This window comes from Osmerus mordax, chromosome 13, assembly GCF_038355195.1.
Source record: "Osmerus mordax isolate fOsmMor3 chromosome 13, fOsmMor3.pri, whole genome shotgun sequence".
Taxonomy (NCBI): Eukaryota; Metazoa; Chordata; class Actinopteri; order Osmeriformes; family Osmeridae; genus Osmerus; species Osmerus mordax.
Window position 1 is genome coordinate 7,058,468 of NC_090062.1, and position 53,129 is coordinate 7,111,596.

Genomic DNA, 53,129 nt, shown 5'->3' on the forward strand with positions numbered 1-53,129 from the left:
AGGGGGATGTGCGGAGCAGGGAGGAGAGGAAGGCTTGGGTGTTGCTGGTGTCTCGACACCAGAATGCTTTCACCCCCTCCGCTGTGGGGTTAGAAGGACGGAGGGGGGAGGAGAGAAGGAGGGAGGAGAGGAGGAGAGAGGTGAGCAGAGGTGAGGGAGGAAGACGGAAGCAAAGCAGCGTGTCCCCCTCCACACCTCACCATGTGACAGAGAGGAGGGGGGAGGAAGGGGAGGGGGGACAGGGAGGAGGGCTGGAAGGAAGATCACTGGCCCACGTGGGATCCTTCTTCCCTCTGTTGGAAGCAAAGGAGAAAGAGAGGGAAAGAAAAGGGAAGAGAGTTAGTGTTGATAAGGAAAGCAAGAAACGGATAGAATTGCAAAACGAGAAAAAGGTATAGATGGAAGGCGTGTGGAAAGATGGTGGGAGGAGGAGGGACAGATTCCACCTCCAGAGGGTGGTATGGAGGAGGTGTTGATGAAGTCAGGGCCTCCCAGCTGAGAGGAAGAGATCACACTCTGCCCTGTGTCTGCTCTCTCTGACTCTAAACACACAACACATACTGAGGCCAAGCACAGGAGAGAGGGGTCACCCTCTATTGGCCTTCTCTCTCTTTATCTGTCTTCCTCTGTCCCTCTCTCTGTCTCTGTGTCTCTCTCCCTGCGTCTCCATCTCTCTCAGTCTCTCTCTCAACTGTCTGACCTGGCTTTCATCCCACTATTGGGAGTCAGGACACGTTCTGTCTCAGACAGAGGGAGGGTTTGTGTGTGTGTGTGAGAGAGAAAGAGAGAGAGAGTAAGAGAGAGAGAGAGTGTGTTCAGGCTGACTAGCTTTAACAGCCCAGATTTTGCTAGATAAGTCATCACTCCACCCACCCACATGGCGTGACGGAATGGCACAGAGTACTGTCTGCCTGGCACACACACATACATTACAATACAAAACTCTCAAGAGTAGATTGAAATTCACAGTGTCCCTAAACAGAAACTAGCCCCACAGACCAGCACACTAATAACACACACACCTACACAAACTACAGTCACAATGGGGGGTTTGGAGCACGGGGGAGTTTCAGTGGCAGCTGAAAGTGATAAATAAAGCCAACCTGGCAACCCAAGTCAAATAGCCAACTTCTGTGATGTGAGCCGACCCTTCCTTTGTTGAAGCCTCATGTATTGAAATCCATAATTGGACTGGCTGCTGAACTGAGAGCTACAGTTCATACTTCCAGTGTTTTCTGTCTGTGCTCTGCAGGGCAGCTGTGGTGACTCGGAGAGAGCGTCTGTCTCCTCAACAGATCGTCTGAGCGGCCAGGCTGACAGGAAAGGACACGGTCACATTTCACCTCTTTACTGCCTCCCCCAGTTCAATAACTATAATTGTGTCCATGTAATTACTTTCTAAATTGTCGAGGGATGCCATTTCATCCAAACGTTCTCCGCTTAGAAAAAGAACGACCCATATTTGTGACACTGGCAAGACTTTCATTCACACAAACCTGGAGATGACTCATACAGTGGACGTGGTGATATCTGTCTTACACCCCGACAGTAAAACCTGTCTCTCTGTCCTGTCTCTCTGTCTCCAAGTCCACAGGGTTGTGCAATTGCCCCGAGGCTGGCGATATACCACACTCACTCTGGGGTTCCTGAGCTGTTTGGAAGGCTAAAAACATGATGCTAAATCAACAGCTACTGGACTAAAAGTCCTTGGGAACATCCCCTCCCTTCCAGCCTTTTGCTATCTCACTGCAAGCAGGAGACTGTAGACCCAGATTGGCCTGTTGTCGACTCAGACGTGGATGTCATTTCAGATATGTATCATAAATATTCATTTCATAAAGTTAGATAAATTCATGTACAATATATTCATTAGTGTTGATACAGGCCTGACAGGTTGACTAAATGTAGGAGATTTATCAGAGAGCTCAATACACGACTGTAATCACACTGATTGAATAATTAAACATGAAATAATGCACTTGTCATATGACAAATGAAATACCGTGTGTGTGTTTCTCTCTGTCTCCCAACTGCAGTGGTCATGGATCAGACTAATGACTTCTCTGGCGATTGAGTGAATTTACTTCTTTTCCTAGAGACGCTAGTCTGTCCATGAGCCCCCAGAACAAATATGCCTGTCTGTGAAACGCCTCCAAAGGCACGCTTCCATACGTGTGAAGCGTGTAACATAAGCCACTTGTCATCACTCAGCTTTAAAAGGGATGTGTGTGTGTTGGTGTATGCGCAAGTGTATGCCTGTGTGTGAGGTTGTGGTTGTGTATGTGTGAGTGTGTGTGTGTGTGTGTGTGTGTGTGTGTGTGTGTGTGTGTGTGTGTGTGTGTGCCTATGTGTATCTGCAACATCAGCCTCCTGCTATCAGTCAGCTTTATAGATTTACAGCCATGCTAGTGTGAACTCTTGCAACTACCCCATCAGTCATGCCTGCTAGTGGAGTCTGGGTACTGATTCACCATCTGTGGTGTGGTGATGTCCTGAACAGGGAGAGGGGCTTGGACCCCAGTCCTGTTCCCTTGTAGGTGATCAACAGGGAGGGGGCTGGACCCCAGATCTGTGCTGACCTGTACTGGAGGCTTTGCTTGTCTGATCTGCAGTCACAGACCCCGTCTCCCCCCCCCCCCACACACACACACACACACGCACACACACATACACACACCCCTGGCTCCATACCAGGATCCAATAAATGTGAATAAAAATAATTACTAGGCCAGACTCTGTCAACAGAGAATCTGGTTCATGCTTGAAAAAGATCCCTTTCTTTATGAAACCAAATTTTTATCACTTCCAGTACTGTTGTAAACACATGAAATACAATTATACAAGAGGAAAACAATACTAGTTTATCTAGTAATCTAAGTGAATACAGGACCAGTGTGTTGGTGTCCACACATACTGTGCAAGCCTGCCTGTAGTGGGAATCTGTACACAAGGCTCATTTTCAGTGAAGTCCCTCGAGGTGAAACACACCCCTCCCTGATCATGAAATATTGAAGAGCCCTTCACTGTTGTGGTTCATTGGGGACACACACACCACACACACATATATATTGCTAAGAGGACACACACAGACATGCGCACAAACACATCTCACACACCATGCACCAACATCACACTGACACACACACAGGCATGCGCACACTCCACATGCCATATGCACACACACACACTTCTCTGGGGAGAGATCAACAGGTTGAACACAAGGAGTCTGCCAAGCGACTGAGGAGGAGAGAGCAGAGAGCAATCTCATATACAGTTTAGAGGGGGCTAGGGACTCTGCCTTAATGGGCCATGCTGATCAAAAGCTGAAGGAACACACTATGAGCACTAGGAAATACAGAACAGGTTCAAATGACATCATGGACAGAACAACATACTGACAAAAACTGAAACAGCTCCCTACGAAATGGTTTTCCTTTGTGCCGTTCTTCCTGGTCCACTGGTGTGGACCTTGGAGCAGTGATAACCCTGGTCTCGGGCCATGCTCTTCTGGCTCCGGAGCCAACCAGGAGAGGGTGGCAGCAGAGCGCCTGTCTGCATCAGACTGCCTGGGCCTGTCACCTGGCAGCCCATGGAACGCTGGATTAGATGTGTGTAATGAGCACCCGTGCTGGGGCTTGGCACTGCTGCCATCCCAACAGATTTCATTTCTTTAATTAATCATCTCCTGGCTCCCTACGTCTCTGATTAGGCAGCCAGCCTCAGCCCTGAAGGAGAGATCAAGCAGACTAAGAATGAAGTGAGAGGAGCCGTGGAGGAGACAGCACACAGCCTGCTGCTGCAGGAGCAGCGCTTTACTCCTCAGGACTATAGACTCCAACACATGACTGTGGTCTTTGGGTTAACCTGTCGTTTGGTGTGTAAATGTGTATGAATGAGAGAAGATGAGAAATAGATAAACAGGCAGGCAGGCAGGCAGGCAGGCAGGCAGGCAGGCAGGCAGGCAGGCAGGCAGGCAGGCAGGCAGGCAGGCAAGCAGGCAGGCAGGCAGGCAGGCAGGCAGGCATATAATCAATCACGAGGGAGAGCCAGAGTACGACTCTTTGAACCAACCAAGACCCAAGTCTGGATCCTGCTGTTGAAGCAAAAGCACATCACCTGTTCCAGCAGTCTGTCTGCCCAAACCTGCGGAGCAAGTCGGCTCTGAGATTCTTCCATGTCAGACCCCGCCGCTGTTGTCTCCACTGTCCAGTGGATCAACTGTTGACCAAGGACATCAACATGACAGGACTCCTCCTGTCATTGACATTTGGCATTGCAATATTTTTAAGTACCTATCTCCAGTCATCTCTCTGATGATTTGTCAATTTATATTTTATTTAGACCTTTCTTTCTTATTCTGCTCTGTATTGTATGTTTATTCCTGGTTGTCTTTCTATCAGTTCAGTTAATAAACCTGCATAAAATCAATTTGTATGGCTCCTCTATTGATTACAACAATTTTCTACCTTTCAGTCAGTGTAATCTATATTGTTGATGTTATACCATAATTCACCTTAGTAATTATGTAACAATAGTAAAACGGTGAAATGCTTAGTAACGTTAATGATTACACATTCTTCACCGCAGTATATTAGTGTTCCGGATCCATAAATCTGGCTGATAGTAAGAGGCAATCTGTGTGTGTGTGTATGTGCATGTGTGTGTGAACACAACTCAGTTCTGCTGGTGATAGATTGTCCACCTCCCCTTTTCCAGTTCTAAACCCAGTGCTGAGCAGAAACATATGAGCTCATAGAAATACTGCCCAGTGCCAGTGAAAGCAATTCAAGGGCTTTGAGACTCTAATCAATGGAAATCACATCCAGTGAAAATGTGTGTAACGCTAGTAGGTGTGTAGTCTAAGTTCAACTGCCTTTGTGTGTTCAATGATTCCTGCTGATGAGTAATCCATGGGGATAATAAGACCTGGGGAGGTCGTTGCTGATCTTTATCCACCCTTGATAAACCTAAACAAGATCATCTTAAAATCCTCCATGCTCTTTTAAAAACATAATCAACTCCTAGAATACAGCCTCTGCTGTCCTCTTTTTCCATCCCAGCTGATTCTAATGACAGATACACATATCTAATCTTCAGTGAAAACAGTCGTGTGATCTGCTTAAAGCTGAGCTGGAGTCAAATCCTGCTCATTGTTCTACATCAGAACCAGGAGCTAATTCACATTTATTTTTAAGTCATCAATGGTTGGGTGGGGTCTATTGTCGACGCATGCATTAGAGCTGTCTGGTTGGTCGTGTGTTCAGGAATCCTCCTCATCTCAGCACCCAGAGAATCAGGATGGCAGGGTGTCACATGACTGTCCTCTGAGACCAGAGAGAATGATTTCACTATCGCACCGTTACCAGCGTTGGAGTGAGTGTAGTGGGGCTCGCACAAGGGACCTCTATCACACACCAAACTGTAGGAACACCAAGGTGAGGAGAAAGATGACTTATGTATTGTTCAGCACGTATGAAGGGGACATTAATTCGCCGGAGGACTACATTTCTTGGTTGCAACCACTAAAATGTCCACAGGAAAGTACCTTATTCAAAAGACAGTGCAGAAAACTATTTTATACTGTATTTGATCATTTTAATGATGATATCAATAATGTAATTACATTGTAATTGAACTGAAATCGAGGTTAAAACATTTTAACAATTCAGGCTTAATCTAAGCCACTGAAAGGCACAAGGAGAAAAGTGGTTCAGAATGCCGTCCAACGCCCTCAGGTCCACTTCTAGCTTCCGTCCACAGGGCCTGGTCCACAGGTGCACTACTCCAGGTCCTCGTACAGGACCTCGTCTATGAGGACGTCATTGTGATCCACAGGGATCTCCTGGCACAGCTGTTGTCTGAAGGCCAGAGCGATGGTATAGGGCTTTCCCTTGGGGTGTTTCATGCAGCGATCCAGGTACGTGTCGTAGAAACCCTTCCCTCGGCCCAGCCGGTTCCCACTCCTGTCAAAGCCCAGCCCTGGCATCAGGACGAGGTCCAGACCTCCTGAACAGGACGACAAGAGATGGACATGGCTCCATGACATGCTTCAGACGACAGAGAGAGAGAGGTACAACAGCAGCCATTGTACTGCCTCAATGATCTTTGGAGTAGTTCATGTTTAACAACTAGAACCACAGACAATGGAAAACATTCAGTGTGATGTTCAAGTGCAGTGCTTTGCAGAACTGAATACAGTTAAAGTACCCTCTGGTTGTATGTAATGACAAGGATGACATTGACAGACAATGGTTATTTTTTAGAGGCCTTGATGAATAAGAGGAGTTGTACTGGTCTGCCTTTCTTGCATAAATCGGTTTGGTGTAAAAAAATTATATATATATATATATATATATATATATATATATATATATATATATATATATATATATATATATATATATATATATATAGATTAAATGTCTTCTTAATGTGAACAGTTAAAATTCCATTATGTCGTTCCTCAAGATTTTGGTAAAAAGAAAAAACACCTTTTTCCAATTTCAAGAAGCCTAAACAGAGCATGATGAATTCTTAATACTCAATCGAACCAACCAAGCGCTGGTTACAGAAGGGCCTTGTTCTCAGACAGCCTTCAGCTCTCTGTAATCAGCGTTTACTGAGGAAGTGGTGACAGCTAGCACTACACATGAGAGTGACGGCCAACCCCAACCAAAACCAAAAATTTCCTACATGTGTGTATATCCACACCAGGGAGGAAGCCAACTTGTCATTATTTACATGCCAATCACAGGGCCGTCAGAACAAACAGGTCCATTCCTAATCTAGAAGCAGCCTGACGTGTGACAGCCGGGCTCTGAGACCAGGCCCCCTCCCACCCTCCACCTGTAGCCCTTCATACATTCACGTGTCCGCCATTCATGAATAAAAGAAGTGGATTAAAGGGACATTATGAATCAATTCTTCAAAAACAACAGCAGGGTTAGGGGATGCCATCATGCAGTCTGGTGATCATACTAACTCATGCATTATGGATGCACTTAAAGAGGCATCTCGCTTTTTGCCTCTTGTTAAACAGGTAAGGGACACACTTCTTGCTTTGTGGACCTTCATCAGAACCTGGATCTGACGTCTGCTCACCCAGAGCGACCCAGTCCTGCTCTGGTACTGGCATCTTCACACTGAGGTCATGTCAGCCATGTTTGAAGGACATCCCTTTCTTTCAAGCCCTTCTCCCTCTCTCCCTCGCTGTCTCCCTCTTTCTCTCTGTTCTCCAGCACCACACAGGAGTATCAGAGAAACAGGAAAAAGCTTTGATCTGGTTTAGATGCACAGCAGGGGGTCAATCCTGGCAGTGTATTAGTACTTTCCCCCTCAAAAAACATACTTTCTGAGGATTGGTTCCATTATTTTTCACTTTCAAAGAGAGCATCCAATTGCAACTGTATCATTGGACAAACTAGCCAGTCAGGCTAGGCACTGCTATTTTCAGGCAGTATATCAATCTGGTGCTGGTATTTAATTTCCTATCTACCTAATAAAACAGTGTCTGGTTAAAAATAGAAAAAAGGTTGACATTCTAAAGCAGGCTCATGCAGGAGATTAAAACGTTAATACGCCACTGCCATATTGATCTTTATCAAACTAAACTTGGCCAATGTGATTAAAATGTGTCTTATGTAACAGGACTGATTCACCACTGATATGTGCCTGTTTTCATATAGCTGTGAGAAAAGCAACCCTGTCTAGTACACTATATCTTTCGTAGCTTGGTTGATGTTAGTAGCACAATACCACCATCTACTGGTAAATATGTACAAAGATCATTTTTGGCAAGATTTGGAATGGGGTTTTGTGGTCTATCCCAGTGTTCTAATGCTTTGCTTGATATCACAAACAATTAAAGTGATTTGTAATGTTTTTCAAAGATGCCTATATTGTATAACCTACTGGCTTAGAAAGAAAATTATGAATGAAAGAGTATGTAAGTGTGGGAGAAAGAGAGAGAAAGAGAGAGAATTCCTGACTATTCATGCATGGGACTGACCCGTGGCCAGGGCCTCCTCCCTGGTGTGGTCTTCGTCAGCAGGCTGCCTGATGTTCCAGGAGGTCAGAGGCAGAGTCTGCAGCTCCTCGAGGCTGCTCAGACGCACCATGTCCATGTGGTTACTCTCTGTGCTGCGGTACTTGGGGATGAAGCAGGTTTTACCTTGCTCAAACATATCCTTGATGATGATCTCCGTACTGACCTCGTCGGCCATGCTGAGGAACACTGCCATGCGCTCACAGCTTGCATACTTGGGATGTTTAAAAAGCTGAATATAACAGGGAATACAATTAATGTAGATGGACCTCAGGCCTCAGAGCGGAAGGATTTACGCAGAGAACATGTTCGGTGGTCCACCACTTGAGGGCAGCGTACTTAAGTAAACCCAAGCATTAGACTCATGCAAGACATCTGACTTTTTTTCTGAATTAGTGTTATATTCGCATTTGCATTCAAACTAATTTGAATAAACGTGATAGAAACGCACAAGCCATAGCCTACTACCAGTTATTCCTTGCCACTACACCGTCCTGACGTTTACGCAACTACAGTTGCTGACGTCGCTCACAACAAGACTGTACTCAGATGCCAAAACGTGTAGACACATTAAACAATTATAAATCCGCTACGCACCTTTTGAGAGATTATTTTAGACTGGCGCAGTTTCTCATGATCGTCCAGGGATGCTACGCGTCTCTTTATTTCTTTTCTCATGGCTTGCTTAGCAGCACGTAAAGCCGCCATACTCGCCATCTGCAAAAGGCCCAGCAGTGAGTTTGAATTTATCGCCCCCTCGTGTCTACCACGAGCATTTAGGGTCAACATTTAGTTCCAGAGAAAGCAGTTTGTGTCCACTGACCACACGAAAAACAAGATATAAAAAAACAGTCAGAATTCGGTCACATTTTTACTCAAGACATTTACAACACACATTGCACAAATTAGACATAAAACTTGACATGAAACTCCATACACCATGACAGCAATACATGTTTTTTTAACAAGCATGAGTCAATTATGTATTCAATCTTAAATATATATGTACACATCCTTGCTGTATACTTATTACATTTTTCTATAAGCACATACAATATTTTCTTCCCATTCAAAGACATAATCATCTGACGTCAAATAGTTTACTCATTTACAAAGGAAAGTACAGTCAACACGCATTGAAGCTTCAAAGAACAAATACCAGGAGTGGGTGTTAATATGATTCAGTTGCTCCTACTTTTTGTGTTTTTACGCTTTTGAAGAAAAAGTTAACAGGGGATTTATATCTGTGGTCCAACTTTCCATTGAGGTAAGCTGCACAGACCACACTCTGATCAAGAGCCTTCTTGACTTTCAGAACAGATCATGACCATACCATTGAATGCATTAACAAAAAAAACACACAAAACATCCTTCTTTTGATTTTCACCTTTGACTATAAAGACATACCAATACTAAACAATGGAATGTTTTCATGTGTACAGAGACTATATGTTTCAGGCCTCGTCATCTGCATCCTGGGTTGAGGATGTATTGTAAAAGGTGATCCATGTGCCCTTGTGGTGCAGTCGGACACGACCTCTATGGACTAAACAGTGCTGCCTAATGAATTTAGGGGAGTGTTGTTTTGACAAGCCTTCAAGCAGCAGCCCAGTCACTTTCACATGTGGCTGCTAGGTTTGGCAGCCAGGCTCCAACTACCACAGGCAGAACCCTGCTACTGGTTTTGGTCATGTGAGAGGAGAAAGCAGCACACAAACGTATTAGAATCTGGTCTATAACTACCATTTTTGTTCTACACGGACAGTCAATCACACTAAACAGGAGGGTACACATACACCCCCTCAGAGGTCATTTGTCCAGAACTGTTAGATATTTTTCCAAAATCGGGTGCAGTTTACGTTACAAATTCACATCTGAGTGAGGAATGGGTGGTAATTAGAGCCAATTCACTAAAAGACCAAACAGCAATTTGTTAGAGCCCATTAATCATCCTGTATGCATCAGTAAACACATAAATGAACACTGTTCTTTACATATAAATTGCAGATGGGCCATCCCTTTTTCCTTCTCTCCCAATGTTCTTGATTTAGACCAAGAAGCGATTTCTTTTTCCGAGTCAAGATGTAGTAGGCGGTATTACAGCTTTGATGTAAATAAAGAATGAAAGAAAAATGTGAGAGATCAGGCAGTGGAGATGGACAGTAATCGTGTGTGTGTGTGTGTGTGTGTGTGTGTGTGTGTGTGTGTGTGTGTGTGTGTGTGTGTGTGTGTGTGTGTGAGAATGAGAGAGAGAGAGACAATGGGAGGGGGTGTCAAGGAGGAAGGTTAGAATATGGGGATGTAGTTGTCGATCTTGGCGCGGTGCCTCTGGGCAATGCACTCAGCAATCCACACGATGTTCCTGCACTCCTGTTCCTTCAGCTTGACATATGCATAGAACACGCTGAAGTGGAACTGGTTGAGGAACGCCAGCTTGTTCAGCTTCACCTGAGGAGAACGTCACATCATCAGCAGGTTAACATGAAGAGCAGACAATATCTCGGACAAGGAAAAGCAGGATTCTACCACCAGATGAGCCAGCAGCTAGGAGACAGGCACTGACTATACTGCCTACAGAGAAAAAGGCCCATCCATCAAAAATATATTTAATACCATACAGGAGAAAATAAGCATATTGGCTTTATTAGGTTCTTTCTGTGTATGGTCACTGTGTGTGTGTGTGTTCTAGGTCAGGTTAATTTTCCATTTGTAACAAGTACATTGGAAGTCTTGGTACAGCTCCTCTCAACAGTTTCCTTGCAGTGTAACATAGGACTCACATGGTTTAAAATCTTAATGGGTGTGTGTGTGTCAGACAGTTTGTGATAATATGTCTGTACTGGGAGTGAGGGAGAAAGTGGCGTCACACGTCTTACCTCGTGCTCAAAGAACCTGTCCTCCAGTGTTTTGTCCCCAGGGTTGCTGCCAGCACCTTCAAACAGCAGTTTGTATTCCTGAGCATTGCAGGGAAAGGGAGGAAAGGAAGGATAAACCTCTACTTGTTAGAGGGGAGGCACTTGGAACCACATGCTTCCAAAACTGTAAGAAGACATGTTAAGACCCATTGTTTGTGGAGTGGAGGGAAAATGTATGATCTATCATTCAAAATTACGTTTTGGGAGGCAGACATTCTTGTTCAAGCCTAACTGTAAAGAGGCCTGGTATCAGTGTAGCTGATGTGAACTAAAAAAACTCTTCCGTCATTTTTCCTGACATCTGATGTCTACTCACAGGGTAGAAGTCGGCCACGGCCTTGACTTGCTCATAGTCGTCTGCACGGGCTAGCTGGGCTAGACCCTCAGGGTACAGCTTGCCACAGTGGGGGAACAGCTTGGCCCGGTCCTCCTTGGACAGCTCGGTCCCAAACGAGTTGATGGTGATGATGAAGGCTCTCCTGTCTGCCTCAAACTGGGTACCAAAGAAAAGGTAGAGGTTAAATAGCTATCTATTGGCCTATTTGTATATGGAGTTTATTTGTGTTGACACAAAAGGTAATCAAATAGAAGATAGGTGCACATATTCATAAGTGGATACAATGAATGGGGTCCACTATGTTTGGAAATACTTCATGAGACTAGGGAGATGAAGTTATTTATGAAACACACTGACCTCCAGGATGGGACACATGGTATCTGCTGTGGTTCCTCCCAGGTTGGAGCAGAACTTGTAGAAAGCCTCCAAATAGGCCTGAAGAAGAACAGGTAGGACTGATTCACATAAAGTCACACTGGTTTCAAACGCAGTCACAGACCATAGGTTAGACTACCCATGTGTAAATTATTCTTCTCACCTTGTACAGAGTGTTACGGATGATCTCAATGTTCATTTCATCCAAATCCTGCTCAGATATGCAATCTTGGAAGAATGCGGCTAAATAATAATAAATAAAATACAATTAATTAAAAGACGCTAAGGATTTTGCTGAAATTGCCATTAAACACATCCAATGCACTGGCGCCCCCTTATGCACACGACAGGAAACGAGACACAAGACAACCTCTTTTCAGGAAGCGACACCAGATAAATACAGGAAGCCACTACGTATATCCACAATACATCTCTCTGATGAATAAGAAGTGGTAAATCAACAATGATTATGCTCTGAACTGGCACACAAGTCCTCGCCCGCCCTTACCAAGGGGAGTGTCCACCAGGATGGCATTGTAGAGCTCAGCTGGGGTCTGAGCGATGTTGACAGCCTCCATCTGCTCAAAGCTGCCCAGGGGGTGGCACTTAGGCACCAGCTCAGAGATGGCACGCTGGTGCAGAGTGCCTGTGATCAACAGGATGACGTTGTCGATCATGTAGCTGTAACTGTGGCGAAAGAGTAAAATAAGTGAGTAAAGCTCAGTACAAGTGGACTTAGTAACAATCTGAAGGACCAATGTCTTTGAAATTGAAGCTTGGATTTCTTTCTGTCCTTAAAAGGCAATAAAAGCTTCAGGCAGAATCAGAATTCGGTTTATTCTCCATGTAGGTTTACACAAACACGGAATTTACTGTGGCAGGAAGGTGCGAACAATAAACATATAAGGATCTTAAATTAAGTCAAAAAGTACAATAGCCTAACTAATTCTAGGCTAAATATCCTACAGTTATTCCTACTGTAAAATGAGTACCACTGTGAACTCTGAGTTGCACCCACTGCACAACACATAGTGAGACAACAACAGTATGGGACCAGATCCTGTTGTATCTGTGGCATTATTTATTGGGGAACTTACGTGATGAAGTCCATGAAGCTGGCTAGTGGCTCATAGGACTGGTTCCTCATGTGCCGAAACTCAACCACCATTTTCTCTTTGAGCTTGTCATCAATGACAGAGACGGTGAGAGGAGAAGCCTCGTTGGCCAAAAAGCTCCCATAGTCGGTGCTCTGCAAGTGGAGCTTCAGGTCTGTAAAGACAGGGAAAGGGTCCAACGCTTGGTTTAGTAAATGCTTTTAACAATGTTTTATTATTTTTTAAAGTTGCCTTCTGTTTAGCACAGATGACAACATGACAGCTACACTACTGCGTGTCATTGGGCAATACTATTCGTTTCCTCTTAAAATCCCCATGTTTATCAATGTAGTCATGGGGTCAGGAATGACAGCCCTGTCTAGTGGCTGCTTGTTGAACTGTACGGCTTGCAGTCAAACGGCATTTTTCAGGTGTAAAAACGTAGGTTCCATTTATGAAACAATGTGCCATTAAACCAAACTAAATGAGTTGATTTTGAGAATGAAATTAGTCGCTTCTAAAAACAGGCCAAGCTTGCTCGCTTAATTACTTAGCTAAGCGAGTAATTTGCTAGTTAGCAACGCTAGGCTAGCGTAGAGTGTTTATGGGAGGCATATCCAGGTAGTTTAATACATTTTGCTGGCACACAAACATCTAGGATTAACTACCAAAAATATTTTTAGGCAACAATGACAAATGTCTGAAACGTTGACATCTACCTCGACGCAAATCTAATTTACAGGCAGCTAATAGTAGTACGAAGCTAGCTTTGCTACACTTGAAGGGTTCCTTGCTAGCACTGACTCACCTTCGAGTGTCTCACACTGGACAAGATTCAAATAGTCCGTCTGGGATAGAATTCCAGCCTTGAAGCCCCTTACCAATCCCTCTAAATACCCGTTGTCAACATTGAAATACAGCTCCGAGAAAGGCATGTCGACGGCTTAGAATACGAGTATTTTTTTTACTAGAAAATACAGTGCTACCGTAGCTAGCTAGCTAGCTAGTTAAAAAGCTGCAGCACCAAGCAAGTAGATACCCGGCTGTGACAGGCACGTGATTTGCTGGGTATAACCATGTGACTCATCATCTGATAAGTATGACGTTACTGTAAAACTAGATACGATTTGTATTTCTTTACGACTTATTGAATTGGGATAACGTGAGCACAAGCAACACATCTGATTCAACATGCATTCACCTTAAATATGCATTCAGTAAAGCAATGTAGCCTAAGATATTCTAGCAAAACAAAAACCAGGCTACATCCTAGACTGGTCTTCATTGCACAATAATATTGAGAGAAAACGCACACAGCCTTCCATCACCAGGCCTACCAATAACTATTAGTGGCATTAGCCTTTAAGTGACCAGATAGAGGAACTTTGAACATAGGCTATAAGCATCAAAATCAGTGTTTTGGGTTCGTTGGATGACATTTCCTGTGACACGTGTCCCAATAATGGTAAAATTGAGAAATTACAATGAACCTGGGCCAGGTTTTATTCATCTAACATATGCATTTGAGTTGATAAAGGCCTACATGTTGTACTGCTAAATTGTTGATGAATTATATAATGAATGTATCACAGCTAAAATAACAACTTACATTATGTGCACACATAAAAAATGGATTTGATTTGTGCTGAGTGCACTATTTTGAGTTTCATTACAGGACTATGTGACTATGATTTGGATTCTGGGTATTTCACTAAGAGGTTAAGTGGCATATATGGTGGATGAACTAGCTCCTATCTGAAGATGTTCCAGTTCCAACACTAAGTGGGTGCCTTCTAATGGAAGAACCAGAATGACGCAGTTTCTTTTCCTGTGAACCATAACATTCTGATCAATATGTCAACATGTCCACAAAGAAAACAATTAGGTGAGCCAAAGACACACAGAGGAACCTAATATATGTTTTGTCCCTGTTATCATGCACGTGAGGTATTTCTGTTTTTTTAAGCAGCACAATATATCAACACCAGAGACCCAGTCTATAAATATTATTGACATTAGAGAACATTATTGTGGTAAAAACACATTTTCATGTCTTTGTAATTCACAAACTTTGATTCCAACACACCTTTTGATGAACTACTTGATTCATTACTGATGATTCATACTTGCACTTACCAATTTTCTGTGCATGCCACAAGTCAAGTTGTACATATTCTTGAGGTCAAACCACAGGACAGTGTACTAATGGTGATCATTGTTATTATTAACATCACTCGCATTTTTTTAAGTTGACTTCTGTGTGTTCGTATTATGGGCCCTAAGGCTCTTGAGGTTGAAAAAGAGGCTTCATAATGACCACTCCCCTTCCACCACCATTACATTAGATCAAGGATGGCTCTTTATAAAGAAACCCTCAGAGTTCTAAATGGAGAAGAGGAATTCATTGGACTACAGGTTAGTGGAATTACTTGACACTTCTCTTTCTGTCTCTCTCTGACTCTCTCTCTCTCTCTTTGCGTTGTTCTTCTTTCATCTTTTTTTCGGTCTCTTTCTCTGTGTGTCTGTCCTAGCCAGTTGGCCATCTTTGTTATTTTGTTCTGGACATGGGACTCTGAGGTCCAGTCAATTTAAACAACTGCATGATGAGACTGTGACTAAATATTACAGTGTGCATTCCATTAAACCCATCCTTTCTTTCCTCATAGAGAAATAAACTTTGGATTGTTGCATTCGGTCAGCATGCTCAACTCAATGATACTCTTCTGGTGGACGCTCAATCTCATCCACATGGCATCTGGGCTGGTCCATGGAAACATGCGTTTGGATGACACTCATCCCAGCCTGAGAAGGAGCGAGGACTCTTTCCTCCCAGATATAGGTTAGTGGTGTCAGACTTTAACCGAAAATACATTCATTTAACCAGGGCACAGTTACAAATAGCATTATGAAATGATCAATGCATACAAATACTGTACTTTCATGTGAGAAACACTAAAATGCCTTAGAATCCGACTGTACCGCCCACTGATTCCTATCAGTTTCTTAGATTTGTATTTATTTTATGGGGAAATAAAAAGGTAGGAATTTAACTGAAAACTTTGTTTCCATAGGGAAAAGCTCCGTATCCAGTGTGGATCCAGTGCATTTCAGAACTGAATTTGAGGAGGAGCAGATGATGGTGGACACAGGATCTTATGATGAGGTTTGTGTGTGTGCATAATGTGTATGAGTAACGTAATGATGTAGTGACCATATATATTTAGATGGACAATAAGTGGGTTAAGCAACTTAACGGCATTTGACAAAGGATGAGATGACAAGCCCACAATACTTGTTTCACTTATTTATTTATTTTGGATTCATATTTTTTCTGTATATAATTATTATAATTTTTATTTTGATATAGTGTTGTGATAGTCTGTAAATTAAAACGGTGCCTTCAAGAATCAGCGTGATAGGTTACATAAATACGTGTTAGAATATAGACCATAAAATAGTGTGCCACCAAGCTACTATGATACAAAGGGTATTTTTTCAACTGCACGTCACAAATGCTTAATGTGATTTCATAAAAATGATAATAATAGCAGAGCATCTGGTAGACAGAACAAAAATTATTATAAATGATGAGAACAATACATTATTTTTATAATGTGACTGAATCCTCGGAACTAAGTCTAATATGTTGTATGTATGTATTTGTTTTGTCTGTTTTCTGTATGTGTGTATGTATACATGGGTGCATGTATGTGTTTGCATGTTTGTGTGTCTATGCACGTGTGTGTGTGTATTGTGTCACCAGGATGTTGCTGAGGCAGTGCAGCTCCAGAGCAGAGCTATGCGTTCACCTCGACGTTGTATCCCCCACTTTCAGTTCTGCCAGCAGGGCCACCACCTGCCTTGCTGTGAACCATGTGACACCTGTCACTGCCGCTTCTACGGAGCCTATTGCTCCTGTCGCCGGGTTGGACAGGACTGTACCCATGGACGCACTTAGTACAATCCACTGCCCCCTCCACCCCATCTTTGTCCCATTGCCAACCAAGTCTGACTATACTGAACATAGTGTTATAGGTATATTTATTCCTATGAGACCAAAAAGATATGCAGACTCAATGGGTGAGTCTATTCTTTATTCCTCTGTGTGATTTCATTTTTTATGTATTCTAACATATGTATAATCCTTTTGGTTTGAATTTACAATGCAATGAAACAGAAAATGTTACTCATGATCAAGAGGCTAATGTCTATGTTTATTCATCTGATGGAGAATTTAAGTCATGATTAAAAGGAAAGATTTGGACAAAAGTTGTTGTTTTTTTTGTAGTGTTTTTGTGCAATTTGCCTTAATAGCTTTATTGTTATTTTATTCAAATAGAACATTGTAATTTTATCATACTCTCATAAATATATTTTTTTGTAATTGCAAACCAAGTTGTCTTTAAACTGACATTTTAAATGATGATGTAGTATGCATTAATACTGTTCATTTATTGATAGTTACATATACTCTGTATTGAGGTCTAAAACTTATGTCTGCCTTCCATGCTTTGCTGTTCAACAACAAGTAAATAATTTTATAGTCTTAAACAATCTTAGATAAACAAAGATGTTTATTGATGACCAAAGTGAAACTTTTAGTAGTGATCACAACTTTAGTTGGCAGCGATGATCTGGTCGGCCCAGGCACGGAGCTCAGTGACGCGGGCGTACACTCCGGGCATGGAGGGGGTGCAGGTGCCACTGCCCCAGGACACGATACCAACCAGAGTCCAGGCACCAGCCTTCTCACAGACCAGGGGGCCACCAGAGTCACCCTGAAATACACAAAATACACTTTGAGTTCAGTCTGCATCCAATAATACAAGCACAGGACTTCAGGGATATATTTAAAACATGTTCAAAGTAATGTGACATCATCTCTTGGTAGAATCCTTCGGGGACAGAGTTTGAAAGAGTCTCACCATGCAGGAGGAGGCACCAGAGGCACCAGCGCAGATCATGAGGTTGGTGATCTTGCTGCCCCAGAAACGCTGGCACTCCGTGTTGGTCAGCAGAGGGAGAGCAGCCTGTTGCAGCAGGGCGGGGGTGTCAGGGGCTGGAGGGAGGGAAATCATATTTTAATGTGCAAAATACATTCATGAAGTCAACAAATGCATTTGTAAGAAACAAATTATTTGAATGCAGAATATGTTATATTCAGATTACAGAAAGGCACAGAAAGCATTCATGTAAAAGTGACTCAATGGAATAACCCATTAATAAAGGATAATACATTTACAAAAAAGTAAACAAAAAAACAGAAAATCCATCTTATGGTTATCCATTGATGGTTGATGTTTCACAGTTTTATATGGCCTAAAACATAAATACAGTATACCTGGTGCAGTCATGAGCTTGATATAAAGATTATACGTTACCATTGTGGCGGGTCAGACCCCAGCCGGAGGTCACACACTTCATGCCACCAGGGAAGTTGTCACCGGTCTCAGCAACACACACAGGGGACACACGGAGACCCATCTGAGCGGGGCTGGCCAGCTTGATCAGGGTGATGTCGTTGTTGATGGTGAAGCCATTGTATTTGGGGTGCTTGAAGACCTGTGGGTCAAATCATATTGCCCCAATCAGCATCCCAGTCCACAGTACCAACCAGCTAGAAATGACTTCATTCTACTAAGTATCTACTAAGTAAGGGAGTCAGGTGGCTGAGTGGTTAGGGAATCGGGCTAGTAATCTAAAGGTTGCCAGCTCGATTCCCGGCCGTGCAAAATGACGTTGTGTCCTTGGGCAAGGCACTTCACCCTACTTGCCTCGGGGGAATGTACTTACTGTAAGTCTCTCTGGATAAGAGCGTCTGCTAAATTACTAAATGTAAATGTAAGTATTGTGCAGCTTGCTTGTTGTTTTTTTACCTTGCCGATCCTCATGGTCTGAATGTCCTCAGCGTTGGAAGAGCGGTCATGCTCTCCCAGGATGACACGGTGAGAAGTCCTGAAACAGACCTTTCTAGTCAGTACACAGCTGTATCCGGAGGAACCCTAATTATCTGTGTCACCATGGAGACCATAACAGGTTATACAGTACTCACTTCACACCACAATGGGCAGCAGTGATGACCCAGTTCTCATTGATCAGGGAGCCACCGCAGAAGTGGAAGCCAGTGTAGTCCTGCAATAAAATACATAATAAAAAAATGGTTCCATTTCAAACATCTAGTTCAAACATCTAGTTCCAGACACATTATGATAGTCTGTAAGAATAATTAGTCTGTAAGAATAATTACTTGAATATCATTAATTGTATTTTATTCACAATAATTGAACATTTCAAAGGACTGCTGATTGATCAAAACTTTCCGCATTACCTGCAGGGACACCTGCCAGGGCCAGGAGTGGGGCACGGCCTCCTCACCGTTGACGATGCGGGCGTAGCCGGTGATGACAGGCTGGACGGCAGGTGAGCCACAGCCTAATGATAGAACCACATGGTCATGTTATCACATTTAACTACAGTATAACTCCTGAGTGTGCAACATTGTTGTCTTGATTTGTCTAGCCAAAGATGATAGGCTGGACGGCAGGAGTACCACAGCCTACAAACACAAAGGCTTTCAATTGACCTTCAACAAGTTACTTCTGACATTATATCTACCATATATTTGCACTGGTAGAAACTACAAAGCCTAAAATGCCTTGAGCATTCAACTCCTATGCCGTAAGTCAGTTTAAGGTGTGTAAGAGCATTACAAGCAGTACCACTCAGTGACAAAACCAGAGAAAGTCTGAAAGTTCTTATACCGTAGACTGCACCAACAAAGGCAAGGCAGGAAAGGATCAGGAGACAGGCCATGTTTGAAGCTTGGTGGGATTTGTCTTTTCTGAGGGTCTTTTATACCTGAGGGCCAGACGTATCTTATCTGTTGACTTGTGGGATACGGTACACCTTGCAATGGAAAGATTACATCATCCTTTCCATAGAAATAGACCATGGCCTTAGCAGTCACCATGCTTTCTGATATTTACCATTGAGGAGTAAGTGAAATTCATTTTTTCAATTGTTCCCTAGTGTACAGGCGTAACTTGTCTTGCTTAATTAAATGTAACTTTAAAATGTGCTTGCTCAGGGCAGAGTGTGTGAGTAATCTGTCAGGATCAGCAACAGTAGCAAAATACACTCAACTGGGCTGGTTTCCAACTTGAGAGATAAACAGTCTAGATTTTTTCCATCCTTGAAGTTTCCTTAAATTATGATTCTTGGAATGAGATTCAATTCAATGACTGTGGTAAAGCTTCAGTAGAAGATTTTCTTTTAAACATGTTCATCCAAACTGTTTAAAAGTGTTAATATGTTAACTGAGGCTTGTACATGTTGTATTGATAAGACAAGTACACAACACAAGGTCACTACTGTAGTACACACCTGACCCATTCCCAGGACATTGACTTGTCCTGAGTAATATGCAATGCTACCCATACTGTATTGTACAAGCAAAATCCTCATTATGAAAAAAGCATGTAGTGGATGTGGTGGGAGCACCATATCCACTACATATTCTTTCTTTAGTGCACTAAATCTTCAATTAATAGATTAATGTGTTTCTTTAAGCATTTGATTTTGGAACTAGCCTATTCATTCTCCCAACAATGGACAATTTGTGCTATTTCATTCCTTTGCAAAAAGTGCAAAGAGGGGTGAGACCTTAAAATGTTCCTTATCCTCCTTTTTTTTGTCAAGTTTTTGGTTAGTCATGACTCAGATAAAATTTTGTTTACATTTGCACATTTCAACGTCTCACACAATATTTTATACAAGACATCTTAATATTCTAATGTTATTTTAGGAACATTTCAGTCACGAAAATCCCTTGGTTAAAAAGGCAAATAATAATACTGACTAGACACTTGTTTTATTCAGGATGAAATAAAACTGAAAACAATTCTGACAACCTTAGTTGGTAGCAATGATCTGGTCAGCCTAGACACGAAGCTCAGTGCGTACACTCCCGGCATGGAGTGGAGCACGGCCTCCTCACCGTTGACGATGCGGGCGTAGCCGGTGATGACAGGCTGGACGGCAGGTGAGCCACAGCCTAATGATAGAACCCCATGGTCATGTTATCACATTTAACTACAGTATAACTCCTGAGTGTGCAACATTGTTGTCTTGATTTGTCTAGCCAACGACGACAGGCTGGATGGCAGTAGTACCACAGCCTACAAACACAAAGGCTTTCAATTGACCTTCAACAAGTTACTTCTGACATTAGATCTGCCATAATCAAACCTTGCTATTCTGAAGTTCAGGTTCATATTATCACTGAACAGGAGACAAACCAGAGGAAGGCCATGTTTTAGCATTGGGGTTATCAATCTCTGTGGATTTCTTTTAGGGGCACTCAGGGGCGTAGCCACGGGTAGGCCTGGGTAGGCCCAGGCCTACCCAATTTGTTCTAAGGCCTACCCAAAGACGAAAATATCTCCCAAAAAGGATGCACCGAGTACACATCGCAAAGTAAATAAGTAAAAAGAAAAAGAAAAGTTACCTATCCATATTGTGACGCCACGAGAGGCTACACAGCCCTCAGCGGGACAGCTCAAAATAGTGCGAGGACACCGGGGTCGAACAAAACAAGGGGTTTATTAAAGATCCTCAGAATTAACAAAAAAACGTAAACGGCGCCTCTTCTAGGCGCAGGACTCCTTCTCTTCACCAAACCCCACTCTGCCCACCTAACTGTGGCTCTCCCTCTTTAACCCAACCCTTTAGGTCATTAGGGTCTGATCAGTTTCAGGTGTGCGGGAATGCCCCGTTTTTAGGGAGGGATGGAGCTCCCGGCTCCCCCAGCAGAGGGAGCCACAGCTGCTCAGGGCTGCAGCCACCTCCGGGGAATGTAGCACCCCTCCAGGACCCAGCCTCTCGTGACGTCACAATATTTTTCTAGGCCTACACAAAAATATTTTTTCTGGCTACGCCCCTGGGAGCACTATAAACCAGGTACTGCATGTACCCCTGTGTATCCCTCCCCCTGATGCAACCTGAGGCTTTACTGATAATAAGGAACATTTTCTCACATGTCTTTATTGGTTTTACAAAATAACAAGAAAAAGCACATCATTATGAATTATTTTACTACTACATTACATTACATTACTACTACCGATTACTTTAAAAAGCAGAATACATTTAAATCATGATATTTAACATTCATACTATACTATGCATTGAAGGGTTTTCATTTTGTTATGGCAGAACCTTCAGTGTTCAAGTACATTTCTTTGACATTGAAAGCAAGCAGTTGTTGGTTCAATCGTTTTAGAGGTATTTAAATTTGTATTTAAATAGCAGATGCTTTCATACAAATAGACATATAAATAGTGCATACAATAATCAAGGATCAGAAGTGCTTGATTGAACAGTATTTCCATGGTTAGTGCCAGGGAGCGGTCTGTATTTCACCAGGCACAGTGCATCAACATCCCAACTCAATAGTGCAACATTTCACATACCAGGTCTTGCAACACAGACTGTTCTTTGACATAACTCCCTATAATGGTGAGAGAACTGTGCATTATAAATGCTTGATTGTCTGCTGCGCTTACCATGTGGACTTTTGTATGTCATATTGGGAATAAAAGTCTGATAAATTAATACATGTACATGTAAAACTATTATGTAAATAACAGAAAACATGTTTAAAATGTAAGCATATTTACATAAGAAATGTAACCATATAATGAAATTAAATGTGTTGACAGTAATGGTTGGGGAATATTGCAGTATCATACAGATGAAGTGGTGACCTATTGAATACCTTCTTCATGTTCAGATGACTAAAGAAGTCACACAATGAGAATACTCTGAATGTATTAAAATGCCACTTTAATTACACTCTACACAACAGACAACATATGGAAAATATGATATCATATTAGAAAAGCATGGCCCACATTAGTGATACTGCAGTAACAATAAAAACACAATCATGTCTGTCAAGGATTCTAGTCTGAATAAAAGCATTAATTTATTCTATTGAGTTGAGTGAAGGTGTCAGTGTGGAAGGAAACTGAGTACTGACGAATGTTCACAGAAAGGTGCACCAAGCCACATGAGGACAAAATGTGTTCCTGAGAAGATCCTGTGTTATTGTTATTGTCATTTTGTTCAAATAGAACATTGTAATTCTATCAAACTCTAATCAATAAAACATGTGTGTAATTGCAAAGCAAGTTGTCTTTAAACTGACATTTTAAACGATGATGTAGTATGCATTAATACTGTTCATTAATTGATAGTTACATATAGTCACACTCACATTTTAGATGCTAATATGAGCTGTATTGAGGTCTAAAACTTATGTCTGCCTTCATGCTTTGCTGGTCAACAACAAGTGAATAATTTTATAGTTGTAAACAATCTTATATAAACAAAGATGTTTATTTATCATTGATCATTTTAGTAGTGATCACAACTTTAGTTGGCAGCGATGATCTGGTCGGCCCAGGCACGGAACATAGAGACGCGGGCGTAAATTCCAGGCAGGGAGGCGGTGCAGTCGCCACTGTCCCAGGACACGATACCAACCAGAGTCCAGGCACCAGCCTTCTCACAGACCAGGGGGCCACCATAGTCACCCTGAAATACACACAATACACTTTGAGTCCAGTCTGCATCCAATTATACAAGCACAGGACTTCAAGGATATATTTACATTTATGCATTTAGCAGACGCTTTGATCCAAACCGACTTCCAAGAGAGAGCTTTACAAATATTTAAAACATGTTCAAAGTATTGTGACATCATCTCTTGGTAGAATCCTTGAAAGTTTGAAAGAGCCTCACCTTGCAGAAGGCACCAAAGGTACCAGAGGCACCAGCGCAGATCATGGTGTCGCGAATGTTGCTGCCCCAGAAACCCTCGCACTCAGAGTTGGTCAGCAGAGGGAGAGCAGCCTGTTGCAGCAGGGCGGGGGTGTCAGGGGCTGGATTGAGGGAAATCATATTTTAATGTGCAAAATACATTACTGAAGTCAACAAATGCATTTGTCAGAAACAGATGATTTGAATGCAGAACATTTTATATTTAGATTACAGAAAGGCACAGGGCATTCATGTAAAAGTGACCCATTCATAAGGGATAATAAATGAATAATAAAGTAAGGAAATAAAAAGCATAAATAAGCATTTTTTTGTTTTCTATAACAAGAACAGAGTGCCTTCATAAAAGTCACAACAATCCATCTTATGGTTATCCATAGATGGTTGATGTTTCACAGTTACTGGAACTGATTAAATAATCGAATACTTAAAGAATGGAGGCCTTAAACATAAGTAGACATGGTGCAGTCATGAGCTTGATATAAAGATTATACCATTGTGGCAGGTCAGACCCCAGCCAGAGGTCATACACATCAAGCCACTGGGGAAGTTGTCACCGGTCTCAGCAACACACACAGGGGACACACGGAGACCCATCTGAGCGGGGCTGGCCAGCTTGATCAGGGTGATGTCGTTGTTATCGGTGAAGCTATTGTATTTCGGGTGCTTGAAGACCTGTCGGTCAAATCATATTGCCCCAATCAGCATCCCAGTGAACCAGGACCAGATAGAAAGGATTTCATTCTACTAAGTATTGTGCAGCTTGCTTGTTGTTTTTTTACCTTATCGACCTTAATGGTCTGAATGTCCTCAGCTTTGGAAGAGCGGTCATGCTCTCCCAGGATGACACTGTGATGTGGCCTACACATACATACTGAATTTTAAGTCAGTTGGAGTTATGGTTCCTAAGAAGATATTTGTACATTTTTATTAATGTTCACCGTACATGGCGGATGGCGGTTTTGGACAAATCTTTACTGTACAGAAACATCCAATATGGCTGCCATTATAGGTTCTTGATGCTTTTTTGTTAGAAATAAGGCATGTATACTAAATATGTGAATGTTGGGACCTTTGAGCTGCCAATGGCATCACTTTGAAAATTGACAAATTGGGGCGTGGCCTGTAGCGCCATCTATTGTCTCACATGGGCCATGTTTGGTATGGTAGTTACTAATACTCTGCAGTTTCAACATGCCAAATTTCTCAACTTTTACATTACTGGTCTAGGGGCTGCCATTGACTGCCATGGAAACAGCATTATAATAATAATACCACCAATAACAATAGGGTCCTCCTACCGGAGGAACCCTCATGATCTGTATCACCATGGAGACCATAACAAGGTAATACAGTACTCACTTCACAGCACAGCGGGCAGCAGTGATGACCCAGTTTTCATTGATCAGGGAGCCACCACAGAAGTGGAAACCAGCGAAGTCCTGCAATAAAATACATCATTTTTTTAAGTTATTCCATTTCAAACATACATCTAGTTTTAGATACATTATGAGAAATGATTTTGGAAGGATAATTACTTGAATCTCATTATTGTTCACAAAAATGTAACATTTCAAAGGACTGCTGATTGATCAAAACTTTCGGCATTACCTGCAGGGACACCTGCCAGGGCCAGGAGTGGGGCACGGCCTCCTCACCGTTGGCGATGCGGGCGTAGCCGGTGATGACAGGCTGGACGGCAGGTGAGCCACAGCCTAATGATAGAATCCCATGGTCATCACATTTAACTAGAGTATAACTCCTGAGTGTGCAACATTGTTGTATTGATTTGTCTACATTTGGTTAGCATACATTAAGACATACAAAAAAAAATTTGTACTGGTAAAAACTTCAAAGACTGCAAATCCATTGAGCATTCAACTCCTATGCCGTAAGTCAGTTTAAGGTGTGTGAGAGCATTACAAGCAGTACCACTCAGTGACAAAACCAGAGAAAGTCTGAAAGTTCTTATACCGTAGACTGCACCAACAAAGGCAAGGCAGGAAAGGATCAGGAGACAGGCCATGTTTGAAGCTTGGTGGGATTTGTCTTTTCTGAGGGTCTTTTATACCCGAGGGGCCAGACTTGTGGGATACGGTACACCTTGCAATAGAAAGATTACATAAACCTTTCCATAGAAATAGACCATGGCCTTAGCAGTCACCATGCTTTCTGATATTTACCATTGAGGAGTAAGTGAAATTAATTTTTTCAATTGTTCCCAAGTGTACAGGCGTAACTTGTCTTGCTTAATTAAATGTAACTTTAAAATGTGCTTGCTCAGGGCAGTGTGTGTGAGTAATCTGTCAGGATCAGCAACAGTAGCAAAATACACTCAACTGGGCTGGTTTCCAACTTGAGAGATAAATAGTCTAGCTTTTTTTCCAGCCTGGAAGGTTCCTCAAATTATGATTCTTGGAATGAGATTCAACTCAATGAATGTTGTAGGGCGTCAGTCGAAGATTTTCTTTGAAACATTTTCATCCAAACTGTTTAAAAGTGTTAATATGTTAACTGAGGCACAGTTAACATACAACATATACATATTGTATTGATAAGACAAGTACACAACACAAGGTCACTACTGTAGTACACACCTGACCCATTCCCAGGACATTGACTTGTCCTGAGTAATATGCAATGCTACCCATACTGTATTGTACAAGCAAAATCCTCATTATGAAAAAAGCATGTAGTGGATGTGGTGGGAGCACCATATCCACTACATATTCTTTCTTTAGTGTACTAAATCTTCAATTATTAGATTAATGTATTTCTTTAAGCATTTGATTTTGGAACAAGCCTATTCATTCTCCCAACAATGGACAATTTGTGCTATTTCATTCCTTTGCAAAAAGTGCAAAGAGGGGTCAGACCCTGAAACGTTCCTAATCCTCCTTCATCCCCTCAATCAAATAGCTGACTGCAGTACGCTGTATATCCTTGGTCAAGTTTTTGGTTAGTCATCATGACTCAGATAATACTTTGTTTACATTGGCACATTTCAACGTCTCACACAAAAAAAATTACAAGACATCTTAATATTCTAATGTTACTTTAGGAACATTTCAGTTACGAAAATCCCTTGGTTAAATAGGCAAATAATAATACTGACTAGAGTCACCCTGAAATACACAAAATACACTTTGAGTGCAGTCTGCATCCAATAATACAAGCACAGGACTTCATTAAAAAGGATATATTTAAAATATGTAGTAAAATAAGTAAGGTCAAAACATTTCGGCTCGTTATCGAGATGTGCAGAAGCCTGGTGACATGCATTTGAATTAGGTGTGTCGGAGCCAAGAAACATCTTAAAAATGCAGGACAGGGGTTCCCTGAGGACCAGGGTTGGTGATCTTGCTGGCGCTGAAACGCTGGAGTTGGTCAGCAGAGGGAGAGCAGCCTGTTGCAGCAGGGCAGGGGTGTCGGGGGCTGGGGTGAGGGGTCACGAAGGGCATCAGCGTTAAATGGACATGCTCGTATCCAATTTATTCTGAGTAAAGTTTTCACAGGGATGTTCAGCAATGGACATGTGACATGGTCCTGCTTACCATTACAGCGGGTCAGACCCCAGCCGGAGGTCACACACTTCATGCCACCGGGGAAGTTGTCACCGGTCTCAGCAACACACACAGGGGACACACGGAGACCCATCTGAGCGGGGCTGGCCAGCTTGATCAGGGTGATGTCGTTGTTGATGGTGAAACCATTGTATTTGGGGTGCTTGAAGACCTGTCGATGGAATGGAATAAAATGTTCTGCCTATTTGCCAGTATGTAGACTGTGTTGCACACACGCAGGCCTCACATGAACATACTCCACTTACGATATTAATAACATATATTTACACAATAAAAATAACTGTTCCAATACCGGTTAAAAGGCCAACTTTTCCTTTCCGACCTTCATGGTCCGAATATCCGCAGCATTGGAGGAGCGGTCATGCTCTCCCAGAATGACACGGTGAGAAGTCCTGATACAGAAACACTGTTCCATTTGTTCCAATACTGACTCCTCATTTCTGTCCATGTTTGGTACACAGCTCACATTTTCAGTACATCAAGCACTACAATGAAGTAATTTTAACAATAGAAGTTCTTGCAGAATGTATTTTGCAGGTTGAAGCACTCACATCACAACACAGTGGGCAGCAGTGATGACCCAGTTCTCAGTGATCAGGGAGCCACCGCAGAAGTGGAAGCCAGCGTAGTCCTGATAGAAACATTATTGTCAATGGAATCTACTGTGTGGTTGACAGGAGCTGATACGCACAGGCATCATGAACGTCACTCGTGTGCGGCTACGGTATGTTATCACCTGCAGGGACACCTGCCAGGGCCAGGAGTGGAGCACGGCCTCCTCACCGTTGACGATGCGGGCGTAGCCGGTGATAACAGGCTGGACGGCAGGTGAGCCACAGCCTAATGATAGAACCACATGGTCATGTTATCACATTTAACTACAGTATAACTCCTGAGTGTGCAACATTGTTGTCTTGATTTGTCTAGCCAAAGATGATAGGCTGGATGGCAGGAGTACCACAGCCTACAAACACAAAGGCTTTCAATTGACCTTCAACAAGTTACTTCTGACATTAGATCTGCCATAATCAAACCTTGCTATTCTGAAGTTCAGGTTCACTGAACAGTTTGTTCAAAGACACGCTTTCTCACCATAGACAGAGATGAAGGCAAGACAGGAGACACACCAGAGGAAGGCCATGTTTTAGCATTGGGGTTATCAATCTCTGTGGATTTCCTTTAGGAGCACTATAAACCAGGTACTGCATGTACCCCTGTGTGTCCCTCCCCCTGATGCAACCTGAGGCTTTACTGATAGTAAGGAACATTTTCTCACATGTCTTTATTGGTTTTACAAAATAACAAGAAAAAGCACATCATTATGAATTATTTTACAACTACATTACTTTACATTACTACTACCGATTACTTTAAAAAGCAGAATACATTTAAATCATGATATTTAACATTCATACTATACCATGGTTAGTGCCAGGGAGCGGTCTGTATTTCACCAGGTGTGCATCAACATCCCAACTCAATAGTGCAACATTTTACATACCAGGTCTTGCAACACAGACTGTTCTTTGACATAACTCCCTATAATGGTGAGAGAACTGTGCATTATAAATGCTTGATTGTCTGCTGCGCTTACCATGTGGACTTTTGTATGTCATATTGGGAATAAAAGTCTGATTAATACATGTACATGAAAAGCAATTATGTAAATAACAGAAAACATGTTTAAAATGTAAGCATATTTACATAAGAAATGTAACCATATAATGAAATTAAATGTGTTGACAGTAATGGTTGGGGAATATTGCAGTATCATACAGATGTAGTGGTGACCTATTGAATACCTTCTTCATGTTCAGATGAATAAAGAAGTCACACAATGAGAATACTCTGAATGTATTAAAATGCCACTTTAATTACACTCTACACAACAGACAACATATGGAAAATATGATATCATATTAGAAAAGCATGGCCCACATTAGTGATACTGCAGTAACAATAAAAACACAATCATGTCTGTCAAGGATTCTAGTCTGAATAAAAGCATTAATTTATTCTATTGAGTTGAGTGAAGGTGTCAGTGTGGAAGGAAACTGAGTACTGATGAATGTTCACAGAAAGGTGCACCAAGCCAAAATAGGACAAAATGTGTTCCTGAGAAGATCCTGAGAATAGTGTGATGGGCCAATATTGATAAGCAGCTGCTACAGGTTTTCCAGATACACCCCGAGTAGGATGGGTGAAAAACAGACTCTGGCCTCCCATTGGTGGACCAGGGACATGGTTTGGGGATAAATAGGGTCCCCTACTCCCAGATCTGTACATTCTCACAATGGCTTTCCTTTGGTTCGTGTCTTGCCTCGCATTCGTCAGTGCCGCCTATGGTAAACTTGTTACTAAACGTTTTGCTGTTGTGGAGTTTACTGTCATTCGTGTACAAAAGGCTTTTTTAGCTTTTTACTTTCAGATTTTAAATTCTGGCCTATGTATTTATCCAAACGTAAAGAAATGTTATATAATATGTAGGGTAGACATCAGCAAATCGAGTTATGTAAAACAAATATTAATTCAGGGGACACTTTCAGCCAAAGCAAGATATAGGAGTAGATTTAAACCTGGGACCTTTTGATATGCAGTCAAATGCTCCACATGGCTATGTGTACGCTATAATTCCACTTTTTCATTTTCTCCAGGCTGCGGCACCCCTGCCATTTCTCCCCAGGTGACCGGCTACGCCCGCATCGTCAACGGTGAGGAGGCCGTGCCCCACTCCTGGCCCTGGCAGGTGTCCCTGCAGGTGAGTGCCAGTCAATGCCACCCTCTGATAAAACAAGTTCTTTCTCTTTTTTGACAAAATTGTGCTTACAATAGGTTGTTTACTTGACACAAACATGGTCTATAATTGTTTTGGAAAAAATAAAACATGTTTTTAGAAGTATTGTTGAGTAGAGGCCTGGTTATAGCCAGCATAACTCTTACAATCTTCTTTTTCCTCAGCAAACCAATGGCTTCCACTTCTGTGGAGGTTCCCTGATCAACGAGAACTGGGTTGTCACTGCCGCTCACTGCAACGTCAGGTGAGGGCGCCACCTCAGTTATTGTTTAGCAAATACATATCTACATATAACATCTTATTTATTTAGCAGACACTTTCCTTCAAAGCAGCTTACAAATAGTGCATGTAGTAAGTTCAGCAGACAATCAAGAATTAGAAGTGTAAAGTTATGACTCTATTTTAGTGGCTAGTGCCAAGGAACGGTTTAAGTACAGATAAACTATAACTGCATACATGCTTCTAAATGTTACTAGATATTCACCTCCAAACAAAATACTGCAACTGAAAACAAACTATTATGAGGTGTATTATGAAAGTATTTTGAAAGGTGGACATTTTGCGGTTGGGCCCGCAATGAGTTGATATTATGAGAAAGGCTCCATGGTTTCTTTGCTGTATTTCAGGACTTCTCACAATGTGATCCTGGGAGAGCACAACAAGGGCAGCAGTAGCAACACTGAGTCCATCCAGGTCATCAAGCCTGCTAAGGTAGGCACACAACAATGCCACTCTATCCATGAGACATTTATCAATCATTAGGCCATGTATATGATAGAAATGTAAATGATTGCAGGTGCATGTAAATCTGTAATTTTCCAATTGAAACCTTTGGTTTCATCGTCCTGAGTGAACCATCAAGCAATAACTACTTTTTAAGTTTGAGGAGGTCTTATGTCTTTGACGGTGTACTGAACCTTTTGCTCAAATGTAGGAACAGCTAAAACCCTAGCCTATCCCAAACACACAAAACCTTTTTGTTGGAGTGCCATCCATCCACTGCTTCTTTGTACGATATCAAAGCTCCATCCTTTACTGTTATCATGTGTTAGTGTACTTGGGTTAAACTGTCACTTGAACACACCGCGTCTCCCTCCACCTACTCCCAAAGGTCTTCACTCACCCCAAGTGGAACCCGAGAACCATCAACAACGACATCACCCTGATCAAGCTGTCCAGGCCCGTAACCCTCGGCAACACCGTGTCCCCTGTGTGCCTGGCTGAGACCAGCGATGTCTTTGCCCCTGGCATGACCTGCGTGACCTCCGGCTGGGGTCTGACCCGCTACAACGGTGAGTCCCTGCCAGCCCAGTCATAACCTCAGGATCCCTGCTTCTGTCACCCATCACCCTACATAAAGAACTCATGCACAGTCTATGGCAAAACCATCAAATACGCATTCAGAGCCTCTAAAACAGAGGTACATCTCTGGTGGAGTGAAGCTGAGTTCAAATTAGCATTTTGATTTGTGATTCATTGCAGATTCTTTTTGCCTCACTTTTGGTTTATTGGTGGTAGTTCTAACCAGAGTGTGAATTATACAATGACAGCGGGGGGGTCAACTTGTTCTCCAGGGCGTGTATCAACCCCCCCGACCTGTTGTTTTTACCTCTTTTGGGGGGGTCCAAGTCTTAATTAGGGGGGTCAGACCCCCCCCCAAACCCCCCCGTAATTTGCACTCTGGTTCTAACGTGCCATCCTCTCTCTCTCTTTCTTTCTCTCGCCCATCCAGCCCCCAACACTCCCAACCTGCTGCAGCAGGCTGCCCTGCCCCTCCTGTCCAACGAGTCTTGCAAGAAGCACTGGGGCAGCAACATTTCCGACGTCATGATCTGCGCTGGTGGAGCTGGAGCCACCTCCTGCATGGTGAGCCCCTCCAGCCCACTCTCTCATCTACAGGATCTGGGCTTCATTCTTTCTCCTTTCCTTCAATTGTACTGTCATGGGCAGATGGATGTAACTCAGTAGAGCATTTGACTGCAGACCAGCAGGTCATAGGTTCAAATCCCTCCATGTATGTTGCTTTGGATAAAAAGGTTCTGCTAAATGAATATATCAACTTACAGCTGAGTACATTACTTCACAGACGCCTTTCGTACACCTTCACACACTCTCCTCTTTGAATCCGTCTGCCTGTGTACCCTTTATGTTCCCTCTGTTGTAGATTTGCTCCTTTCATTCTTTCCTTTTAGACTTGAACTGTGTTCCCCAAGGATCCCATGGTTGACGAGTCTAACTCTCTTCTTGCCCCCTCTCTATCTCAGGGTGACTCTGGTGGACCTCTGGTCTGTGAGAAGGACAACGCGTGGACCCTGGTCGGTATTGTGTCCTGGGGAAGCAGCCGCTGCTCCACCTCTACCCCTGCTGTCTACGCTCGTGTCACCGAGTTCCGCGCCTGGGCTGACCAGATCCTGGCCGCCAACTAAGAAGACTGACACAGCTACCCCTACCATTATCCCACACCCGGCCAGCATATCAACACTCATGCTTTAGTCGCTAAGAAGGAAAATGGCATGTTCTTGTTTGTATACTTAATATCAAATACAACTACATGAACATACATTATTTTTGTCTCGTCTGGTCATTGATTTTTGTGTAAAGAAAAGCGTGGTACCAGAAGTATCCAGAAGGGGGCGCTGTTAGCCCATGCATTGTTGCGGTAAAGTTTAGGAAGATATTGGTGTAGTGCTGTAAACAAAAAGGAACTTAACAGCCATAAGTTCAAAGCACTGACCAAATAGATCCCAATTTCGTAACAAAAACATATGATGCCCACACCTTTTGCCTGAAGTTGATCCAAGTATTGATTTAACAAAAAAGAAAAAAAAAAGTTTTTATAAAAGCCATCCAGCAGCTACAGAAGTGTCTGTTGATGATCAAAACACAAACAAAAAAGACACATTCACTGAACAAAAATAGACAGGCCAGAGACAAGTTGAACCTTGATGGTGACAAAGCAACACATATGGCTCTGAACAACCATTTATCTCGCAACTGTAATTGCCATGGAAACATCTTTATATTGTTTTCAAGTGGAAAACAAATCTGAGCTGCAATTTGTTACATAAAACCAGCAGTGCCATGGCAACATCTCTATATTAGCTTTGAAGTGGATAGGAAACTGAGTGGTAACCAGGTGGGCTACTGCTGAAAAACAAGGTCTGCTAGGTTCTCACCAAGAAAGGATTTGATCAAACGTACAGTAAAAAATGCTTCTTAAACATTTTCAAGACGTTCACATGGTAACATTATGCACTGATGAAATCACCTATTAACCAGTGTTTCTTTGATTGCTTATATCTCATGCATGCATTCAGTTCAAATGAGTCGCACACCTTTTCCAAGGGTGAAGGAAGAGGTGAGGAAAATGTTACTCAGTAGAAACAGCTCACACAACCATACACAAATGCACATACGCACACACCTTCTCTCTTTCTTTGCACACACACGAACACAGACACATGGAGAGAAACCACAATCCCTCATGTACCATCTCTGTCCTCTGTCATGTACCAACCTGGGCCTCATTGATTTGAGGACCATTCAATGACATTTGTGACTGCGGAGGTATCAGTGGAAATGCATAATGACCCTCATGCAGCTGTAATGCTCAAGTACCCTGGGGTACCGGCCCATCCCTGTAACAATGTTCACGTCTTCTTCGACTGCATCCCCTTATTAATGTCAAGGAGGTAAGACAGAGGGGGGTCAGAGAGAGGGAGAGAAAGAAAGAGAAAGAGAGAGAGGGGAGTGGAGGGAGGGAGGAATAGAAACAGAAATAAGGAGAGATGTGGCAAGGGGGAGGCTACAGTAAAGAAGAAAAAGTGAGACCAGAGTGATACATAGCAGGAATAGACAGGGAAGAAGATGAGAGAGACTGAAAAAGACAGACACATTGAACGAAAGAGCGTCAAAATTGAGATATTTATGAAATGTATTGCATGAAAAGAAATAGTTTTAAATGAGCCTGAAACACAATTTCTTTTCTTTTTTGAAGAAACCTTTATTTATCATGCAGTAGTGACACACACGCGTCTGCAGGAAGCAGCAACTCTGGGAACACAAAACAGCATGCAGCAATGGCCACTGATTACATCTTTTCTCTGCATTGTCCTATCCTGTTCTCCTTCCTCCGAGGGCAGCCAGGAGCAGTTAGCAACAACATCAAGGTCCAAGTGTCCATGTGCTTAACTCCTGCCTAGCCAGGGACATGAGACGGATCTGTTCTGTATGTTTTAATTTTTCGTTTTTTTACGGAGAAAACCCTTGTGAGCACGAGAAGACCATGCAAACGCCACACAGAAAGGTCCAGGAGAAAGCCCACCTGAGCCCTGAACAGCCCCGAATGATGATTGAACGGCCATATTAAACTCCTGGTAGCAAAACGCATCCATTCCACCATAACTTCATACCATTTGTCTGTTGACTCCGTATGGTTGCTCACAGTGGTGAACAAAAAACAGAGGACAATACAGAGCGAGACATCCTTGATTTCTCTCATTATCTGTTAGTGACAGTATAAAGTATATTAAAGGACACAGTGAGCTTTGTTGGAAGGGGCCAAATGCTGACCGCCCCTATGGAAGGAGGAGCTTTGGGAGCTTGGACCAGTTGTCTATTCTGCAGAACAGTGAAAAAGTCTTAGTACCCAAGATTTGTTACATACAAATGATTTTCATTATATTATATTATACTGTATACAGTATATATAATTATAATATATGTTGTCTTCTTTGTTTGTGCAGCCAGTAGCAGTAAAGTGCAATGTTGAGGAAATGTTTAGACTTTAGATTAATTCTTTCTCTTCTTTTTCTTAAAAAGTGCTTAAGACTTTTGTACAGTGCGGTAAATGTCACCAGCATAAAGAGATTTTTCTTGAAAATACCAACACTTGAGGTTTCATGAAACCAACAGTACTGGTTGATCACAAACGAACAGGATAGGAGCAAGTTTTGGCTTGTCCAGTCTACAGTAACACATCCATATTAATAAAACCACTTTGCAATAATCAAGAACAGTTTGATGATTACCAGTTCTAGTGGGATGATAAAGTTCAAAGCACCCAATGAATTTACAGTGCTATGCATTTTGATGTAGCACATGGCCTCGCTATGAAGAACGTCTCAAATCCGATATCAGACTCTCAAATCAAAGCATCAAAGCATCATTTTTAAATATCAACATTGAAAACAACCAATATAGAATAATGCCTTCCATTCCAAAGGGGCAGTTGAAGACAGGAGTGGGATTGTTGGGTATAGACACAGCTGCAAGGGGTGGGCACGGCCTTCTTTCCTGAGATAACGTTCAAGGTTAGCTCATTTTTCAGGTGAACTCCCACTGTGTGGGTGTAATTTCACTGAGGATATCTCATTTGTTAAATAAATGACAAGCTCGTGTCTGCTCTGTGATTGGGCAGTCATTAGGCTTCCTGTGGCTTTGGCTCTCATTATGGGAGTTGAAATCCAGGGTGGATGAGTGCTACAATGAACACAGGGTCAATATAGTCACACAGGAAGAGGGAGAGTGTAGAAGGAGCAGGAAATATAGATATTTAGAGTGGTAGGTCAAAGGGATGGTGTCCAAAGCTATATGGGCAGCTGTCCATTCTAGACACACTGTTAATCAATTTATTCTTGCCATCCTTATGATATCAATATGGAAGACCAATTTGGAAGATAATACAGACATTTAAGTTGTTTTAGAGTTGATGGAGTTTGCATATAATTTATACTTACATTACATTGACATATAAAACACATCACCTCTCTAATGCCATTGGGAATTCAACAACTCCAGGATGCATTCCAGCAACTGCCATTCAGCTAGTTCTCCTCTTTTAGAACTGTCTCTTGCAATTATACACCATACACTCAGTACACTCACTGTCTAGGATAAAAATATCTCTACTTTAAATCTTCTCTGAATTAGTCATTCTAATCCACTTGAAAAGTGTTACTCAGGAAACTGTATCTAATACAGTAATCCAAGAATGATGAGATTTAATCAGAGAAAGCCTGGAGGATGTGAACAATTCTGTCATTGGAATGGTTCGTCTCTATTTCAGTTGTGCCATAATTTATCAAGATACCGACATATGTACTATATACATATAGTATACTGTGTATACATACTGTATGTACATAATACATACTGTATACACATAACATCTATACTGTATATATACATTATCCCCTCAACAAAACAATTCTTTACAATGCTATAACATACAATCTGTTGGTGGATGTGACTTGCATCCTAGAGGCTAAAGATAACTGTGTTGTAAGATGTCCTCCTTTAAAGCAAGCTGAGAGAAAAGAATGAGTGTGAGTGTGCAGTGTCTCCTCTATGTTGCCAACCATTTTGTTTTAAAGTTTACTTTAACACTCTAGGTTCAAAAGGTTTACAGACAATGAGGGAATGCCTCAGATATGACTCAAATATACAGTATACTGGCATTTGGTTTAAGTATCCAGTATTGACCTCTTATACAGAGGATGTTGGATCTATTTTATACATGATTGCTCATTTCACATCTTTTCCATGTGAACAAATTCATACACATTTGTCAGCTAAAACATGATATTATGATTAGGCGATAGGCCTTAAAGGGGGATGTGATCATCCTACAAACCTCATGCTCTAAAGTATCTACATGAGGATGGCCTTGAAGAGTATGGATTCCCAGCACATTTTAAGTCCCATTGAATTCATAAGTTTCAGTTAACATGCCTGACATTCGCAAGTAGGGCAGCAAAACGCTCTTAAAAGGGTAATGATCCACGAGCAAAAGCCAAATGTCAAGTGCATGCTGTGTTCTTGGTTTTCATGTAAACAGTTATGGGTCCAGCACTCACAACACCACAGGTATAGATGGTATAGTAGATTACTGTTGTTTGTGCAATGCAGTACACGTCCACCTTCAGGTTCAAGTTCTTAATAGCTTTTTAGGCTTGACTTCTCAGTCCATCTCTGGAAATGGACCTGTCTATATGGTGTGATAGGCAAGAAATTGGTTGATGCAGGTCACCTCTAACATTTTAGACAGAGCAAGTCCCTCCCTACAGGAACACTATTCACTACCTCTACATGGACGAGCATGTGGTGTAGCACACAGAGTGACAGATAAAAACAGCTATGCTGGTGATGAATGCATGTACCTGCTCTCAGTACTGAGTGACTCAGTGTGAAAGCAAGATGATGCTCACAAAACTGCTTGTTGTGAAAATGAGTGTGCGTCCATTCCAAAATCCTGCCAATGGCATCAGCAGGACCAGGTTTCATGGTGTGATACTTGTGGAATGCACAAAGAAGACACCAGACACACAGAAGGCTTGACGGTCGATTGCAATTCATGTATATAAAAGACTCTGACTCATGCAGTGACAAAGATTCAATTTGTAGAACAGGTAGATAAAGTAAAATTACTAGGCACAATAATAGATAGTCAGCTGTCGTGGGCAGAACATATTGATACCATAGTAAAGAAGATGGGTTGTGGTCTCTATGGTGAGGACATGTCTTATGTCCCTACACACATTGTGGGACAGGTGGCTAAATCTTTAATTTTATGTCACCTGGATTATTGTGCACCTGTATGGTCATCTACATCTAAAGGTCAACTAAATAAATTACAAACTGTCCAATACAGAGCTGCTAGGTTAGTATGACATTGTCCCATAACAACAAACACTGTCAGTATGCACCGTCGACTCTCATGGTTAACGGTAGAGAACAGGCCGGTTTTCAATACAACTACATTTTTCAGAAACACTGTATTTTTTTCTCAACCAGTTTTCTTATATAATCAAATTGTTAGGTGTGATCAGGTTCATTCTCATTTGACTAGGTCAGCTGATGATGGCCAGATGATGTTACCATGCCCAAAATCAAATGCTTTGAAGAGAACAGTTATTTATTGTGCCATCAATCATTGAAATAATTGCCCACTGGATATACGTAAAACTAATGGCAAAGTCTCTTTCAGGTACCATCTGAGAATGCACCATTTATAGTAGTGAGGAGGGAATGTACATATTTACTGTATTAATGGAGTAATCCATATAGTGCTGTAATGATTTGTTCATAGTGATTTCTGGTGATGTTTATAATGATGTCTACAATGTTTCTGCTTTTACATGATCAAGTAGCGGAGTCAGGTGGCTGAGCGGTGAGGGAGTCGGGCTAGTAATCCGAAGGTTGCCAGTTCGATTCCCCGTCATGCCACCTGATGTTGTGTCCTTGGGCAAGGCACTTCACCCTACTTGCCTCGGGGGAATGTCCCTGTACTTACTGTAAGTCGCTCTGGATAAGAGCGTCTGCTAAATGACTAAATGTAAATGTAAGTCATTTTTATTTGTTCTCTTTTTGTTGGACCCCAGGAAGATTAGCTTGTCCCACTTTGGTGACAGCTAATGGGGATCCTTTTAACAATAAACAATAAACAATGCCCTTTGTTATTAATTGGATAAATAGATGATAACTAGATGCTAGAGTATGTGACAAAAGTAACACAAAACTATGGAACTTTTTATATAAATGTTATGCATGTTTGATATTTGAGACATAATCCATTGTTAATGAAACAGTGTAGTGCAGCCCGTCTGTAGAATTACTATATAAACAGTAGCACAATAGATAAATAGAAATAATACAATAATCTAAACCCTAAATACACATAATAACTTATTCCTAACCCTATAAACCTATTCTAAACTAAATGAAGTACAGTGAAGTGTCTGAGTCACTAATTAAATGGAGATTAACATATTTGAAAACATTTTTGGTATTGAACGATTCATTCAATGAATCCTTTATAAATGCTGTATCATCCCCACTCTTTAGTAAATTGTTATCACATACCGTGTTTTGGTTTCAAAAGAAAGGGATTATGCAGAAGACTGAAGGTTCAAATATGCAGTCTTATTACATGAAGACTGCCTAAGCCCACCGAATAAAATCTCAAAGCTTGAACATTAGCTTGAAGCTAAGTCCTTTGGTCCTTTCTTAGTTTACTGTTTCCCATTATCACCTCAGCATGATCACTGGATCACCTTTGTTACAGAAGCACCAAAAAATAAAGAAATGTTCCTAGCCTCCAACATGGAAGAATTAAGAAAGCTAGAGGTGGGATAGGGTGAGACCCGCAACTGTCTTGACAAATCCATGTTTAATACAAATCCATGTTTAATATATTAAAGAATGGATAAATCCATTCTTTAATATGCAGCAAGCATCAGAAATAGGTTGATATTCTTCATGGGGCTGCAAGTCACTATCCAAAACGGCACCAAAGCTTGAGATCTCTATGGAAAAGCTTCTTTTGTCCTCCCAAAAAAAGAACAGGTGAGCTGAGACCCAGCACACACAGTTACTGGGCTTTTATATCTGCATATTTGGAGGAATGCATTTTGGTCTAAGAAGTCACTGAAAGGCTCAAGCTAAATCCTTCAAGAGTCGGCACCTTTTCATTTAAGGGTAAGTGTGGTGATGTGCTGCTAAAGTGCTGTTAAAATAGGTTTTATTCATGGAGGAAAACTTGTAAACTGATCAAACTAAAAGCACTATGGAGCCTCAGTTCAGTTAGCTCTGAATCTAAATAAGCTTAAAGAATGAAAACTATGAGTGTAGAAAAGTCAACAGGGCAGTTTCCACAGAGGCAAGACTGCAGAGGCGAAAACGAATTTCCCCGTTCATTGTCAATGGGAATCACATGTTGGCTTTCGCATGTGGTTTTCTTTGTCATGCTAGCTGTGTTTGTAATTTGATTAACCCATCCTGATGTCACTCATCCGCTTGATTTAAAAGACATTCAGAGAGACATGGAAACATAAGAGTCCAAAGTGAAATCCAGTCCAGATCAAACTTGAGCCTTCTCCTGGTGACCCTCTGGGGAGGAGGACCTAGCTTGCTCGGCAGAGGGTGGCTGCAAGAACTAAAGTTACAGTGGGACAAAGTCAAACACATCTAACATAGCTAAAGTAACGGCGAGGCATCGCACACGGTGGTGACAAAGCATGAAGATGTCCTGAAAAAAGGAGTTGGAGACTTTGGAGGGCACTAAAGCCACCACGTGTGAAAGCCGACAAGACAAGAAACACATCCTGCAGAGATGGGTTGTCACTTGAGTGCTTATGAGAACAATATTGTTTGCAAACCAGGTATGCACCATGCTGATGACCTTAGAAGACTCCCAGTCCCTGCAGACCCCTCAGGAAGGACAGCAGATCAAGCATTGACGTTAGATGTCCTAGACAAGACCCCAGTGGATGCAGGACCGTCACAATGGTGGACAGCAAAATATGTTGCATTGCCCCAAGTACTTGACTATGGCCTCAGACTCTCAGTTCAGGCCTTATCATCAGTGAAGATGAAAACTGAGTGTGTAATGGATGTGTGCTCTAGGGCGCCAGAGAAAGGATGCCAGCCAACACAGGCATGTTGAGGATGAAAGGAATAGCTAGATCCTACTTCTGGTGGCCTGGGATGGATCAAGATGTAGAAAAGGTGCAGTAGTGTGAAGACACCATGTCACCACCTGCAGCACCCTGGGAGTGGCTGGAGGCACCATGGTCCAGGATACACATTGACTATACATTGGAAGAGGTTTCTAGTGATAATGGATGCCCACTCGATTTCAATCAGGAGAGACCTGAGATGAGTAAATTATGTTTATTTACAGAAATGATAAATGTACTGCAAGTGTTTGGAGCTTAGGAAATTATTGATCAAAGGGCATTCTTAGCGGGGGGAGTAAGCAGTGAAACATTATTGAATATGCCCGAGTGCAGGGATCGGCCTTGCCTGACTGAACTTGCAGTAAGCTATGGATGGACATGTCCCCTATGACCTCAGCCACTGCACAAGCTACCATTGAGAAATGACACCAGATCTTTAGCATGTTGGGAACACCATTGAAAGTGGTCAAAGATAATGGGGAATGTTTGAGAGAAATACATTTGTGAAACCAAACAGAATAAGTAATGTTAGGTCTTTTTATCCTTGATCAAAAGGAATAGTATAATCCGTAGTCCAGATTTTCAAGAAAGGAATGAGAAACATCTAAGGGGACACCATAATTGTCAAGATTCTTGTTCTACCATGCATCACTCCTAATGCTACCACAGCACATTATACATTATATCAGGTGAATAAAACGACTTGATATAATGTGTATCCCCTGTGTAACTTTTGCTAGAAAAGAGCAGACATCTCCACATTATCTCAGGTTGTTCATAGTGACCAAAAGAACACACATGATGGCAGGACAGACCCTTTGCATGTTAGGGGAGGGGGTATACATTATATCAGGTGAAAAAACGGCCTGATATAATGTGTATCCGCTCTGTAACTAATATGGTAGACAGGTGAACAAAGCGGTTAGTTTAAAAGCCATATTAAACTAAATTAAACTAGAGAGGGTATGAACATGTCCTGTCGCCTTTTGACTTCCTAAACAGCTGTGTAGATGTTTTTGTAGTGTCTCGCATAGGCTACAGCGTTGCAGTGAGCTACACTGGTTTGAAACCACAGGTAATGATAATTTCACCCACACATCGTTTACTTGTAATCTAATGTCATAATAAGTCCTACAACGAAAATGTATTTGCGAGGAATGTTTATTTTAAAGATTGAAAACAGATGCATCATACACCCCTTCTCGTGGTTTGCTGCGTTGACGTCAGTCATGGCCGATCAAGCGCTGTTTGCTTACTTTACTTTATTTATAATTAAACTTAGTCTTTCCGTTAGTGAAGAGGCGGACTAAAACCCTTTCTTCAACACATTTTTTATTCAATTAAACTGTTTGGTCCGGATTTGAGCGTTGGCGAAACTGAAGGTGTCAGAATAATTACAAAACACGCATCAAAGTTGTTGTGTGTGAGTCTGGCCAATCATGAAATAGCTGTGTCGTCATTAGAACCCTTGCAGTTGCTCTTGAGAAAATGCGCTCGGCTACACAGCCGGCAGTTCTCGAATCGATCTCACTGTACTTTGATGGCTACGTCACAGTGACCTAGCCTCGGCGCCGTCTCAAGTCGGACAACAAGTCTAACCAGAATTCACTGTTACAAGTCAGCCGCCTGCAGCCGGCTGCAGCGCTGCATGAAGACAGTTCATGTCGAATGCACCTATTGACTGTGGCTAGCAAGTTAGCCACCGTTAGCTTCACATTTCGACACAAAAACTTAAATCAAACCTAACCCCTCAAACGGAACGTTCGCGCGAATACAAGCAACTCAATCGGGACCAAGACAAACATTTTGACACCGACGTTGTCTATGTAGTGCAAAGATTCAAGTTATTTTAGGGTTGGGAAAAGAAGAAGAATAATATGTGAGAGAACAAAGGTTGTGCCCTTGCCGATGGCAAAGCACACCCAATTAAAACACAAATCACGTTATAGGGCAGGGAGGGACGGGTTAGCAAAGACGGGGTCCTTGTCAAACGTGCCCTCGCAGAGAATGGACAGATGGAATTAGCTTAGATAAAAGGAAAAAATATTGTTCAAAAACCTCCATGTGATGTCGATTCACATATCAGTCGGCCTGTAGCTAAGGTGCATGGCAATATGAAACTTTGGAAAACACTGTCGATTAATCCACAATACTAAACGACGCAATAAACTATTCACATCGCCTTAATGTAACACACAAATAAACGAATACATGAGTCCCTTGTTACTATAGAAAACCTTGTCCAGTCTTCCACGTCGCTGTTTGTTCCTTTTAACCCTTGTGTTATCTTCGGGTCATTCTGACCCATCAGTCATTGTGACCCACCTTCGTATTGCTACAAATTTACCTCATACAAAAACAAAGTGAAGCATTTTCTTTTAACTGTCGGGCTGTCTCAGACCCCCCACATTGGAATGGTTAAAAGAAAAGTGTTTTTATTTGTTTTTGTATTGAGTAAAATTGGGTAAACACAACGATGGTTCGTTATGAACCTTTGGGTCATGTGACCCGAAGGCAGCACGAGGGTTAAGAGTTGAATTCGAAGTGCAGCAGTTAAACTTTGAGTGCACGCGCGCTTCCGCGGCCAGGGGAAGTCCTTGCACGACACCTGTCTCATTTCAGCGCATTGACAATGATTCACCATTCAAAATGTTTACAGCACCAGGCTGAGATATGTTGCTCTGCTGGTATGTATAATACAACTTTCTCAGTTTAAACGAATTATAATAAAGTAATGCTTAGTGAGCTTTTCGGCAGCTCTTAAGCCTGACCGTGGTAAATAGCCTGATGTGCGTGGTAGATAGCCTGATGTGCCACTAATATGCGTGGGTTGGATCTGGGCACAGTCACCGCTTTCACCGGAGATAAGACCGCTGGTATTTTTTAACTTCTGCCCGAGCGCGAGCGTGGAACCATGCCTTGGCCGACGAATGAAACGTTCATCTGGTCGGGACCATTGGACACGAACCGGACGATAGATGCCAACGAGAATCAAGGTGGCCCCGAGGTTGTCATTGTTCCAGTGGTTTTCGGGTGTATATTTTTCCTTGGAATTGTTGGCAACACGCTGGTCATGATTGTAATTGGAAAAATCAAGTCAAGGCGCTCAAGAAGTACTACAAATATTTTCATCCTGAATCTCAGCATTGCTGACCTGAGTTTCCTACTTTTTTGTGTCCCGTTTCAGGCAACTATTTACTCCCTGCCAGAATGGATATTTGGAGCCTTTTTGTGTAAATCTGTGCACTATTTTGTGACGGTGAGCATGCTTGTTAGCATCTTCACGCTCGTGGCAATGTCAGTGGACAGATATATTGCCGTGGTGCACTCCAAAAAGTCTCCCTGCATTCGCAACAAGAGAAATGCTTTGATAGGGGTTTGTGCCATTTGGTCGCTGTCATTCATCTTCGCAGTGCCAGTAGCTCAACACCAAATACTGACTAACCACCAGGATGCACCAAACAGTTCTTTTTGTTGGGAAATCTGGGTTGCCGGTGTTTCCAAACACACATACAAATTGACAATATTAGTAATAGGTTACCTATTACCTTTGGTGTTAATAATATGCTGCTATGCAAAGGTAAGACAACTTTTCACGGAGCATTTTGAATCTGAATCCAAGGCTGCAGGCCATTAGCTGTACATTATGCATATACCATCAGTTTGAAAGTGCCAAGTTCTGTACTTTTGATAATCAGTATGAGATTTGTGTTGACTGCATTCAAACCAGTCTACCCCAACAATGGCATTGCAAAGGCATGTGTAGGGTATACTTAGGGGTGGCTTTAGAAGTCAACGTTCATTACATTTTGTTTTAATGCATGATTATGCAAATTGGCAGATTGTTGTTGGGAGACAGATGGCTGAGCGGTTAGGGAGTCAGGCTATTAATCAGAAGTTTGCTGGTTCGATTCCCGGCCGTGGAAATGACGTTGTGTCCTTCGGCAAGGCACTTCACCCTATTTGCCTCGGGGAGAATGTCCCTGTACTTACTCTAAATCACTCTGGATTAGAGCGTTTGCTAAATGTAAATGATATATCCATATACACTTACACACTCACATCTGCATAACTGTACTGTTATCCATACAAAAGCAGTTTAATTTGTATGCCCGTTTCAGAAAATGCAGTCTCATTAATTGTGTGCCATATTCACAGCAGTACTCATTAGGGTCTGGCAGATATAGACTGTTCAATTCACTAATGGGCTTTGCCATGCATTCTAAGACAAACATATTGTAATCAAAGTCAAAATCAAAACAAAATAAGTAATTTAAGGTTACCTTTCCTATAAAACAGGTCTATAGATTGCTCTTTTATTAAACAAACTAAATGGCCTTATGTTATTTATCTTATTTACACGACTGCATGTCATTTCTGTCTGTACATGGTCGGGCGACCATGTCTCTACATGGTCCCCGCCACACACACGCCGCCGCCACCCCCCCCCCCCCAAAAAAAAACTTTGGGGAAACACTGTACACCTATTATAATTGTGCTGTTGGACCTTGTAGGCATAATATACTGAATAGCAATAGTAACCTCAGCACTCAAACACAGACTTTATCAGCATGTCATATTCTTGGGGTACTCCTATTGCATCTATAGTTGTAAGCATTTGCACTGTCATGTGCTGTGTAGTGATCTATTATTATAATAATATAAAAGATTGACATGAAAATAATGTGTGCTTCTTTTAGGTGTTGTTCCATCTTCATAACAAGATGAAGAATATGTCGAAGAAATCAGAACGTTCAAAACGAAAGGTATGAGGTTATTTAGAATTGTTAAAATTCACTATGGAGGAAAGTATGCTGTTGAAATAGACTTCACTTAAAAATGTGGTTTAAATTGACCTCATCCAGTAGCTGTAATCTTGACTTCTATGAAACCACCTGTGGTCATAGTTTGTATTGCTGTTTTACTAGTAAAAAGAAATATGTTATCATTCAGTAGCTACAGTATTTGACTAATATTGATAGTGGGAACTCAATTGGCACTTTGTTTATATGAGGACTTAATATTGCGTCATAGAAGCAATGATGTGCGTTCCTTGGCTTGGATAATGACACTGTACTTTACAGACTGTTATGGTAGGATGAGGGTCCAAAGTTTCTTTCACAAATGCTGCCTGTAAAAGGGTTCAAAGTTAATTTTGCAAGTACTGTCTGTGTGCAGTACAGTGTAAATGAAGATATTATGGTACATCCAAGTTAGCGTTTGATGGAGAATCAGAATGATCAATGAAAAACAAACCATTTGGCTAGACATACTGTAGTGTTATTATAAGCATATGAAAATATACTTCAGTACTGTGCCATTTAATGCAAACATTACCCCTGATGACAGAGGGCTGTAGTGATAGTTCACCAAATCTACATGGAATATAGTCCAAACCTGCTATGCTACGTTTTTATGTTATTTATATCAACATAATACATCCTGTGATAATTTGGCCTTAATTGCAATATTTTTTCAGCAGCAACTCTGGTTCTTTATTACCACTGTTGCTCTCTCCCATCAGCCGAGCAGTGGTCTCCCCTAACTAAATGTCTTTTAATAGACCACCTGCACTGTTACTAATGGCTACAGAGTACCTTGTTTGCTGTTGAGGAGAAAAACATAGCAAGAAGGGAGAAATAACAACGTTTTTGTGAGAGTAAAACACAGATAACACGTTGTTAGGATTTCCTTCCCTTTCTACCAGCGCGCTGACACAGGTAGCAAGGACAGCAATGAGGGCGATGAGATTAAATGAGTCCCAAATGTGGGGAGAGGACCTGCTTTCACATGTAGGATGGGATGCACAGATCAGTATCTATGGCAACCCAACTTTGACCTTAAAACTGTTTATCTGCTGTCGTTTATGGTGAAGCTCACGCAAAGAAGGATAAGGATTTTATCTATAGATGGACTTGTGAGAAGCCAGTATAAACTATAGAAATATAAGAGCGGACATCTTACGTCACCACTTCACAGTGCCAGTGCAGAAGCACATTCTACTTTGCATTAGTGACGCCTACTTCTGTTTATCAGCTATTGTTTACTGGAATTAAGTGTATTGCTGGGAGGAAAAGCATGCAGTTAGATTGCCCCGTTATAGAGACATTGATCTGTAAATTATAAACAGAGTTTCTAGCAAACCTACCTGAATAAGACTATACCAAGGAGTTGTTGCTGAATATGAAAACCAATTGAACACTAGGTACTTCCTTGGTCATTACCTTGAATGACGCTGTTAACTCCTCAAGGTGAACACCATAAAAGTGTAATTATTGACTATGGTGTTGCTATTAACTGGAACAAGACACATTATTCATTTAACCATGATTTTTTGCCTGCATATTTTCTGCAGATGTTTGCTAAAGTATGCATGTGAACTGTCAGTGACAGTAAAGAATAAGCAGGAGAAAACATCAAGAAAGCTGCAGGTATTAAATGAGAATGTGGCCAGCTCCATTACACTTATATTAGTAATTGAAATGACTGTCTTTCATTAATTTATTCAAATGTATGGTTACTTAGGACATGCAAAACTTTTAAGTGTTCGTTTTCCTTTCATTTGTAAATGAAAATTTTATTTTCCGTCTCCCACTTTGACAACATTCAACATTTTCATTTGCCTAATTGATTTAACGGGAACCTTTTCTCACTTGTACACCATAAATGGCTTGTCATTTTAATGCAAGTCATTGTAAAAGGGAAGTCAGGTGGCTGAGCGGTTAGGGAGTCGGGCTAGTAATCTGAAGGTTACCGGTTCGATTCCTGGCTGTGCCAATGACGTTGTGAAATTAAGAAAGGCACTTCACCCTACTTGCCTCGGGTGGAATGTCCCTGTACTTACTGTAAGTCGCTCTGGTTAAGAGCGCCTGCTAAATGACTAAATGTAAAAGAAAAAGTAAGGTAGAGAGTCTGTAAGGAGTTGATTTTAAAAGGGGAACATTTCAAAGTCAAAGATATTAGACAAAGAGGGGAGGAAACTCTTCCACTGATGTGAAATTAGGCACAAAGACAACTTAATTGTTGAAATTGTACAAAAACTGTTTGCCCAAAGCAAGGGCAGGTTTTTCAGAGGAAATCACATGCATTTTAATGGTCTAGGTGAAATATATTCAAATGGGAATGGAAAAGGAAATTAACTCTAATTAATAGATAAAGTTTGTCAACTCCTTTAGCAATTCGGAGTTCTGAATGGCTTTGTCATGTAAATGTTGCTAGCTGGAATTTTTAGATTCAACTTTAAAACACTTCATGAAGCCCTTTGTCCTGTCTTAGCAATTGATTCCTGTCAAATAGCAAGGTGAAATCCTATATTATGGTAGAAGGCACACAACCGTAAGATTGAAAAAAAAATAGTTATGCTAGTAAAAGGCCAGTAACAGGCCAGTAAAAGGCTTTGTGATTCAAAGTTCAAATAAAAGCCTGATTAACCTTTCCCACTGTAGAGTTCCTTCACCATTTGCCTTTCTCATCATAATTATTTTAATTACTAAACTTATCATCTTGAGTTGTCATCCTAACTGGCATACTCAGTCTGAATGACAATATGAAAATGTTCACACTTAGTACTGCCTATATCTTATCTGAAATAATCATTGATCATATATTGTCGCAGAGTTAGGCTATTTGTTCTTTTAGTTTTGAAAGTAAGGCTATTTTCTAGGCCTACAATGTGGCAATAACCTGTAGATTACTCCAATTATTGCCAATTAAACGACATTTTGTGTCTTGCACTTATGCTGGACGTTATTAATGAGGTGCAAATGTCATATAATGATCTACTATTGTTTTTAATTATGTTGACTTAGTGTAACTTTGATATTGCCTACCTTCAGTATCGAAAGGGGTTAACTCTCCTCTATACTTTCAGTCCTGTCTACCAGCAATTCAAATGGCACAGTACAGAGTTTAAACCTGCTCCTTACTGAGGCTTTAAGAGGGAGGGGGGAGCCCCTCTGTTCTGAGAACCATGGAACAGACACACACACCAGTACTGTCCAATGTTTGGATTGGCCTTAGCTAAGAATAGGAATCAACCACAGAGGCATTCCTTCTGTTCTTCTTTCAGTCATGCACCCGTGAGGACGTGATGCAGTAACTGTCCTGGTTTGAGTAGCATCTCATTTAGAGTCTAGTCATTATTGTTCATCATTGCGGCTGGAAGTGGAGCTTATGGTCACAAAGGTAATCAAAAATCGGACCAATCCTTTAAGCCAATCAACAGATAAAAAGGATTGTTCTTTCAAAGAGAACTGAGGACTGAACTATTGTTGTTTCAAATGTCGGAAACATGCAGCACAAGTTCATAGTGTAAGTCAAAACATCTGGTGCCTTAGTTAAAGTACTTACTAATTACACTCATTTAACTCCTCTACCTCATATCCACAAACCCTGACTCAAGCTGTTCAAGCATCAGTGATAATCCTACCATCATTTTGCCATCTGCCCTCAGGAAATACTTTCCCCATATGCTGGGGTATATTCAGTGTCTTTGCATTTCAGCGTCTCCAGAGGGAAATCTACAGGGAGGGAAAGTGTAAATGGGCACATTGTATGAGATTGGTATAATATCATCAGACACACAAGAGTGGACTCCTTCTCTAAACAGTTAGTAGGCCTAGATTTCTCTCGTAAAGGTAGAGGTATAGTGTCATGGTTTATTTCATGACATAATATTGGCAGACATGACAGAAAGTGTGTGTATGTCTGTGTGTGTGTCTTTGTACAATATGATTCATAAGCAGATCTGTTTATACATAGTTGTAGCTAATGACGTGTGTGGGCACCTACCACACAAACATCAGGGTGTCAAGGAGAAGGCTTTCTGTCACAACACAAAGTAGCAGTCATATGTATTACTACCTTGGTTACATGCTGCTTTAATTATTCCTCTCTCAATGATATATGAGTGTAAAAATAACTTTCCCACAGCAGACTTTTAGATTGAAAACACTGTACTGTGAGTCAGTTATTGGATCTTGTGATGATCAGAATAGTAATTTCTTCTGACTTTTGTAGTCACCTTACATTTTTATAATTTATAACAAGATGACTTTCATTCTGATTATATACCAGTAATGGGGTGTAAAGGCACAGGTCAAACTGCTTTTCAAAAATATCTTCCTCATCTTTAAAAGTCCTTAATATAAGATTATCTTAGCCCTTTATTCTCACTTTACAAATACTGTTGTATTTGTATGTGGTGGAAAAAAAGCTGGCCAACTGGACACTGTTTGGAGAAAAAGACGAGAGGGCTCCATCACGTTGCAGACAAACATTGTTCAACACGCCACCAGGCCAGACAGAACAAGGATATTTGTGCCCTTTACATAGACCCAACAGAGTGCTTGGTGCATTGTGCCAGGAGGAGGAAATTACAATAATTACAACAGTTAGTCTGAGGGAAAGGTAATTACACAGATGTATCTTTTGTGTGTGTAAAGTACTGAATGTAGTTTGTGTGTACAGTTCAGTGTGTATGCAAGTGCCCCTGCCTCACCTTGTCCAGACTAGATTAGCTTGTTTAGAGCTGAGAGTGTGAAGGTGACTGGCAGTGTGTTTATGGAAGTCTCCATTAGTTGTTGGTACTTATTGGTCCTGGCAATGGAATAAGTGAAATAAGTGAACAGAAGGTACTGGAGTGTTTTGTAGTTGACTGTGTGAACTGAGTATGAAGGAAACCAATAGAGCTGGCGTTGTTTAGACAATCACTAGCAAATAAATCTGTCAGATAGAAATCCATACAGTCAAACATTATCTCAGTTTCACAGTCCATTTCTAATAGTGCATTGGCCCAGACTGTTTATCCATTAGTAAATATGAAACTTGGTTTACAGCAAAATTTCTGCCACAATTTGTGGTTATACCACGCAATTTTATTTTGAATTTTACCCAAAGATAAATAGTAGTTATTGAAGTAATACTCAAGCGATCAATGAGATCTCTCTAATCTCTGTACTGTGCAATGCAGATCATATTGCTGCACTTATTTGCACACTTGCCTGTCTGAATTCTAATGAAACATTTACATCAGCTGCTCACATCACACTTGAGTCATTTAGAAGTATTTAGAACAATTGTCACAAAGGCCATAATACTGTATCACACAAAATAGAAATGCATCCGTTCCCTTTCTTTATTGCAGACTGGATTAAGAATTTGAGAACATTTCAATTTAGATAAAGAATGTAATAAGAACTAATTGCTCAATAAAAAAAATAAAAACTATTACATTCGAGTGAGATGTGTACTGGAACAGTGTTCATGCTGAAAACAGCCTGATATCACTGCCTGATATTGGGGACATTTGCGTTTTTGAAAGACTTAACCTCTCAGCATTCCTCATCACTGTTATGATAGGAAATCATTGTACACACTTAAATTGCTTCAATTGACTTCTTTCAGAGCATTACATTTTTTTTATCGAAGCCGTCACATTTAAAGGGGTTTATGTAAATCTAGGATTGTCCATTCTTAATGGAAACCCTTTTTTCCACTCAAAGCCTTAATTGGCACACATACTGTAAGTAAGGAATGTTTCAATACCTAGTTGTGAAGTGAGCCATCAATTCCTTTTACAACTGGAGCACCATTCATTCTGCCCCAATGTATTTACTTACGCCAAGCATCACCTAGCAACAGTCAACAAGACCCAATGTCACAGAGACTTATTTTTAGCTAAATTATCAAACATATTACAGATTATATACAAATGATGAAGAAACAATCTTCTCAAGAATCAATTATTGCGATAATTTGTTTTGTTGTTTCAACTCATTTATGCACTTTCTGCATGTGTTATTTTAAATCAATAGGTACATGGAAAAAACTGTAAAATTACATAGTACAGTCACTACCTGGCTTTCCTCCTTGTAATTTTACCACTGACATGAGGTGCATGTAGTTAATAACATACTGTACTTCCCTAACTTCATCTTTCTCCTACCCTGTCCTATAGACTGCTCAGACGGTCCTACTTGTGGTGACAGCCTTTTTGATTTGTTGGATGCCTCACCATATCATTGCTATGTGGGTGGAGTTTGGCATTTTCCCCTTGAACGACGCCTCATTCGCCTTCCGCATCATCTCTCACTGCCTGGCTTACGGAAACTCCTGTGTTAACCCTATCCTCTACGCCTTTCTGTCTGAGAACTTCCGAAAGGCCTGTCGACAAGTCTTCACCTGCCATTTTCTCTACCCCCCTCCCCCTGTGGAGAAGGTGGTACGCATTCGCATGGAGAACTTCTCTACTACCCACTCCATCATCAACATGTGAGCAGGTGTAGACAAAGTAGAATATTTGAAATTGTGATCTTTAAATCAAGTATTGTGTCAGTATTATGACATACACATTTGTATAAATAATATACAATATGATATATTTGTATAGATCATTTCAGATTCTGAAAATCTGTCAGTAGCAAAATCTAGATATAGATTTATTAAACTAATATGTTTACTTATACATGGGACTATTTTACCATGTGTATACATTCATTCTGTACTACTGGATTTATCAATTGCTTTGTCCAGCCATTTATATGTCTTTCAGATTGTGTCAATTTCTGTGATAAAACTTTGCAGAAATTTGAAACGTTGAAACCTTGTTTCTGTTATCCTGTTGTCAACACTTAGCTCGTAGAAGTCTTCCGCATAATTTTTTTTTTTCTTGAGCCCATGGACAAAACAAGACATGGAGTTGTACCACTGACATTGTCCTCCTCCCTGTGCATCTTTCAGGCTCCAAGACGAGTACGTACTAAGAGCGAGATTATACAAACTTCAAAAAACTGACACAAAACACTTTTTTTTAATTTATTTTTATGTAAACCGGGTTCACTGCTTTGTCTGGGCGCATCCTCACTGAAAACAAACTTGTCGCTGCCAAGCAGTAGCACATTTCTATACTTTCTATACTGTCTTGTCCAGCCCCCTGGTAATCCTTTACAAACACCTTGTTTCTGTCATAATTGGCTTGAAATTGTCCTAATGACTTTCTCTCTTAATGACTGTTTTCATGTTGACGTTTCAAAATATGATCAAGTAATGTACAGTATACAGTGTGTGTGCATATATATCAAGGCTTAAATTCTTGTGAATCTTGTAATGTTCTGATTCTAATGTGACAAGCCAAGACTTTCCAATGAGAATCACTTGATGTTTACATTTTGCCACTGCTTGTTGTTGTTTTTTGTTGAACTGAACTGTTTGTCAATGTTTACTGCTTATTTATTTCATGTTTATAGAACTTGCTTGTGCAGAAGAATGCTGTTTGGTCTGTTTTATTCAATATGTGCCACTCGCTGTACCACATATCCGTGTGTTTGAAATATGGCCAGAATTTGGGGGATTGATTTTAGGTTTTGCCTTTACAGACAAATGGTGGCCAACAGGCAAAGGAACATTGGCAAAGTTTGAAAAATATATTTGGCGTGTTGGAGTGACTTAATTCAAGTAAGCAATTGCAAGTAGGAAATATTCCCCCTGTTCATTTTTTAATATTCACTAAAAACCTTTCGTTGTGGACCACCAATCATTAACTAAAATTTGAGAACAATATTTAAAAATTGTACTTGTGTTTTTTACAATTACATTTATTCATTTAGCAGACGCTTTTATCCAAAGCGACTTCCAAGAGAGAGCTTTACAAAGTGCATAGGTCACTGATCATAACAACAAGATAGCCACAAA

The 53,129-nt window shown here is 41.3% G+C and overlaps 8 protein-coding genes across 9 annotated transcripts; 3 read left to right on the top strand and 5 right to left on the bottom strand.

Annotated features, from left to right (window-relative positions):
* Positions 1-5,573: 5,573 nt before the first annotated feature.
* On the bottom strand, positions 5,574-8,766 carry mthfs (5,10-methenyltetrahydrofolate synthetase (5-formyltetrahydrofolate cyclo-ligase)). Its single transcript, XM_067249245.1, has 3 exons — positions 8,642-8,766; positions 8,009-8,276; positions 5,574-6,006 (listed from the first exon to the last, which is right to left on the bottom strand). Exons 1-3 carry the CDS (start codon positions 8,759-8,761, stop codon positions 5,780-5,782), a joined length of 615 nt encoding a protein of 204 aa, XP_067105346.1. The 5' UTR covers positions 8,762-8,766; the 3' UTR covers positions 5,574-5,779.
* Positions 8,767-8,896: 130 nt separating this feature from the next.
* On the bottom strand, positions 8,897-13,799 carry atp6v0d1 (ATPase H+ transporting V0 subunit d1). The gene is made up of 8 exons (XM_067248832.1): positions 13,574-13,799; positions 12,769-12,940; positions 12,180-12,358; positions 11,835-11,914; positions 11,654-11,731; positions 11,276-11,452; positions 10,921-10,998; positions 8,897-10,492 (listed from the first exon to the last, which is right to left on the bottom strand). Exons 1-8 carry the CDS (start codon positions 13,698-13,700, stop codon positions 10,331-10,333), a joined length of 1,053 nt encoding a protein of 350 aa, XP_067104933.1. The 5' UTR covers positions 13,701-13,799; the 3' UTR covers positions 8,897-10,330.
* A 436-nt stretch (positions 13,800-14,235) lies between these two features.
* Positions 14,236-16,961, top strand: agrp (agouti related neuropeptide). The gene is made up of 5 exons (XM_067249328.1): positions 14,236-14,650; positions 15,111-15,180; positions 15,432-15,604; positions 15,837-15,928; positions 16,529-16,961. Exons 2-5 carry the CDS (start codon positions 15,152-15,154, stop codon positions 16,721-16,723), a joined length of 489 nt encoding a protein of 162 aa, XP_067105429.1. The 5' UTR covers positions 14,236-14,650; positions 15,111-15,151; the 3' UTR covers positions 16,724-16,961.
* Positions 16,962-17,321: 360 nt separating this feature from the next.
* On the bottom strand, positions 17,322-19,578 carry LOC136955065 (chymotrypsin A-like). The gene is made up of 7 exons (XM_067248663.1): positions 19,527-19,578; positions 19,094-19,197; positions 18,818-18,897; positions 18,642-18,720; positions 18,147-18,327; positions 17,691-17,824; positions 17,322-17,543 (listed from the first exon to the last, which is right to left on the bottom strand). The coding sequence occupies exons 1-7, from the start codon at positions 19,576-19,578 to the stop codon at positions 17,382-17,384; spliced, it is 792 nt and encodes a 263-aa protein (XP_067104764.1). The 3' UTR covers positions 17,322-17,381.
* A 3,621-nt stretch (positions 19,579-23,199) lies between these two features.
* On the bottom strand, positions 23,200-25,630 carry LOC136954971 (chymotrypsin A-like). The gene is made up of 7 exons (XM_067248507.1): positions 25,579-25,630; positions 25,216-25,319; positions 24,967-25,046; positions 24,387-24,465; positions 24,099-24,279; positions 23,569-23,708; positions 23,200-23,361 (listed from the first exon to the last, which is right to left on the bottom strand). The coding sequence occupies exons 1-7, from the start codon at positions 25,628-25,630 to the stop codon at positions 23,200-23,202; spliced, it is 798 nt and encodes a 265-aa protein (XP_067104608.1).
* Positions 25,631-26,724: 1,094 nt separating this feature from the next.
* LOC136955686 (chymotrypsin A-like) lies at positions 26,725-28,329 on the bottom strand. The gene is made up of 7 exons (XM_067249419.1): positions 28,281-28,329; positions 27,925-28,028; positions 27,740-27,819; positions 27,511-27,580; positions 27,159-27,339; positions 26,881-27,039; positions 26,725-26,729 (listed from the first exon to the last, which is right to left on the bottom strand). The coding sequence occupies exons 1-7, from the start codon at positions 28,327-28,329 to the stop codon at positions 26,725-26,727; spliced, it is 648 nt and encodes a 215-aa protein (XP_067105520.1).
* A 1,152-nt stretch (positions 28,330-29,481) lies between these two features.
* ctrb.3 (chymotrypsinogen B, tandem duplicate 3) lies at positions 29,482-32,544 on the top strand. Its single transcript, XM_067248617.1, has 7 exons — positions 29,482-29,533; positions 29,843-29,946; positions 30,147-30,226; positions 30,609-30,693; positions 31,094-31,274; positions 31,715-31,848; positions 32,247-32,544. Exons 1-7 carry the CDS (start codon positions 29,482-29,484, stop codon positions 32,406-32,408), a joined length of 798 nt encoding a protein of 265 aa, XP_067104718.1. The 3' UTR covers positions 32,409-32,544.
* Positions 32,545-40,419: 7,875 nt separating this feature from the next.
* Positions 40,420-51,757, top strand: galr1b (galanin receptor 1b). 2 transcript variants are annotated; one of them, XM_067249283.1, is made up of 4 exons: positions 40,420-40,445; positions 43,368-44,019; positions 45,140-45,205; positions 51,397-51,757. In XM_067249283.1, exons 1-4 carry the CDS (start codon positions 40,420-40,422, stop codon positions 51,712-51,714), a joined length of 1,062 nt encoding a protein of 353 aa, XP_067105384.1. In that variant the 3' UTR covers positions 51,715-51,757. The 2 variants fall into 2 exon arrangements, with proteins under 2 accessions (XP_067105384.1, XP_067105383.1); XM_067249282.1 differs by lacking the exon at positions 40,420-40,445 and having other exon boundaries at positions 43,354-44,019.
* The last annotated feature ends 1,372 nt before the right edge of the window (positions 51,758-53,129 follow it).

Coding starts and splice junctions, on each gene's coding strand:
- mthfs (XM_067249245.1), bottom strand. CDS start 8,761: ATGGCGAGTATGGCGGCTTTACGTGCTGCTAAGCAAGCCATGAGAAAA. Junction 8,277..8,641: donor CTAAAATAATCTCTCAAAAG/GTGCGTAGCGGA, acceptor TGTTATATTCAG/CTTTTTAAACATCCCAAGTA. Junction 6,007..8,008: donor GGAGGAGGCCCTGGCCACGG/GTCAGTCCCATG, acceptor CGTCCTGTTCAG/GAGGTCTGGACCTCGTCCTG.
- atp6v0d1 (XM_067248832.1), bottom strand. CDS start 13,700: ATGCCTTTCTCGGAGCTGTATTTCAATGTTGACAACGGGTATTTAGAG. Junction 11,915..12,179: donor CCTGGTGGACACTCCCCTTG/GTAAGGGCGGGC, acceptor ATTATTATTTAG/CCGCATTCTTCCAAGATTGC. Junction 11,732..11,834: donor TCCGTAACACTCTGTACAAG/GTGAGAAGAATA, acceptor GTTCTTCTTCAG/GCCTATTTGGAGGCTTTCTA.
- agrp (XM_067249328.1), top strand. CDS start 15,152: ATGGAGAAGAGGAATTCATTGGACTACAG. Junction 15,605..15,836: donor CTCTTTCCTCCCAGATATAG/GTTAGTGGTGTC, acceptor TTGTTTCCATAG/GGAAAAGCTCCGTATCCAGT. Junction 15,929..16,528: donor ACACAGGATCTTATGATGAG/GTTTGTGTGTGT, acceptor TTGTGTCACCAG/GATGTTGCTGAGGCAGTGCA.
- LOC136955065 (XM_067248663.1), bottom strand. CDS start 19,578: ATGGCCTGTCTCCTGATCCTTTCCTGCCTTGCCTTTGTTGGTGCAGTC. Junction 18,721..18,817: donor GCTGCCCATTGTGGTGTGAA/GTGAGTACTGTA, acceptor GGTCTGTTTCAG/GACTTCTCACCGTGTCATCC. Junction 18,328..18,641: donor AGACCATGAGGATCGGCAAG/GTAAAAAAACAA, acceptor TTTGACCCACAG/GTCTTCAAGCACCCCAAATA.
- LOC136954971 (XM_067248507.1), bottom strand. CDS start 25,630: ATGGCCTGTCTCCTGATCCTTTCCTGCCTTGCCTTTGTTGGTGCAGTC. Junction 23,709..24,098: donor GGGTCTGACCTGCCACAATG/GTATAATCTTTA, acceptor CCCTCAATCCAG/CCCCTGACACCCCCGCCCTG. Junction 23,362..23,568: donor CCTTTGGTGCCTTCTGCAAG/GTGAGGCTCTTT, acceptor TGTGTATTTCAG/GGTGACTATGGTGGCCCCCT.
- LOC136955686 (XM_067249419.1), bottom strand. CDS start 28,329: ATGGCCTTCCTCTGGTGTGTCTCCTGTCTTGCCTTCATCTCTGTCTAT. Junction 27,820..27,924: donor CCTGGCAGGTGTCCCTGCAG/GTGATAACATAC, acceptor TGTTTCTATCAG/GACTACGCTGGCTTCCACTT. Junction 27,340..27,510: donor CGGATATTCGGACCATGAAG/GTCGGAAAGGAA, acceptor TTCCATCGACAG/GTCTTCAAGCACCCCAAATA.
- ctrb.3 (XM_067248617.1), top strand. CDS start 29,482: ATGGCTTTCCTTTGGTTCGTGTCTTGCCTCGCATTCGTCAGTGCCGCC. Junction 29,534..29,842: donor ATTCGTCAGTGCCGCCTATG/GTAAACTTGTTA, acceptor CATTTTCTCCAG/GCTGCGGCACCCCTGCCATT. Junction 31,275..31,714: donor GGGTCTGACCCGCTACAACG/GTGAGTCCCTGC, acceptor TCGCCCATCCAG/CCCCCAACACTCCCAACCTG.
- galr1b (XM_067249283.1), top strand. CDS start 40,420: ATGTTGAGGATGAAAGGAATAGCTAG. Junction 40,446..43,367: donor AGGATGAAAGGAATAGCTAG/ATCCTACTTCTG, acceptor GCCTTGGCCGAC/GAATGAAACGTTCATCTGGT. Junction 45,206..51,396: donor CAGAACGTTCAAAACGAAAG/GTATGAGGTTAT, acceptor CCTGTCCTATAG/ACTGCTCAGACGGTCCTACT.